Genomic DNA, 72,089 nt, shown 5'->3' on the forward strand with positions numbered 1-72,089 from the left:
TTAAAGAAACTTGAAACTTGAAACTTGAAATGGGTGCATTTGTCACGCTGTCCAAGGAGCTGAACTGCTCTCGTGCAGCCGTGTTCGAATCCCGGTCGGGGCAAAAGCCTGTCATACATTATCAAAGATAAACAGCTATGTTGAATCAATAAACATGAATATCACTAAATAAACATGAATATTGCACAGATTTAGATTATAATAGTAAAGCTATTATAATAGTTCAATGGTTGTGATGGCAAAGTTTGCGTCAGGTTCCTTACTGTATATTTGCATATCGTATGTCACAAATGTAACAGTACTATATACCTGTATGTCATAAATGTCACTATGAATTGAAAATGGGGGACCCTGATGTAAACAAGACAAATGTCTTTCTCTGCTCTGCATCCCCTTAAACATTTTGTGTATTGAGCCGTACTGTATTGTACCCATTCTGCAATCTGTTAAATAAAGTTTTCATTCATTAATTCTGTCCCTGTCTCTCCTTGTTGCACATATTTAGATTATCATTAGATTGTAGTGGCAGAGGTTTTTGTCAACTTAAATCATGTTTCTTAATTTATGCACAGGACTGTGTGTGGATGACCACAGGCCTGTGGTCCCCAACACCTCTGGGGTCAAACACCATCTCCTCAGTCTTCTTAACATTTAAAACCAGACAGTTATTGTCGCACCAGTTTACAAACCACTGGATTTCCAAATAATAGTCAGCTAGGTCACTGTCATTCTTAATTAGAGCTAAAATGGCAGCGTCATCAGGAAATGTTCATATCATATCTGGTGAATTACCTAGCTCATGGAAGTCGGCCATGGTTCTCCCCTTGTTAAAGGGCGGAGACCCCTCTGACCTAAATAATTATCGCCCTATTTCCAGATTGTCTGTAATGGCCAAAGTCTTTGAATCTCTTGTAAACAAACTGAAAGAGTTTCTAGCTGACCATAATATTCTTAACAAGTCTCAGTCAGGCTTCAGATCCATAGTACTTCAGCGACTATGCTAGTCTCAAATGACATAATTGAAGCACTAGACAAGAAAAAACACTGTGCAGCATTGTTTGTTGATCTGTCTAAAGCGTTTGACTCTGTGGATCACACATTACTGCAGAGGCTTGGCTGCATATAGGTCTTGGTAAAACGGCTTTGAGCTGGTTTAAAAACTATCTATCTGAAAGAACTGTGTCTCAGTAATAATAATAATAATAATAACTTTATTTGTATAGCACCTTTCATACAGGGGATTGCAGTTCAAAGTGCTTTACATCAGTAAGAAATAAAACATAAAATCAGTGTAAAACAAGCAGCAAGAGCAAAGCATAAAGTGGGATAAAATAATGCAGATATATTAATCAATTCATATCAGAACCTCACGTTCCAATATGCTTCTGTAATCTGTTACAAAACATGATAAGGTTATAGTATGCACCCAGCAGATAGTGGGGCGTAAAGATAAAAGTAGAAATAAGTCAAATGAGCAGACATATAAAATCACAGTTTTTCACATTAGGATCTAACATCCTTTAGGGCCACCTTGTTTATGGTTTGATTCAGTTTTAGTAGAATGTAAAATACATGAATGATGAAATGAGCACATAAAGTGCAGACATACTATAAAATCCTCTGATATATAAAATAAAGGAGAATAAAGACATGGGGAATAAAACATCCCTCCAGGCCTCCAGCTCCCTCTGAAAAAACTCTGTCTCAACAAAGTCCTGGAATGGCATCCTGGGATTGGTGAGTCCTTCTGCTGCATAGGTCTGGAATACCTTAGTGGAGCAGTAGAAGTACAGTATCTCACCGCTCTAGTCTGATAAAAAAAAAAGTGGATGGTGGAGCCATCTCTGAGGAACCGGGACTTTGGCTGACCACAGGCGAGGCAGTTGTGTGTCCTCTTGGGGAGCCGCTGTTGTTGTTGCTGCTGCTGCTTTTATAGTATTAGGAGTTTTATTTGCACCAACTGTTGGTGCATTATATGTGTATGACCGTCAGTCAATCATTGACATTGGATTAAGAAAAACTTACCGTTTGGATTGCTCTCTGGATCGGATCGCTGAACAGCAGAAATGGCCCGCCGAGATCCTTTGTTATGCCGGCCATGGCCAAGACGCCAAGAAGCCGCCGCGAAGACGAGGAAAGAGAGCCGGGGTCCGGAACAGACTGAGGTCCAAACGACACAGAACCACATTGCCCAGCATATTGTTGGCCAATGTGCAATCGATAGGAAACAAATTGGACGACATCAGAGCAAGGATCCAATTCCAGAGGGACATTCGGGATTGTAACGTCCTCTGTTTCACAGAAACTTGGCTGAGTCCAGATGTCCCGAACCACGCAATAGAACCGGCAGACCATTTCTTCGTTCTCCGCAAAGACCGGACGGCAGAAGAGTCATTAAAGAAGAAAGGAGGCGGCATTGCCTTCATGATAAACAAGGAGTGGTGCGATGTAGGCAACACAAAGGAAATGTCTAACCACTGCTCCCCAGACCTGGAGTTTATCACGATAAAATGTCGACCCTTCTTCCTCCCAAGAGAGTTAACGTCCATCATCCTCATCGGAGTGTACATTCCACCACACGCGAACACTGAGGTCGCACTTTCAAAACTTCACAACGAGGTAAACAAACTCCAGGCAGCTAACGTTGACGCGGCCATTTTGGTCTTGGGGGATTTCAACAGCGCGCGTCTTAAAAAGGTGCTGCCGAATTTCTATCAGCATGTGACCTGTCCCACCAGAGGCGAGAACATATTAGACCATGTATACTCGCAATTTAAGAATGGGTACAAGTCACAGGCTCTTAGTCCATTCGGTAAAAGCGATCACGCCGCAATTTTTCTTTTGCCTAAGTACAAACAGAGTCTCAAGCGAACGCCGGTGGTCTCGCGAGAGGTTAAGCGTTGGGCCGTGACGTCAGTGGAGTCACTCCAAGCAGTGCTGGGAAGCACAGAATGGAGTGTATTCCGTGATAACACAGCCAATATTAACGAATACACCGAAACGGTGATTGACTATGTCTGTACTCAGGTAGAAGTAATAATCCCCACCACCAAAATTAATATCTACCCAAATCAAAAGCCCTGGGTAGAAAAATCCGTCCGTGAGGCTCTGAAAGTGCGCACATCAGCATACAACACCGGGCTGGTGACAGGCAACATGGAAGAACACAAGATGGCAAGATACAACGTCAGGAGAGCAGTAATAGAGGCAAAACGGCGTTACAGGGATAAAGTTGAACTTCAGTTTGAACAGGCTGACTCTAGAGGCATGTGGCAGGGCCTCAGAACAATGACAGACTACAAAGGAACCCCCCTCAAACTGAACAGTGACATCTCCTTAGCAAATGATCTCAACTCCTTCTATGCGAGGTTTGAGGCTGTGAATAACAACACCAGCCTACAAACCACGGCAATGGGGGGGGGGGGGGTCTGCTGATGGAGACTCAGTGTTCAGGGTAACAGAGCATGAGGTGAGACGGATCTTTAAAAAAGTGGATATCAGGAAGGCAGCAGGACCGGACGGCATCCCCGGCCGCGTCCTAAAAGTCTGTGCCGACCAACTGGCCCCGGTATTCACTGACATCTTCAACCTGTCCTTGGAACAGGCCGTCATCCCCACCTGTCTGAAGAAGTCCACCATCATCCCTGTACCCAAAAAATCTACGCCCGCTTGCCTCAATGACTACCGCCCTGTAGCCCTCACCTCCATAGCCATGAAGTGCTTTGAGAAGCTAGTGAAGGGCTACATCTGTTCCTCCCTCCCCATCAACCTGGACCCTCTGCAATTTGCATATCGCCCCAACAGGTCCACGGAGGACGCCATAGCCCATGTGCTGCACACAGCAGCATCACATCTGGACAAGAGGAAGGGGAACTATGTGAGAATGCTGTTCATCGACTACAGCTCAGCATTCAATACCATAGTCCCCTCCAAACTCATAGCCAAGCTCAGGGACCTGGGCTTGAACTATGACCTGTGCCAGTGGGTCCTGGACTTCCTGACGGGCAGACCCCAGGTGGTAAGAGCCGGCAACTGCACCTCCTCATCCATCACGCTCAACATAGGGGCCCCCCAGGGCTGTGTTCTGAGCCCCCTCCTCTACTCCCTGTACACACATGACTGCGTAGCACAGCGGAACAACAACACCATCATCAAATTTGCTGATGACACAGTAGTGGTGGGCCTGATCTCTGCCAACGACGAAAGGGCCTACCTGGAAGAGGTAGAGAACCTGTCACAGTGGTGTCAGGAGAACTGCCTCTCCCTGAACGTCAGCAAAACAAAAGAGATGATTGTGGACTTCAGGAGGTCGGGGGTCAAGGACTACAGCCCCCTCAGCATCGACGGGGCACCAGTTGAGAGAGTGAACAGTTTCAAGTACCTCGGAGCCCACATATCCGAGGACTTGACATGGACCACACACATTGACAGTGTTGTGAAGAAGGCACGACAACGCCTCTACTTCCTCAGGCGCCTAAGGAAGTTCCAAGTCAGTCAGAAGATCCTTAGGAACTTCTACTCATGTACAATAGAGAGTATCCTGACCGGCAACATCACCTCCTGGTTTGGGAATAGCACTGCACAAGACCGTAGCAGACTACAAAGAGTGACACGTTCAGCCGAACGCACAATTAGAGGGGGGCTTCCCACCCTCCAGAACATTTACAACAAGCGGTGCAAGGGGAAGGCTAAGAGAATTATTAAGGACTCGAGCCACCCGAACAACTGCCTCTTTGAACTGCTGCCGTCAGGCAAGCGATACCGGAGTCTTATGGCGAGCACAGAAAGACTCAGAAGGAGCTTCTATCCCCAGGCCATCAGGCTGCTAAACGAACAATAATCGCTAAACGAACAATAATCACTATGCAACAACCATCAAATGCACACAGCACACACACCCACACGCACACACTCACTCAAACAAACAACACACTGCAGCACCCACTCTCCACACTTTAGATCACACAAACACACTTACACTTTATATTTATTGATAAAGGATTTGCACTACAACTCGTACACCTACTGTGAATTGTACCTAAACTGCACCTCGTCCATTTATGCCTTGCACTATATAGTATTGTATATTAGTACACTGCACAGTATTGTATATTGTATGGTAACTACGTCTACGAACATTGTACATATGTCTAAACTGAACACTGTGACCTCTTTTTTTACTTCTAATTTTTACTATGTTTTTATTTCATACTTATCTTGTCATGCACAGTCTCTGGAGCGCAACAGTAAGAAGCATTTTGTACAAAAGTATTCTGTACTTCTGTATGACAACTATTAAAGAAACTTGAAACTTGAAACTTGCTGCTTCTCCAGCATCTCACTGAATGAATGAATGAAAACTTTATTTAACAGATTGCAGAATGGGTACAATACAGTACGGCTCAATACACACAATTGTTAAGGGGATGCAGACCAGAGAAAGACGTTTGTCTTGTTTACATCAGGGTCCCCTATTTTCAATTCATAGTGACATTTATGACACACACAACATACATGACATCATGACATTTATGACATAGGGACATACATGACATACAGGTATATAGTACTGTTACATTTGTGACATATACGATATGCAAATATACAGTACTGTTACCCATAGATCCTAACATGGATATTTAGGTCAGAGGGGTCTCCGCCCTTTAACAAGGGGAGAACCATGGCCGACTTCCATGAGCTAGGTAATTCACCAGATATGATATGAACATTTCCTGATGACGCTGCCATTTTAGCTCTAATTAAGAATGACAGTGACCTAGCTGACTATTATTTGGAAATCCAGTGGTTTGTAAACTGGTGCGACAATAACTGTCTGGTTTTAAATGTTAAGAAGACTGAGGAGATGGTGTTTGACCCCAGAGGTGTTGGGGACCACAGGCCTGTGGTCATCCACACACAGTCCTGTGCATAAATTAAGAAACATGATTTAAGTTGACAAAAACCTCTGCCACTACAATCTAATGATAATCTAAATATGTGCAACAAGGAGAGACAGGGACAGAATTAATGAATGAAAACTTTATTTAACAGATTGCAGAATGGGTACAATACAGTACGGCTCAATACACAAAATGTTTAAGGGGATGCAGAGCAGAGAAAGACATTTGTCTTGTTTACATCAGGGTCCCCCATTTTCAATTCATAGTGACATTTATGACATACAGGTATATAGTACTGTTACATTTGTGACATACGATATGCAAATATACAGTAAGGAACCTGACGCAAACTTTGCCATCACAACCATTGAACTATTATAATAGCTTTACTATTATAATCTAAATCTGTGCAATATTCATGTTTATTTAGTGATATTCATGTTTATTGATTTAACATAGCTGTTTATCTTTGATAATGTATGACAGGCTTTTGCCCCGACCGGGATTCGAACACGGCTGCACGAGAGCAGTTCAGCTCCTTGGACAGCGTGACAAATGCACCCATTTCATTGGCTGTCAGTCTGTTACACCTATACACGGCTGGCCCCCGCGAGGAATTCCCCTCTAACTAACCATGTCTATCCTGTCTCTGAGGATCAGGGGAGTGAGTTTTACTTCTATATACCGCTACCGAGCCAGCCACGTCTCTGGTCACACTATCGCGGTACATATCCGTTACACATGCACATTGCTACACTGGCTACCTTGCATAAGCATAACAATTCATGGCATTCACATTCACAGGTTTGGTGTGAACGGTGCTCTGCCTGAGTCAGACCATCGTTCACACCAAACCTGAGGAATGCGCTGCACTCGACTGATGCGCCAACTCGTGCACGCCCGGGAGCGCGCGTGCACGTGGCGTCATTAAAACACTGTGCAGCCAGTCAGCCAATCAGCAACGCATGCCTGGGTGTAATAATAGTGTCAAAGAACATTAGCTAATGTTAGCTAGCTGATGCTATTCACTAGTTAGCTATCAAGCTAATGTCAGTTTAAAAATATGTTGTGGCCTCAAAATAGTATTTTGTTACCTCAAAATGTATTTAGTTACCTCAAAATGTATTTAGTTACCTCAAATTTATCAATTTTGGGCCTCAAAATAATATTTTGTGGCTTCAAAATAGAAAAATATTTTGTGTCCTCAAAATAGTTACCTCAAGTATTTTGTTCCCTCAAAATAATCAATTTGAGGCCTCAAAATAATATTTTGTGGCCTCAAAATAGTATCTTGTTCCCTCATGATTTGAACAAACCTTCACTCACTGGAAATGTATTTTTCCCATAGATGGATACAGGGGCGGACTGGGACACAAATTCAGCCCGGGACATTCAGACGCACCAGCCCACACACCGGCCCACCAGGGGCGTTGTTAGGGTTAGAAAACATTGGGGGCTTTTTTTTTTTTTTTAACACAGAAATACGCAATTTACACTCGAATCAAAAGTATTACACAATTATCAAAACCTTACACTCAAGGATCAAAACATAGGCCCAGATTTGCACCCCTATAAGCACAATGTCAGCCTCACACTTTTTGCAAAACAATACACACAGTGATTTGCAAAACACTAAACACACTTGCATTACATTAGACACAGAATGTCAAATTACCACACATATGAGCCAATTGGTTAAACACAGCCATCAGATGCACAAACACACCATTGCTTAATTGTAGATACACCAATCAGGTTTAAGCACTATAAAAATGCAGCAGGTGAGTTCACCTGTCTTCAACCAAAATGGAAGGAGAGTGAAGTACTGTACACAGAGAACGTGAAAATATACAATACATTCACCAAACCCTACACAAGACAACCAATGATGCAGACTGATGAAAATATACATTTTCTCCCATTTTCCCAAATCAGTCAACATGTCAACATGGAGAATCACAACAAAAAATGCTCTTGCCAGATCCAGCTATAGGCAAAGAGATAATGTCTAGTATTTTCTGTAATCTATTTAAAAAGTTTCAAAATAGTTTTTGTTTTACTGTAATTTTAACCTGTACTGGATACAGTATTTTATGTTTGTCTGATATTTGCTGAGCTTACAGTGTTATGCACATAGTAGCATGAAAACTGGGACATGTTTTGTTGTGATTCTCCATGTTGAAATGTTGACTGATTTGGTTATATGGAGAGAAAATGTATATTTTCATCAGTCTGCATCATTGATTTGGGTATATGGAGAGAAAATGTTTTTTTTTCATCAGTCTGCATAATTGATTTGGGTATATGTAGATAAATAAATTATATTTTATATCAGTCTACAGCATTGGTCTTGTGTAGTGTTTGGTGAATTTATTGTATATTTGCACATTCTCTGCATACTTCACTTACACTTACAGTACTCTAATCACTGAGAAGTACAATTGCTAAATGTGTTTTAGGTTAAGCACAGCAGTGTGTGTAACTGGTTCAAACAGAATTAAGTCATATGAAACGTGTTTCATATGGTAACAAAATGTAGTTTTTATAAATTAGTGTATGGTTTTGACAAGTGTTTAATTTAGCAAAGGATCTGAGGTGTTCTGATAATCGTGTGTGTGGTTGTGCTAATTGTGTGTTTTGAAACACCGGTCCCCGTTTTAAAAATCATGCTTAAGCAATCGAAAAAACTGTATTGTGTGTTTCATTATATACATATGTTTCAGTCTTCTCATAAAAAAAAGATTAGATTTGTGGGTCTTTTCCTGCCTTTGGTCCGCTTTGCATTCACATCTCAAATGAACCGCAGCAGGGTTCACTTGCAAGAGTGAATGAGCTTTCACACCACCCCAAACCAACCGGACTATCCGAGGAAATGAACCAGGGTTCGATTAAAGCTTATTATAGTTTATCACAGTATCATGAGCATGTCTTTGTCAGTGGACACTGGACATGGGTATGGATGGTTCCAGGTGCTGCTGCGTTAAAGTGCACATCTTCAATCTAAAAGCACAGTGCAGGACACACTCAAAGGTTATCGCACCTCAGAGATGGCAGTGGACATGTATGACAGGACAAAGGCCATATGTAATGGCCTTTGGATTGAGGAGCATACTACCAGCCAAAGGAGGAAGCAGAAAAGGATGGACGAGTATGTAGTTGAGTCATCTTGTGGCACAAGCTCAGACCTCAGCTCAGGAGATCAGCTGAGACAGAGACTGTTCTATCCAGTCGTCGACAGAATGCTGCAAGAGCTTGAGAGCAGGTTCTCATGAGTTGGATAACAATTTATGAGAGGCATACAGGCATGTTATCCAGCCTCAGACCAGTTTCTCTCAGTGGAATTGCTGCAACCCCTCGCCACACATTACAATATCCAACCAGACCCGGCGCCATGGGCGGGCATTAGGGGGCCGGGCCCGCCCACAGAGTCAGCTGTGCCCACCCTGGTACATTTTTATTTATTTTTTATTTAATTTATTTTTTGGTCAATCAAAGTCAACTATCCAAATCCTTAGTCGGGGACAGCCCTAGTGGGCACTGATGTCAACAACAACACTACTGAAGCTAGCACGGCACTCTGTGGGAATTAGTTTTCTACCCTCAAGAACGTCTTTACAGAACATTGCCTTAGTATGCTTCATCGACGCAAGGCCAATTTAATTCAGTTGGCATTTGAGAAGGACTTAACAAAAAAGTTCAGGAATGAGTGGAGGGGCAGTGTTTTAAGAAGATTTCACTCTGTCCCCAAACGCCGCTTGCCGCTCTACTAATGATGGTGAGTAGCCTGTGGAGGAATTTTGTTTGCTTTTTTATGCACCTTATTTTTGTCAGTTCAGTTCAGTTTTCAGTGAATTCAGAAGTGTTGAATAAATGGAGACTTTTCAAAGATATAGAATAGAATAGAATAGAATAGAAATGTATTATCCTGAGGGAAATTTGACACTGCAAATCACTCAACATTAAACATTTAGACAGAACAAGTCACGAATAAGAATAACAAAACAAATGGCCTAAGAATAGAATAAAATACAGTAAATAAATGAAGTAAAAATATACTGAAGTCTACAGTAGGTGTAATATTGCACAGTCCTGTTTAAAAAGTCCAGGAAGATGGTAACTGTCACTCTGTGCTCAGTGATGCAGTGAGGCACAGTGATGCATTGTATAGTCTGATGGCTGTCGGAATGAATGACTTCCTGTGCCGTTCAGTGCTGCATTTAGGTAGTGTGAGCCTATAACATGCTCCTCCTGTCAGCCAAGTCTGTGTATAGTGGGTGGGAGGGGTTTTCCCTGATGGCCTCAAGGCTCCTCCTCTCCGCCACCCTCGCTAGAGTCCAGCTCCACCCCAACCACGCTACTGGCCTTCCTGACCATCTTATCCAGCCTGTTTGTGTCCCCTGCTCTCAGTCCGCTGCCCCAGCAGGTCTGTTATATATATCCGTTCAGTCTGTTTTTGTATAAGTGAATGTTCTTAAGATAGAGAGAAATTAGATTTTTCAATTGCCTATCTGCTGTTTAGTTCAGCACCGTGGGCAGCGCCAAGCAAGCCACAGCGCCGCTGTCCTAGCTGAAACGTATAAAAGGGAACCTGTGTTGAAAAACCATTGTGCCCCCCCGAGAACATTTTATGCCCCCCCACTAATTTGTTTCTGCAGCCTGGTCTGAGTTGGAGTTTTTATTGATCTGAAAAAAGCTTTCGATACTATTGACCATGATATTTTACTCAGAAAACTTGAAAAGTATGGAATTAGAGGGATAGGGCTCAGTTGGATAAAAAGTTACATAGAAAATAGGAAACAATGTGTGCAGATGGGGGAGACCAGATCATCCAGTCGCCCTCCCGTGAAGCCACCAATAGGGGGGGTGCCCTCCATTAGGGTGGGTCGGGGGGGCTCGGCCCTCCCTGATCTGATGGCTGTGGGGGGCCTCAGCGGGGTGTATTTGTCGAGCTTCTAGCTCCCGCTCAGCTCCTATTATGCATGAGACGCAGAGCGGGGGCTAGAGTGATACAGAACGTTAGGTTATGAATATAACCAAGTTCTGTTAACACTAGTGGACGCTCTGCGTCTAGACGCCGCTGCGGCCCTTGATTTTTCATTGTGGTGAAATTTGTTGGGAAGGAGATGAGTGTGTGGCACCATCCCTGCTTATATAGGTAAGCGGATGGGGGTGTGGCCAGATGAATGCTGGCATTTAAAGGTACATGTGTGAAATTATTCAGTGTATATATGCTGAAGCGAGATATATGCATGAGACGCAGAGCGTCCACTAGTGTTAACAGAACTTGGTTATATTCATAACCTAACGATAATGTTCATCTTGAAAGAGTAAATTAATATACTTTTTTGGGGGTGGTGATAGACCAAAACCTCAGCTGGAAAACTCATATTATGTAAAGAAAAAAACAGCGCGTAGCTTAGGTATCTTAAGAAAAACCAGACACATATTAAATCTGAGATCATTATACACAATTTATTGTACTCTTTTATTACCATATCTAACTTACTGTATAGAAACTTGGGGAAACACATACAAAACTAATCTGAATCATATTATCATCTTACAGAAAAAGGCAATAAGGGTTGTGAACAATGTCAGTTATCTCCATCCTACAAACACACTGTTTTTTGAACTAAGGGCATTACAGTTCCTCGACTTAGTTGACCTTAAAACAGCAGAGATAGTTTTTAAAGCTAGAAGTTATCAACTGCCATGTAACTTACAAATTTTGTTTAAAGAACGAGAGGTGATGTATAATTTAAGAAGAACACTCAATTTGAAACAACCTAGAGCTCGAACCACACTTAATATGTCTGTGTCAGTTAAAGGAGTGAAACTCTGGAACAATATATACCGGATGAAATAAAAAACAGCAGGAGTATTTTTAAGTTTAAAAAGATGTTTAAAAACAGGGTTCTAGAATCTTATAGTAAAATTTTACCTACAATCTGTTTTTTAGTTTTAGTTTTTTTTCTACCATGAAACTCTGATATTGCAGATTAATTTTAGATTTTCCTATGTTGGTTTATGTTCTTTTCAGGAACGTTTTTTGTTGATTGTTGATTTTTTTGTTTTTGTTTGTTTGATTGTTTTATCTTGCAAACTTTAACTTTTTTGGTTCTTTTCTGGATCGGTTTTTGTTGATTTTTGATTGTTGATTTATTTATTTTTTGTTTGTTATATTTTGAAAACTAACTTTTTTTTATTTGTTTTTTGAATTAGGGGTAGGTTGCTCTATAAGCCTTCGGCTTCAAACCTATCCTTTTCGTTTGTTTATTTGTGAAAATGTTCAAAAAATTATTTGTTTGTTTATTTATTTGTAAACATTCGAAATAAAAGAATTCATTCATTCATCATTCCATAGCTTTTCATAATACAGAACACACGATGGGTCCGCAAACATCGCTAAAATGGTCAATAACACTGGCGCCATTGAGTAAGGATGGGGAAAGACTCAAGAGCGTGGCGCTCAATGAGTTAATGTGAATGAATGAATGAATGAAAACGTTAGGTTATGGCTATAACCAAGTTCTGTGAGTAATGGTGATGCTTGGCGTCACGACTGCACTGTACCTCGCTCGTGCACGCATACTGAATAAAAAATTCCACAATGTACCTTTACATCCCAACATCCGTTTGACCACACCCCTATCAGCTTACCTTCATAAGCAGGTGTGTGGCCACCTACTCGCCTCCTTCCCAAGCTTTCACCACAAGGTGAGATCAAGGGCTGCAGCGGCGTCTGACGCCGAGCGTCACCATTACTCACAGAACTTGGTTATAGCCATAACCTAACGCTCTGTGTCGTATGGCTCCGCTTGGCGTCACTACTGCACAAGGGAGGCCGAGCGAGAGCCATGGCCCGACAAATGTACCCCGCTGAGGCCCCCCACAACCATCAGATCGGGGAGGACCGAGCCCCCCCGACCCCCCCTAATGGAGGGCACCCCCCCTATTGGAGGTTCCCGGGAGGGCGACGGACCCGACCGTGCAAAGAGGCACTCAAGCAACTCAACGCACAGGGTGAGCAGACCGTGGCTTGACCCCACGACCACACACACGCACAACCCGCATGCCACCCGGGAACGAACGGAAGGAACAACCTCGTTACTGCCCCCAGAAATCACGGGGTCAAGAGCAAACCCAACCCCGTGGCAAGGCCGTAGCAGCGGAGCGCGAAGGAAGACCCAGACCCACTGAAGGGACTGGATCCCCCAATGACGCCAGGCATCAAGACCCCACCAGGCGGTCACTTAGTGACACCGCCCCCCACATCGCCAGTGTATTCGGATAAGGCCCCTCCAAGAGCGGGCCCTTTCCCCCCAATAGCACACCGCCTGGCACACTGACCCTGCAGAACAGGCAGTCAGCATGGCCGTAAGCACACAAAAAAGGTTAACCAACGGAAGCAGGCAGCGCACCGGGGAAACCAGGCAACAGGCTGTAACCTGAGCCTGGAGCACTGCGGACGAGACAGGTGCCAAAGGAGTTAGCTGAGAACAGCCCCCCCGGCGGAAGGGGCGTATGCTGGCGTTGTTGCATGACCAAGCCTCCATTAAAAAAAAAACACCCAGAGGGGTTGAGGCAGAGAAGGCTGACATGATTGGCAGACGTCATGAACGTGCAGGGGCACACTCAACCGGGTAACCCGGGAGTTGACACTGCTCCAACACACCAGGGAATCAACCACCCTGTCGTTACCCTATGCGGTGGTTGTTCCTATAACCCCTCAAAAAAAACCTCCAAAACACACCTGCAGGCATAACTGGCTATACCGCAGTACAAGTGTTTCAGTTTTAAAAAAAGGGTTATTCCAGGCCTACGGGTCGACGAAACATTACTTCTGACCGGGCCCGGCGGCACGGGAAGCACAGGGTTACCAGAGGAGGTCCAAGACCACCCCAACAGCCCCCTCTTTGCCACGCGTGAGAGAGGAGTGAAAAGAATGGAGAACCAGCCCCAAGCACACCGCACTTGGTATTCCCAGGCGGTCTCCCAACCAAGTACTAACCAGGACCAAACCTGCGTAGCGGCCGAGATCGGACGAGATCGGGCGTGTACAGGTTGGCATGGCCGTAAGCCATCCCGACAGTGCAGAGTACAATATGTACCCAACAAGGGTCTTGTCGTATATTCCTAATGAATATCTACTGTTAATTACAGCACAATGAGGTTGCTAACTGGATGAAGGGAACGATCACAGAGTGATAGAATGGTCTCCTCATCTGACTCCCAAAAATAGCCAGTAGAGAATAAACTTGTGCAGCCAGACAAAAGAGGAACTATGGTCCAAACTTATTTATTTTGCAGCGCGGCCAAGAGTTAATAATGCATTAGTTACATACAGGAACTGTATTTCAGCATAATACATGATTGTACAAAAGGATTGATGAGGTAAATCACAATAGCCCTTACACGTTGGCTCTCTACATCAAGACAGTATTGCACATAAAGAGTAGTCATGTTATGTCAATGAAACGAGAATGTACTAAGCCATACACATGGGCACAACCTGGTCTTAAGGTAGGAATCTGTACATGTTACTCTAACCAACAATAATGAGTCCATGATTCTACTCACATGTATAACAGCACATTCTCTGGTGGATCGATGGAGGCTCAGCCGGACCCCCCTGGGGACGGGTTGGTGGGCTGGCCTCCCAACTAACTGCACTGCTCCAATACTTATAGGCCCAAAATGACCTTCCTATCTTTCAACTGGTTCAACCAATCACAAGTGTCTTCTTGTTGGGGCTGCTCTGCCCCCACATGTCCTTGTGGAGGCCGGTGTCGGTGGCCCCATCCTTTTTGGGCCGTGGCTTCTTATTGACAGAGGCCTGTCTCCTCTGAATGCATCAACCACTTCAACATTCCTCCCTGCACCATTTTGACTTTCCCACATATATGGTTCATGCAATGACCTATAGATCTCTAATATCACCTCAGTACAGTCATTGCTTCTAGGCTGATATCAAACATCATAGGAGCAGCACCAACCTTTATTTACCAGACTGAATCTTTATAATATAACTGTGATTTAAAGGAAATGGCTTTATTACTTCCAGTTTTGACATTCCTAAAATGGTATTCTTCTTTGTAAGTTACTTTCTAATTTGTTACTATAATCTTGTTATTATTCCAATATTGTTTTTCATTCTAAACTAATATAATGCAATTATATTTCCTGTGACCTCTAATCTTGGTTAGCGCAGCTGTCCTTCTGCCAGTAGAATGAGTCACCTTTTCCTGCGAGGTGTGACTCTATTTACTTAGTCTTGGTTCTCCCCTTAGGGCTTTTTATGACCTGCAACTGTTATTCTCTAATCCAGTTTCACCCTGAGAGGCACTTTTGGCTAAGCCTGCTTTTACATTATGGGTTCTCTAATAATTCACACATATTAGTTATGAAATTCAATGTCAATATCACCACATTCCTCACTCTGACAATTCATTGTCATATACAGTACATTGACTTGATTTTCTATACATACTAACCATGCAATATTTAACATAATCACAAAAATCATATATTTTTTTGAATATTTTCAATTTTCCCTCACAATTGCCCCTGACTATGATCCCCTCCCGGGAGTGCTAATAACCCATTTATCAGTTCTCCCTCTTAACTTATCCTGCCTTTGAAATAGTGTTTCCCACTTACTTTCATCAGGCTTTGTTCATCTGGGCTCACAGCCAGAGGTCATTTGTTGAAAACAATTAAAACAATTTAATCTAAACATTACACATTAAAGTATAATCAATCAAATTTTTTTTAAAACCCAATTTCCTTAAGTTACAGAATTCTTTTATATGATCTGGGGGAGACAACATAATTAGTATCACAATATTTTCATTTTACATTCATTTTCTGAAATAATATCTTCTTTCTGCAAATTTTTTCTTAAGATAGTACCATCACATTTGCATAATCAATCAATTGCTTCCCACCTATCCTCCCCCCTTTATGACACATATAAGGGTCATAATCTTACCACTTCGGTTCCCACAGCCCAGTCCGGCAGAGGAAAGCAGATTTTCAACGAAAAATTTCTTTCACTTCCTATCCTCACTCTGGCCATAACCTCACTATGTGAATGCGTCTTTACCTGTCCCTGCGTTGTATAATTTATCCGCCCTTTGTTTGCGCGTCTTACCAAATCAATGTGCACAAAACAAAGCCCATCAGTATCTATTCAGTCATGTCCCTGTCCCCTACAGTCCAATCACAACTTCATAACTCCCCAGAGAACCTTGTCCACACATTTTCAGCTCAGCCCTCAGACCGGCTTCGCCCCCCCAGGCCAGGTCACATGCCCCAGGTCTAGTCACCTATCATCTCATGACAACCCGTCGTCAGACGACTCTTTTAGCGTGGAAACCTCTCCACCACATCTGTTCAGTTATTACAACCTGGCCCCCCCTGTATGGGGTCTGTATAGACGGGGGTCTCCGTGTACAAGAATTCTCTCACCACAATTTGTAATTGACCACCATTGGACTGCAGAGAAGCAGGGAAGCTGAAATTCTACGTTACCGTGTTAATGTAATGTATTCATGTGTCTCCCACCGCTGATCTGCAATCCCCCTTTTTGACTGAGCTGTTGAAGAAACAAGCACAAAGCAAATCCCATTACACCATATGTCAACATACTTTATAAGGGAAGCCATTCATTCCATATGCAAACCCGTGGTGGCACTACTTAACTGTCATCGATCTGTTCCAATGCATCCCAGCCTCCAACAGTCCTCTCCCACCAGACCATAACAAAACATTTGGGAAGAAAAAGAGAAAAAAATCAAACAAAGCCACACACTTCAATAAACAAACACCTCCAGTCTGTTGTGGCCCCAGTCTGTGTAATAACCATGCACACCCAAAAACATGAAAAAAAATCCACGAATTTTTTAAACATGAAAGAAAATAAAAACCCCGTTTCCAAAACCATCCATTTACCTCTATCATTCCTGCTGCAATTCTCACACACACTCTCAATCGGAACAGCATCCTGTCCCTGCGATTTGACACCTCTAAAGCTTTGACCTATTCAACCTCCTTTCAGTCCACACAATTACAGATCAAAAAATTTGAAAATAAATCTAAAAATGTACATTCAACCACTCACCCATACATTCAAAAAAAATTTACTTAAATGAAAGCAGTGTATCTGTATCAAAACCACCACTGTTTCTAAAATAAAACTTTAAACCTTGACACTCAACCAAATAATATGACATAAAGTAAACGCTTTCATCCCATATCTCATAGTTTCACAACACATTCAATCCTGAACATTAGAGTCCTCAGAAAAGAAAGAAAAACAAAAACCAATCAAACATCACAATTCAACATCATCCATACATTCCGAGCATACCACAGTGGCTGTTAACTTTAAACAAAACAAACAGCATCTCACTCATCCACCGTTCTACTTCATCGAAATCCTCACAAAAAAAAACATTCATGCTCTGCTTCATTCCTGCATCAAAACCCCTTCATACAACATAATCTCTCAAACACACAAAATAACCAACACTCTCTATCATTCTCAGCCACTCTGATCATTTCAACCTTGTCCTCTCCAACATACATCACTCATATTATAAACAAATACTTTCAACCTGCTCCCACACTTGTTAATCAACCAACATCCTTAACAAACAATGTTAGTTTGTTCCTCCCTCTTCTGCTCTCAACTTTCCTGCTCTCAACTTCAGGCTAATCCAGTGCACACTTTCCTACCATACAGTTCTCACTGTATTTTCTACTCCTCACATCCAGAGGAAGTCTGGGAACCCCCTCAGCGATAGAACCTCAAAACATACCCAGTGTCCTGAGAGCCTAACGCTAATCCTTCTAATCAAATAGTTAGCCCTCCAATGTAATTAACCTCATCTGAACTGGCCATCCTAATTCAATTACTGTGCTCACTCCTCCCTTAGCTGTGTTCTGTATTATCGCTCCTGTCCGCACCTCCTGTCACTTCCTGGTCCACGGCCCCTTACAACCACTTCCTGTCCTCTGTTGTAAAAATAGCCGGTCATCTGTTAACACACTCCTCCAACTGTTCTCTCCTATCCTCACATCTGTGACCTCTCTCCTGTTGCATCTAATCTTACCAGGCCTGCTTCGTCATCCTGCCATAAAAAACAACAGCCATTGTAACAGCTGCCCACGTCGACCCCCCTTGGGCCTTGTGACCTTTTTCTAAATTGCTTTACCACCCCTCGACCCTTCCGAAATTCAACAAAGGGTTAACCATTACACACAAATCATTTATAATAACTGTAAAAACACAATCTTACATCAAAGCAGCATCCAAACAAGTCCCCCGTCACTAAATTATCCCATTGTGACCCAAGGATTTGCAATCAATCTTAATATAAAACATTAGCCTATGTAAACCAATGGCATTAAAGATATAACAATCTAACAGTATTTCAACATAGCAATGCAACAAAATACATATGCCAACAAGCCTAACCATTAAATTATCACCCCCCTTTGATCTAAAGACTTGCAGCAACATTAATTCAACAGTGTATTAAAATCTGACATCTTAACATCAATGCATTCTATACAAGCCCCTTAACTCAAGCTAAATAATAAACTCCAGTAAAACACAACATCATTATTCCAAGCTTACAATTGTACATGTTACACAGATTAAAAAAACTACCATTCAACACAACATCATTCAAGTAATAAAATTACAAACCTAAGCATCACTTATTTCCAACAAAACAACATTCCCAGAAGTGGTCTCAAACGTGTTTAAACAACCATAAACAGAACCACTTCCAGATCACCGTTACAACATAAAGCAAAAATACAACACTCACCACTGTCCCCTGAGCGAAATGAACGAAACAGCGATCCGCACATGCGCAGTAGCCCAAAACGGCACAGAGCAACCGATGCGACTATCACCATAAAACACTTCGTTTCAACATTGCCACGACAACCAAAAAATGCCACGACAACCTACAATGCCACGACAACCTAAAAGTGCCACGACAACCAAAAAATGCCACGACAACCAAAAAAGCCACGACAACCACCGCGTCCTCTAATACTCCCTAATCATTATTTCCCATACTCTAACCATCCCACATGTCGCCCGTAATTCCACAAAACAGCCGCATGCAAGCTAATATCCTAGCCAGCCTTGATGCTACCCCATTCCTAGGTCTCACAATATGATGTCAGAAACTACCAACTTTTGCAAATAACTCCCAATCAACGTTATTATCACACAATCGCTTCACACATAAACACCGCTCACTTAACGCCACCATGCCGCTTCCAACCATAATATTGCACAAGCTCTCTCCACGGCGCTATCTCCCAAACTCTCATACCAGCTAAACAGCTAGCCAACCTAATGCGACGTTCAATGCCCTTCCGGGAGTTGCGCTGTTCGAGATCCGTACATCCATTCAATTCGCTCAGTACCAATCCAACTCTAAACAACTTACACATGTCCAAACAACAACTACTTTAAAAGAACAACTATCGTAAAAGAACTTAAAAACATTCTCATATATCAACGTCGTTACACAGATCAACACGAATCATCATAAACCATTTCTCCTACCCTTTCTCCGCCTGGCTCCACGGGACATTCACACTCTCCACTCAACACTATGACGTCATCATCATGCAACTTCTTTTCTTCACCATACTATCGTATACAATTGTTACCGCATTATATATAACCACTAAAACGGCCACAATCACCTCAACGAACGCCTCGACTCGCTTCTTAACAACAATTGCTCTCACAGTGTTTCGTAAATTCTCTCACATTACCCTAACATCCCTAGATTACCGCGGCTCTTCCACAGAGCTAAGCTAGTTAGCCCCAACTTCCAATATGATCCACAGATTCGTATCGATCTGATCCACGTTAAACAACACAACAACCCGGCCGAGTTTGCTATGATCATACATTGTTACACAAACACATAAATACATAAATACATAAATACAAACAAACCGACCCCCCGTACGAGACATCGATTACATGGCGCAACGCTATTAACCTTAGATTCTTGTGTAAGCCGACTTTTCATCTAAATATTGTTCACTGAACATCCGCTAGTGTCCATTTCCTAAAAAAACCCATATTAAAAACCCCGCGTCAAACACAGTCCTCTGAGCGGCGAGCCCAGTCATATATTTAATAATAAAATGTCGTCCCACTAATAGGGTAAAGAATTCCCACGTTTACACTCTCATGTCTCCTTCAAATAATTTACCTATCCCTAACCTACATGCTTCAAGATGTCTGCACCTAAGCCATTTTTCTATCCCTAACCTACATGCTTCAAGATGTCTGCACCTAAGCCATTTTTCTATCCCTAACCTACATGCTTCAAGATGTCTGCACCTAAGCCATTTTTCTATCCCTAACCTACATGCTTCAAGATGTCTGCACCTAAGCCATTTTCCTATCCCTAACCTATCCCTAAATTATGACTAATAACCACTCGTCGGGCCGCTGCCCTTATATAATCAACAAAAAATAAAAAAGTCCCATCCTCCTGCTCCCAATGGCATGCACAAATATGCTGCTCGTATTTCCTGCAATAAAACCCCAAGCAAGCAGGTTGACAGTCTAAATCTAACATCACTCCACCCGTCCTGTACGCAAATAATACATCCACCCTGGGCCCTACTGTGGCTTATACATGACCAATATTCCTATTTACCCCACGTTCCCTCATCCAGACAGCCACCACTGTGTACTGCAAATTCCCAACTCCCGGCTCCTTTACTGCTTGTTCATTATGTGAACAAATCAGAATGGGTCTTTAAAACGGCACCAATTGTTGTATATTCCTAATGAATATCTACTGTTAATTACAGCACAATGAGGCTGCTAACTGGATGAAGGGAAAGATCACAGAGTCCTCATCTGACTCCCAAAAATAGCCAGTAGAGAATAAACTTGTGCAGCCAGACAAAAGAGGAACTATGGTCCAAACTTATTTATTTTGCAGCGCGGCCAAGAGTTAATAATGCATTAGTTACATACAGGAACTGTATTTCAGCATAATACATGATTGTACAAAAGGATTGATGAGGTAAATCACAATAGCCCTTACACGTTGGCTCTCTACATCAAGACAGTATTGCACATAAAGAGTAGTCATGTTATGTCAATGAAACGAGAATGTACTAAGCCATACACATGGGCACAACCTGGTCTTAAGGTAGGAATCTGTACATGTTACTCTAACCAACAATAATGAGTCCATGATTCTACTCACAGGTATAACAGCACATTCTCTGGTGGATCGATGGAGGCTCAGCCGGACCCCCCTGGGGACGGGTCGGTGGGCTGGCCTCCCAACTAACTGCACTGCTCCAATACTTATAGGCCCAAAATGACCTTCCTATCTTTCAACTGGTTCAACCAATCACAAGTATCTTCTTGTTGGGGCTGCTCTGACCCCACATGTCCTTGTGGAGGCCGGTGTCGGTGGCCCCATCCTTTTTGGGCCGTGGCTTCTTATTGACAGAGGCCTGTCTCCTCTGAATACATCAACCACTTCAACATTCCTCCCTGCACCATTTTGACTTTCCCACACATATGGTTCATGCAATGACCTATAGATCTCTAATATCACCTCAGTACAGTCATTGCTTCTAGGCTGATATCAAACATCATAGGAGCAGCACCAACCTTTATTTACCAGACTGAATCTTTATAATATAACTGTGATTTAAAGGAAATGGCTTTATTACTTCCAGTTTTGACATTCCTAAAATGGTATTCTTCTTTGTAAGTTACTTTCTAATTTGTTACTATAATCTTGTTATTATTCCAATATTGTTTTTCATTCTAAACTAATATAATGCAATTATATTTCCTGTGATCTCTAATCTTGGTTAGCGCAGCTGTCCTTCTGCCAGTAGAATGAGTCACCTTTTCCTGTGAGGTGTGACTCTATTTACTTAGTCTTGGTTCTCCCCTGAGGGCTTTTTATGACCTGCAACTGTTATTCTCTAATCCAGTTTCACCCTGAGAGGCACTTTTGGCTAAGCCTGCTTTTACATTATGGGTTCTCTAATTATTCACACATATTAGTTATGAAATTCAATGTCAATATCACCACAGTCTCCATAGCGCCTAACCCTGTGACACCCGGACCGACCTGGCATTTTCCCCCCCGAAAAAAGCACAAGTCCCTCAGGGAACAGAACAGCAGATCTGCATCCCCAGCGGACAACGGGTTAACTGACCTGGACCAGCGTGACCAGACCAGTCCCGTGTCCTAACCACGCCGACATGCCCACTCCAGGAGAGGGGGTAGGTATGCGTGTCGATCTAAAACATGAAAAGAGGGCGCCACCCAGACGGTCCTCATTTAGACCGTGCTCAGTGGCCCACCCCAAGGGCGTGAGACCCCTCTACCTATGTTCAGATCTATTCCGTTAACATCCCCCAGATATGAACGAGAATTCATCGAGACAACCTAGTAAACTGGCACTCGGAAGAGACAAAACTCCATCCCAGTTGCCCTATAAAAACGCTGTTTTAACAAGCAACCAAGGCGCACTTAGCCCCTGTGTGATCCTGTAACAGAAACACACCGATGCGTCGAGACCCAAACACATCAATGGATAGTCTAGCAAGACACCAAACATTGTTCCTCCAAGTCGCCTGGGAGAACGACACGGAGCCGTCGTGCTTCATGTACCTTCCTCTTTTTATTAAAAAAAGAAAGAACACAGACTGACATGAATCCCTCGTGACGCAGGCTGAGGGTAAATTCTTTTTTACATTTTTACATCCCACCACCCTCCCATAGGGAGGAGGCGGAAATCCCCAGAGAGACTTCCCACGCGAGCTGTATAGATTGAAAAGAATATATTGCAACATTGAGCTACGTAATATTTGGATTATTACTAGGAGTAGGCACTGAACCAATACACTCAATAATCGAATTGAATCAAATACACACACAATAGAGCAGAACTCCTTTTTGAAGTTCTACTCATCTTGACAATCTGAGGAGGAGGCTCTGAACTCTGAGGAGGCTCCCTAACAGGGAAGGAGAGTCCTAACTCACAGACGGCCCGAGTAGGAGCTTCGTGAGGAGGAGCCCTGACCACTCCCTGAAACAGATCCATCATATGGACCTGAACAGCACACGGAAGTCTTACCAACAGAGACGCGCACAGTGACGTACTCTATGGCGGGGGGATTTCTGCGGTGCACACGCCCAATATTCCAGGGCGTGGGACCAGGAAACTCCCCCCCCCCCCCCCCTCTTACCCTGTAATGTGCCGAACAGCAACGTGACAGGAACCTTGAAGGACAGGAGGTTTTAACCCCTGACCAATCATAAAAGGGGAGGAAAGGATTACCAGTTCACCCCTTTACGACCCCACACCCATGATACGATGTAATGACAAAAAAGAGTATGACACAGTCATAGTCAGCTACATGAAGCATCTAACAGCTTCACACAGCTCATGTGCTAACCTGCTATCTGATTTTTACTAAGGAAAAAACACAGAATAGAGAGGGCCCCCTTAAGAGCCCCGGTACCAGACTTACACATGTGCTTCTGTGGCCAACCCAACCCCGTTGTAGATCACAAGATACACACAACCCTTTATCACCACAAAAAATGGCAAATACACTCTACAGAGGAACGCCGTTTTTCATAATGAGAGAATACACAATTCTCGATTAGTATCGGCCACAGGCCTTGCTAAGCACACATGAAAAGTGACCAAACAATCTTTTCTTTAGGAAAATACAGTTCCTCAAGCGGTTTTAGCACAACCCCAGCAATCAAGCTAAGGGTTACATCGTATCCCACCACACAGTGACACAATATATTGTAAACAACATGTCTGAGAGGAGGGTGAGGAAGTCCCCAGGGAACCGGGGGGAACACCCCTCCTACCTTACCCTTAATACGGCCAGTTGAACAGGTAAACCTGTTAATATGTGAACACACTGTTCATTGTCATTACAGGCTGAGAAAATAATTGATTCTTCACTCATATGTCACTAAGCATAGCTTTATAGGATAGTTTAAACCCCTTAGTTGTGAGTACACGGTACATGAACACACATGAAGTTTCTCAACACAACAAACCAGATCATTTTTACATCTGTAACAAACAACCCGAACGGCTGATAGCCACAAGCTAACGTATACCAGCCTGGTAAACACAGCGAGCTAACGCCGCAGCTAACAGCTGCGTGGCTAACAGGTAGGCCACAACTAGCACGCAAGCTAAGCAGCTATCACCTGAACTCGTACACAGACGATATAACAAGCCACACTTCCGACAGGTCGCCGTCTGAAACCCTCCTCCCCTTTAAGAGAGAAGAGAAAAAGAGATGTCAACACAGTTTACAACGGTGATTTTACCAGACATCCGGCGGAGCCAGCACAAGTCCCATCTGGGTTGCAGCCAACTTGAACATGGATCTCCTGATAACGAACATCCATGCCCACATTTCCTCGTTAGGGTATACTCTCATTTGTATATGAAAGATGGGGCCTACACGGTGACAGAGAAGCATCCACTCGTCCAGAGAATCCTGGGATCACCAGTTCCTGGTCGTGGCCCACTAGTGACTATAATGGGCTTCAAACCAAGATCCTCCGCCATCGCCTAATAGGCTGAACAGAGGACCCTAATCTGGGGCCGGTTTTCGTAAACATTGTCAGCTAGCCCCCATAGCACTAACAGACAAGTGGTGCTCGCAAGCAAACATTACTCACCCAACCTGGAACCCACCGCTTCTCACAACAGTTGGTGCGTCTTACAGTCCAGCTGTGTTGCTGGAGGCTCTTACCCCAGCGAGGTACAGTGCAGTAGTGACGGCGAGCGGAGCCATACGACACAGAACTTTATTTAACAGATTGCAGAATGGGTACAATACAGTACGGCTCAATACATACAATTGTTAAGGGGATGCAGACCTGAAAAAGACGTTTGTTTTGTTTCCATCAGGGTCCCCCATTTTCAATTCATATAGACATTTATGACATACACAACATACATGACATTTATGGCATAGGGACATATAGGTATTTAGTACTGATACATTTGTGACATAAACGGTATTCAAATATACAGTACTGTTACCCCTAGATCCTGACAGAGTAAATACATATGATGGGGAGGGGACTGTACATTAGGAGGGGGTGGGTGGGTGGGAGAGAAATATCCATACGGCGGGGAGGGAATATATAGATGCGGTGGGGAGGAGACTGTCTATTAGGAGGTGGTGGGGGTTTTGGGCATTTACGGTGGCCAGTTTCGAATTGCAGCCTCCCGTAGGTGCTCTTTAAGAGCAGTTTTGAATGTGGGTAGGGATTCACATTCCTTTACAGCTTTGGGTAGGGCTTTCCACATTGATGTGGCATAATTGCGAAACGTGTTTAGTCCCTTGTTTGAGCCGAATCTGGGTTTAACATGATTTGTTGAGCTTCCTCTGGTGTAGTGGTTGTGGTATTCACTGACCTTTGGGAAGTATTTTGACATGTACATGGGTACCTTAGTCGTATAGTGTATCTTGTAGACCAGGCCCATTGCAAGTTGCTGTACTCTGTCGTCTACTCTAAGCCATCCTAGGTTGTCAAAGTGGGCAGGGGTGAGGTGGGTTCTGGGGGTAAGGTCAAGTAGTAGTCTGACCTGTTTGTTTTGTGATGTTTGTAATTTTGTTTTAAGCGCTGTAACTGAGGGGTACAATTCCCTGACTGTATTAATAAGTATGGTATCATTAAACCACTACTGTCTTATGTACATTACTACTGGCCATACAGTACACAGGTATATGATATGAACACCTCCACAATGACACGGTTCCAGTAATATTTATTATTATAGCAACGGTAGGTGACAGAATGATAACTATGAATTGCGCTTGTAAGGCGAAGAATGTGCGTGAGTAAGTCAAGAGCGTAAGTCCATTAGAATAGTACGCAGGAGATAATAAATACCACCTGTATCAATAGGAATTATATCTATGGTACACTAGTAGGGCAGCGGGAGATACTAGTAGGGTCCCTCCGGTTGTAGGCCAGCAGGGGGAGGAAATGTTCGAATGCAAACTCTGGATCAACGGGGAATCAATAAGCTCCAGCTACGGGAGTCGGTACATTACTCCCTTGATCGGCAGACGAAAGCAGCAGCTGTAATCCAAGTATGCGTGCAGCATAGGTGAAAGCCGGCCAGCCTCTCCTAGAGACGGGCTCGAGTGATGTTCCTCACGGGTAAATCCCACACAGTAGTGGGTGTAGACGATTCTCCTCCGCTCCAACAGCCACAGGACCAAAGCAATATAATAATAATCCAGCCGGAAAAGGGCTCTGCATTCACCGGTGTAGATTCTCCGGTGCGCGGTACTTCACATTAACTAGGTCGAACTTGACGTTATTCCACTAAGCTCTGACACTTTTACTGTCCTATTCGCACGCGGTTATAAGTGCTCTATTTAGATGCAAGGTTGCTCACTTCACTTGGTCGTTGACTCGTGATGAAGGCTTTAACGTTTGAGGGAAACACGTTTCTAGGTTAACTCGTTTCGGGTAACTAACTGCTGTATCCACCTGCAACGTATTTATACGTACGGTGAATAATCTAGTACCAGCCTTATTCCTGTCTCGTATTCTTGCGCAGAACCGGGCATGTCCAGGCAAGCCTTGGCGGTGACTTTGAACTAGACATTGGGGGTATGGCTGTGGCGCCTAGTGGATCGCTTCCAATAGGAGAACGAAATATTATGGTCTGTACTAGGTAAAAGGGATATTCCGTGTATATGTACAAAGAATACACAAGGGATATCAGACGATATACAAATACTATACAATATATATCAAGTAATAAATATATATATTCAGTTTAATCTGATCCTTCGTAACAAGCGCCTTTGAGGTGCTTTGGTACCATGAGGTGCACGCATAGTCGTAGTACCCTTGAATGAGTGCTCCTGCCAGAGTCTTCAGGGTATTCTTGTTTACCAGAGAGGAGATCCGGTACAAGAATCGAGTTCGTTGGTTGACTTTTTTTTATTACATTGGATGCCATTTTGTCACAGGAAAGATTTGCCTCAAGGATGGAACCCAGGTAGGTAATTTCGTCTTTCCTTGTGACAATATTGTCACCCACTGCAACTGAGAAGCCGTCGGTCTTGCTGAGTTTGTTATTTGAACCAAAGAGAATGGACTCTGTTTTGCCCATGTGTAATGATAGTTTGTTATCAGCGAGCCATATGCAGATTTTGCCTAGTTCCGAGCTGAGGGTTTTTTCAACCTGCACCTTGTTCTTGTCAGAGACCAGCAGGGCTGAATCGTCCGCAAAAAGGAACAAGTTGCAGTCACAGGCTGACGACATGTCATTTGCATAAATTAGGAAGAGTAGTGGTCCTAGTATGCTTCCTTGTGGAACACCACAGCTCACTGTGAGGGGGGGGGATAGAGTACCGTTTACCTCTACCATCTGTTCTCTCCCCTCCAGGTAACACGGAACACGGATATGCAACAAAAAGATGCACCGTCTTCAAATCCTACAATAGGTTTTGTGATCTGCACGGCCTCAGCCAGCTAATCACCCAACCCACACGTGTATGTGAGTCAACTCAGACTACCATTGACCTCATCCTGACCTCTGACAAGTCCAAGATCGCCAATAAAGGGGTTATAGCATGCGGGTTAAGTGATCATTATATGATATTCTGTACCCGCAAAAAGCTAAAACTAAAGGCTGGCTGTCACAAAACAGTCACATCTAGAGACCTCAAAACCTACTCTAGCGAGGCCTTTAACCTTGAACTGGAGGGTCTGGACTGGTCAGATGAGCTCAATGGTACACTGGTTGAAGAAACATGGCTTGGCTTCAAAACCAAATTTTCAACGATACTAAACAACATGGCCCCCCTAAGAACCACCAGGGTAAAAAATCGCGCGGAGCCGTGGATGCACGCTGAAATACTGACCGCTATGAAAACCAGAGACAAAAAATGCTCTGAGTTTCGTAAAAGTCAGTCAAAGCTTACCATAAGCACGAGCAGTGAACTCCAAGCCCATGTGACTGAACTCAAACTGGAAAGAAACAGACTAAGAAATGATGTAAACTCCATGATCAAAACAGCAAAAAGAAATTTCATCAATGACAAAACCGAGGAAAACAAAAACAAACCATGTGAACATTGGAAATTACTCAATAACCAACTAGGCTGCAGTAAAAAACGTAAAACCAGATTCTCAAACATAAACATAAAGACGGACAACACGCTCATCACAGAAAAGCTGGATGTAGCCAATTACTTAAATAGTTTCTTCACAAACATAGCCACAACACTGGTAAACAAACTACCCTCCCACTCAGGGCATTATGGGGTAGAACACATAGTAGCATACTACAAGAACCTAGGGGTCCACAAAGACGACTTCAAACTGGAAATGGTAACAACAGATGAGGTACTCAAAGAACTGAGCGCCCTCCAACCTAACAAGGCCACTGGCCATGACAACGTCCCCTCCAAATTCCTCAGAGACTCAGCAGCCGCCATCACCCCAGTCATCACACACATAATAAACGTCTCCATAAAACAGGGACACGTCCCCAAGGACTTCAAAATTGCGAGAGTGACCCCTCTGCACAAAAAAGGCAGTAAATTAGACCCAGGCAACTACCGCCCTGTTTCTATCCTTACCTCCATCTCGAAAGTCATGGAAAAAATTGTATACGAACAGGTCGAAAAATATCTTGCGGGAAAAAATCTAATCTACGAATTCCAATCTGGCTTCAGAACATCCCACTCCACTGACACATGCCTTCTCTATTTAAACGACCACATCAAACAAGAGGTGGACGCGGGCAAATACTGCGGCATGGTCATGCTGGACCTACAAAAGGCCTTCGACACTGTCAATCACACCATTCTGATTGACAAGCTAAAAGCAATTGGTTTTGATAGTCTATCAGTGAGCTGGATGCAATCCTACCTGGAGGGGAGAGAGCAGATGGTGGAGGTAAACGGTACCCTATCCCCCCCCCTCACAGTAAGCTGTGGTGTTCCACAAGGAAGCATACTAGGTCCGCTACTGTTCCTAATTTATGCAAATGACATGTCGTCAGCTTGTGACTGCAACTTGTTCCTGTTTGCGGACGACTCAGCCCTGCTGGTCTCTGACAAGAACAAGTTACAGGTTGAAAAAACCCTCAGCTCAGAACTAGGCAAAATCTGGATATGGCTCGCTGATAACAAACTATCATTACACATGGGCAAAACAGAGTCCATTCTCTTCGGTTCAAATAACAAACTCAGCAAGACCGACGGCTTCTCAGTTACAGTGGGTGACAATATTGTCACAAGGAAAGAAGATATTACCTACCTGGGTTCCATCCTAGAGGCAAATCTTTCCTGTGACAAAATGGCATCCAATGTAATAAAAAAAGTCAACCAACAAACTCGATTCTTGTACCGGATCTCCTCACTGGTAAACAAGAATACCCTGAAGACTCTGGCAGGAGCACTCATTCAAGGGTACTACGACTATACTTGCACCTCATGGTACCAAAGCACCTCAAAGGTGCTAAAAACAAAATTACAAACATCTCAAAACAAACTGGTCAGACTACTGCTTGACCTTACTCCTAGAACCCACCTCACCCCTGCCCACTTTGACAACCTAGGATGGCTTAGAGTAGACGACAGAGTACAGCAACTTGCAATGGGCCTGGTCTACAAGATACACTACACGACCAAGGTACCCATGTACATTTCAAAATACTTCCCAAAGGTCAGTGAATACCACGATCACAACACCAGAGGGAGCTCCACAAATCATGTTAAACCCAGATTCGGCTCAAACAAGGGACTAAACACGTTTCGCAATTATGCCACATCAATGTGGAACGCCCTACCCAAAGCTGTAAAGGAAAGTGAATCACTACCCACTTTCAAAAACACTCTCAAAAAACACCTACGGGAGACTGCAATTCGAAACTGGCCCCTGTAAATGTCCTAACACAACCCCCTCCAATGTACAGTAAATTACCAAGTATGGTCTTGTCAATATTCCAATGTACAATTTTGTTTGTACAGTTGTACAGTGTGTGTCCCCCACCCCTCCTACCCAACCTCCCCCCCCCACTCCTACCCAACCCCCCCCCCACCCACCCAACCACCTCCAATGTACAGTCCCCCCCACCCCCCCCCCCCACCTACCCAATCCAATGTACAGTTTCTACGTCAAATGTATATACTCTTTTTTCTGGAATCTTTTTGTATCACAAACAGTACTGTATTTGCAAATCTGGTATGTCATAAATGTATAGATGTAGCAGTACTGTCTATCTGTATGTCATGTATGTCATATATGTTACGATGAATTGAAAATGGGGGACCCTGATGTAAACAAGACGAAAGTCTTTCTCTGGTCTGCATCCCCTTAACAATTGTATGTATTGAGCTGTACTGTACTGTACCCATTCTGCAATCTGTTAATAAAGTTTTCAATCAATCAATCAATCAGGTAGGATTGCATCCAGCTCACTGATAAGCTATCAAAACCAATGTCAATGCTCTCATCCACATTAATTCACCCCCCCCTCTCCTCCATGAGCTCAATGTAACGCGCAGTAAAAAAAATTATGCGGTGCCTATTGCGTCCCCAGTACAAAATGTTTTGTAATTTGTCTAGATTTGGACAAAAACTAATTCCATTTGGTTTTTCATGTATAGTCAATTGTTATTTATCATGAATAATGATATGGGCTTAAGTTGCTGTTTTATAAATTGTAAAAGCTTTGATTAAAAGAGGTATTATTGTGAGGTTCGCCTCTTCCCTGGACCTTTAATTCCTGTTCCCTGGACCTTAATCCCCTGTCTCCTCACCTCACCAGCCCCCACCCTCGCGTTCGTTTACTCTCGTCTGCTCTTCAGCAGCCCACACCCTTGGACTACCTGTCATTATGTGTTTGATTGGTCCGTGCCGAACACACACTTCTAGTCAAGTATCAATTACCATCACGCACCTGATGTGTGTTCTAATTAGCGCTCCAGTGGGCTTTAAATACCTCGATCTCCCCCCCAGTCCTCGTCGGGTCGTTCTGCAAACTCCTACGGGAGATTCTCTATCTGTAAGCTCCTACGGGAGATTCCCTATCTGTCTGTATGCTGTTCCATCTCCGGCGTGAGACGAGGTGCAAGCCTTCGCCACCTGTCGCCGTTTGCCTGGAGTGGGACACAGTACTGCGCTCTCTAATTCTCTACGGGAGGTATTCCAGTGTTCCACTCCAGACCCCGCGCCAGATGCGCTCTCCGAACCGGCGCGTTCTCCAAGCAGACGCGCACCACTCCAGACCCCGCGCCAGATGCGCTCTCCGAACCGGCGCGTTCTCCAAGCAGACGCGCACCACTCCAGACCCCGCGCCAGATGCGCTCTCCGAACCGGCGCGTTCTCCAAGCAGACGCGCACCACTCCAGACCCCGCGCCAGATGCGCTCTCCGAACCGGCGCGTTCTCCAAGCAGACGCGCACCACTCCAGACCCCGCGCCAGATGCGCTCTCCGAACCGCCGCGTTCTCCAAGCAGACGCGCACCACTCCAGTCCCCGCGCCAGATGCGCTCTCCGAACCGGCGCGTTCTCCAAGCAGACGCGCACCACTCCAGACCCCGCGCCAGATGCGCTCTCCGAACCGGCGCGTTCTCCAAGCAGACGCGCACCACTCCAGACCCCGCGCCAGATGCGCTCTCCGAACCGGCGCGTTCTCCAAGCAGACGCGCACCACTCCAGACCCCGCGCCAGATGCGCTCTCCGAACCGGCGCGTTCTCCAAGCAGACGCGCACCACTCCAGACCCCGCGCCAGATGCGCTCTCCGAACCGGCGCGTTCTCCAAGCAGACGCGCACCACTCCAGACCCCGCGCCAGATGCGCTCTCCGAACCGGCGCGTTCTCCAAGCAGACGCGCACCACTCCAGACCCCGCGCCAGATGCGCTCTCCAAACCGGCGCGTTCTCCAAGCAGACGCGCACCACTCCAGACCCCGCGCCAGATGCGCTCTCCGAACCGGCGCGTTCTCCAAGCAGACGCGCACCACTCCAGACCCCGTGCCAGATGCGCTCTCCGAACCGGCGCGTTCTCCAAGCAGACGTGCACCACTCCAGACCCCGCGCCAGATGCGCTCTCCGAACCGGCACGTTCTCCAAGCAGACGCGCACCACTCCAGACCCCGCGCCAGATGCGCTCTCCGAACCGGCACGTTCTCCAAGCAGACGCGCACCACTCCAGACCCCGCGCCAGATGCGCTCTCCGAACCGGCGCGTTCTCCAAGCAGACGCGCACCACTCCAGACCCCGCGCCAGATGCGCTCTCCGAACCGGCGCGTTCTCCAAGCAGACGGCACCACTCCAGACCCCGCGCCAGATGCGCTCTCCGAACCGGCGCATTCTCCAAGCAGACGCGCACCACTCCAGACCCCGCGCCAGATGCGCTCTCCGAACCGGCGCGTTCTCCAAGCAGACGCGCACCACTCCAGACCCCGCGCCAGATGCGCTCTCCGAACCGGCGCGTTCTCCAAGCAGACGCGCACCACTCCAGACCCCGCGCCAGATGCGCTCTCCGAACCGGCGCGTTCTCCAAGCAGACGCGCACCACTCCAGACCCCGCGCCAGATGCGCTCTCCAAACCGGCGCGTTCTCCAAGCAGACGCGCACCACTCCAGACCCCGCGCCAGATGCGCTCTCCGAACCGGCGCGTTCTCCAAGCAGACGCGCACCACTCCAGACCCCGTGCCAGATGCGCTCTCCGAACCGGCGCGTTCTCCAAGCAGATGCGCACCACTCCAGACCCCGCGCCAGATGCGCTCTCCGAACCGGCGCGTTCTCCAAGCCGACGCGCCCCACTCCAGACGTCTAGCCTGCGCCCTCCTACTCCATCCCTGTAAGCAGCTCTGGCCCTAGTCTCCCCTGTTGGCTTCTTTGTTAGCTCCCCTGTTAGCTTCCCTGTTAGCTCCCCTGTTTAGCCTGTTAGTCTCCCCTGTTAGCTCCCCTGTTAGCCTTTGTTGTTTCCCCTGTTGACTCCCCTGTTTAGCTTCCCTGTTAGCTCCCCTGTTAGCCTGTTAGTCTCCCCTGTTAGCTCCCCTGTTAGCTCCCCTGTTAGCCTGTTGACTCCCCTGTTAGCTTCCCTGTTAGCCTCGTTAGCTCCCCTGCAGCTTGCTAGGCCTCTACTACCAGCATGGCCCCAGTCTTCTAGCTTAGCCCCGGCTGCTAGCACAGCCTCTATGTTAATGCAGCCCTTGCAGCTAGCATAGGCCCTGTAGCTAGCCATGCCCAGGCAGCTAACCCGGTCCCTCTGCATGGCCTCCACTTTTTGTGTAGTTTTCCCCACTGCTAGGACTGCCCCTTCAGCTAGCAAGGTCAGTTTTCTCCCACTGCTAGGACTGCCCCTTCAGCTAGCAAGGTCAGTTTTCTCCCACTGCTAGGACTGCCCCTTCAGCTAGCAAGGTCAGTTTTCTCCCACTGCTAGGACTGCCCCTTCAGCTAGCAAGGTCAGTTTCCCCACTGCTAGGACTGCCCCTTCAGCTAGCAAGGTCAGTTTTCTCCCACTGCTAGGACTGCCCCTTCAGCTAGCAAGGTCAGTTTTCTCCCACTGCTAGGACTGCCCCGTCAGCTAGCAAGGTCAGTTTTCTCCCACTGCTAGGACTGCCCCTTCAGCTAGCAAGGTCAGTTTTCTCCCACTGCTAGGACTGCCCCTTCAGCTAGCAAGGTCAGTTTTCCCCACTGCTAGGACTGCCCCTTCAGCTAGCAAGGTCAGTTTCCCCACTGCTAGGACTGCCCCTTCAGCTAGCAAGGTCAGTTTTCTCCCACTGCTAGGACTGCCCCTTCAGCTAGCAAGGTCAGTTTTCCCCACTGCTAGGACTGCCCCTTCAGCTAGCAAGGTCAGTTCCCCACAGCTAGGACTGTCCTTCCAGCTAGCTTGTTCTCTCATGCTGGTCCAGCCCTGTCTGCCAGCCTAGCTCCGGCAGCTAGCGCAGCCTCTATGTTAATGTAGCAGTACAGCTAGCATAGGCCCTGTAGCTATCAGTGCCCTGGCAGCTACCCTTTCCCTCTGCTAGCCCCTTCCCTGTTCCCCTCTCCAGTGCCCCTGTTCCAGCCCTGTCTGCTAGCCTAGCTCCGGCAGCTAGCGCAGCCTCTATGTTAATGTAGCAGTACAGCTAGCATAGGCCCTGTAGCTATCAGTGCCCTGGCAGCTACCCTTTCCCTCTGCTAGCCCCTTACCGGTTCCCCTCTCCAGTGCCCCTGTCCCTCGCCCTGTCCAAGGCCTTAACCCTGTTTTCTCTGTCCCTGTCTCCAGCCCGCCCCCGCGGGCCTCTGTTCCTGTTCCCCTCTCCAGTGCCCCTGTTCCTGCCCTGTCCCTTGCCCTGGCCCTGTCCTTTAGCCTTAGCCCCTTAGCTTGCTCGCCTCTTAAAGGCACATTGCCCTTTTTCCCTGTTCCAGTATATTTTGTGTTTTCCCTTAAAGGGACAGTGCCGCTTTTTTGTTTGTATTCAATAAATGCCCAGTTCTTGGCTTACTCTCATACCTGTCTTGTGTTGTGCGATTGGGGTCGGTTACAAATAGGGATGTCCGATATTATCGGCCGACCGATATTATCGGCCGATATCGGCAGTAAAATGTGATATCGGAAAATATCGGTATCGGTTTAAAAAAAGAAAAAAACAATAACAATATTTGTTATATATATATCCAGTGAAATGATTAGTTACCTGAAATTATTCTGTTTTTTGGGGTGGGAAACCCTGCATATATCGGTATCGGTTGATATCGGTTGATATCGGTATCGGAAATTAAGAGTTTGACAATATCGGAATATCGGTATCGGTAAAAAAGCCAATATCGAGCATCCCTAGTTACAAACCATAACAGTACGACCCGACCAGTCGACGACCCCAGCCAGCACAGACAGTGTATGTTGAGTTTGTCCTTTGTTAGCTCTAGCTTCCCCGCTAGCATGGCCCAATTTTTTGTTTGTTGCCTTGTCATGTCCCCTGCCCCTCTGTCTGTATTTTTGGGTCGCCCGGTGGCTCCCGTGGAGGGGGGAGTACTGTGAGGTTCGCCTCTTCCCTGGACCTTTAATTCCTGTTCCCTGGACCTTAATCCCCTGTCTCCTCACCTCACCAGCCCCCACCCTCGCGTTCGTTTACTCTCGTCTGCTCTTCAGCAGCCCACACCCTTGGACTACCTGTCATTATGTGTTTGATTGGTCCGTGCCGAACACACACTTCTAGTCAAGTATCAATTACCATCACGCACCTGATGTGTGTTCTAATTAGCGCTCCAGTGGGCTTTAAATACCTCGATCTCCCCCCCAGTCCTCGTCGGGTCGTTCTGCAAACTCCTACGGGAGATTCTCTATCTGTAAGCTCCTACGGGAGATTCCCTATCTGTCTGTATGCTGTTCCATCTCCGGCGTGAGACGAGGTGCAAGCCTTCGCCACCTGTCGCCGTTTGCCTGGAGTGGGACACAGTACTGCGCTCTCTAATTCTCTACGGGAGGTATTCCAGTGTTCCACTCCAGACCCCGCGCCAGATGCGCTCTCCGAACCGGCGCGTTCTCCAAGCAGACGCGCACCACTCCAGACCCCGCGCCAGATGCGCTCTCCGAACCGGCGCGTTCTCCAAGCAGACGCGCACCACTCCAGACCCCGCGCCAGATGCGCTCTCCGAACCGGCGCGTTCTCCAAGCAGACGCGCACCACTCCAGACCCCGCGCCAGATGCGCTCTCCGAACCGGCGCGTTCTCCAAGCAGACGCGCACCACTCCAGACCCCGCGCCAGATGCGCTCTCCGAACCGGCGCGTTCTCCAAGCAGACGCGCACCACTCCAGACCCCGCGCCAGATGCGCTCTCCGAACCGGCGCGTTATCCAAGCCGACGCGCCCCACTCCAGACGTCTAGCCTGCGCCCTCCTACTCCATCCCTGTAAGCAGCTCTGGCCCTAGTCTCCCCTGTTGGCTTCTTTGTTAGCTCCCCTGTTAGCTTCCCTGTTAGCTCCCCTGTTTAGCCTGTTAGTCTCCCCTGTTAGCTCCCCTGTTAGCCTTTGTTGTTTCCCCTGTTGACTCCCCTGTTTAGCTTCCCTGTTAGCTCCCCTGTTAGCCTGTTAGTCTCCCCTGTTAGCTCCCCTGTTAGCTCCCCTGTTAGCCTGTTGACTCCCCTGTTAGCTTCCCTGTTAGCCTCGTTAGCTCCCCTGCAGCTTGCTAGGCCTCTACTACCAGCATGGCCCCAGTCTTCTAGCTTAGCCCCGGCTGCTAGCACAGCCTCTATGTTAATGCAGCCCTTGCAGCTAGCATAGGCCCTGTAGCTAGCCATGCCCAGGCAGCTAACCCGGTCCCTCTGCATGGCCTCCACTTTTTGTGTAGTTTTCCCCACTGCTAGGACTGCCCCTTCAGCTAGCAAGGTCAGTTTTCTCCCACTGCTAGGACTGCCCCTTCAGCTAGCAAGGTCAGTTTTCTCCCACTGCTAGGACTGCCCCTTCAGCTAGCAAGGTCAGTTCCCCACAGCTAGGACTGTCCTTCCAGCTAGCTTGTTCTCTCATGCTGGTCCAGCCCTGTCTGCCAGCCTAGCTCCGGCAGCTAGCGCAGCCTCTATGTTAATGTAGCAGTACAGCTAGCATAGGCCCTGTAGCTATCAGTGCCCTGGCAGCTACCCTTTCCCTCTGCTAGCCCCTTCCCTGTTCCCCTCTCCAGTGCCCCTGTTCCAGCCCTGTCTGCTAGCCTAGCTCCGGCAGCTAGCGCAGCCTCTATGTTAATGTAGCAGTACAGCTAGCATAGGCCCTGTAGCTATCAGTGCCCTGGCAGCTACCCTTTCCCTCTGCTAGCCCCTTACCGGTTCCCCTCTCCAGTGCCCCTGTCCCTCGCCCTGTCCAAGGCCTTAACCCTGTTTTCTCTGTCCCTGTCTCCAGCCCGCCCCCGCGGGCCTCTGTTCCTGTTCCCCTCTCCAGTGCCCCTGTTCCTGCCCTGTCCCTTGCCCTGGCCCTGTCCTTTAGCCTTAGCCCCTTAGCTTGCTTGCCTCTTAAAGGCACATTGCCCTTTTTCCCTGTTCCAGTATATTTTGTGTTTTCCCTTAAAGGGACAGTGCCGCTTTTTTGTTTGTATTCAATAAATGCCCAGTTCTTGGCTTACTCTCATACCTGTCTTGTGTTGTGCGATTGGGGTCGGTTACAAACCATAACAATTATGGCAAATTGTGGTATTATGCCATGTCCCCAGTGCTGTTCATTCAACTTCAATCTAAAGAATAACTAATAAAAACATATACATTTCTAAATATATCATGATTATAAAATTGTCTTGGTCAAACTCCATTTTATCAAATGCTGTTTTTATAAAAAGAAATAAAAAATAAAAAAAATTATAAAAAGAAAATTGATTTATGTCCGTCCCCGGCGTCACTGTCCACTCTGTGGAGCTGTGTTTACTGTCCCTTTAAGAAGAAAACACATTTCTCAATGACATCAGTCTCATGAGGTGACATCACAACAGTGGAGGGAAAATCAAATGTGGTAAGATGTCTGCTTTTCTACCTCTCTTACTATCCTATTTTGATGTTTCTATTAAGTGAGTTTGATATGTTTGAAAATAACTGTCCATCCTGTTATGCTTAAGTATTGAGGAGATCAATCAAATGTAATAATTGAAAAAAGTGTTTGTGAGGAATTATAGATTCCTCATCAAGAATTGAAAGTCATGCTAGCCATTATGCTAACACAGGCAGACTAAAGGCTAACTTTAGCTCAAAATGTCCACCCTGTTATTGTCCACCCTGTTAGCCTTATTCAACTAACAGGGTGGACACCAACCTAACAGGGTGGACATATATCTAGTAATGTTGACTTATAACAAGTTTTGTTGCCATGTATGCAGTGTTTTCCCTATATGCAACAGCAGCATTCTTTTATATTTATTATTTATAACTAGTTTATAACTAATATTTATTTGCCCCTGGTTGCCTTACACTGATAAGTTAACATATAGGTGCAAAGCATTGGATCCAGGTGCTGCTGCAAAATAACATACTGGGGGAAACACTGATATGTATATTATATTGTATATTATTATGTATACTGTATGATATAGGTATATTATCTAAAGGAAATGCATGCATTTGTTTAGGAATGGCATCCCCATTAAGTGCAGCTGAATCACAGCGGCGTTACAGAGCACGCCGTGATGCTGACCCAGAGAGAAGACAGCAATACCTTCAGAAAGAGAGAGAAAAATGGAGAAGGGACAGAGAGAAAGGCATAAAGACTGGTATCAATGAAGTTGGTGAGAGAGAGAAAAGGGCAAGGAGGAAGAAATGGAGGGAGGTAAAGAAAGCAGCCAGGGCCAGAGAATCACAGAACACTCTCCCTGCAACTCCAGAGATTCAGCCTTCAAGGTTTGAGCAAGTTTGTAATATATAAGGACATGTACTGTACATTGAGAATAAAATACATTGTTGTTTTTAAGACTTTTGTGAGCTTTTAAAAAATGCAGAGTTAATATAAGTCAGGATGTATTATCATTTGTTTATTCTGTTTTAGGCAAAGCCTTCAAGGTGAAAAGAGGGCAAAAAATGGAAGGAGAAGGCTCCAACAGGAGATAGCTCTCTTAAAGGCCCAACTGGATAGAGAGATGAGAATGAAGGAAAAGTATAAAAAAAAGATACTCAAGGTGTAAGGCCAGCTCCTCATCCCCACGTGCATTGGTGAATCGGATGCTTCAAAACCATTCAGGCATGGTTTCAAAGACCTGTCGTGGAATTTCTTTGAGGCCAGCCATGGCAAAGGAGCTCTAGATGGAATCGGAGGGACACTGAAGCGGTCAGCTGACCGGATTGTGCGCTTGGGGGAAGATGTTCCAGATGCCCTCACTCTATTTCAAGAACTGAGGGGACTGGAATCCACAGTGGAGCTCTTCTTTGTCAGTGAAGATGAAATTGAAGCAAAGACAGAGGTAAAGATGCCCCCAACCCCTGCAAAAACATTCACAAGTAATAAAGTACCTCTGTCTGTCTGTCTCTTGCTCTAATGAATATTATAATAATAATATTAATAATAATAATAATAATAATAATAATAATAATAATAATAATAATTGTAACTGAGGGGTACAATTCCCTGACTGTATTGAATAAGTATGGTATCATTAAACCACTACTGTCTTATGTACATTACTACTGGCCATACAGTACACAGGTATATGAGATGAACACCTCCACAATGACACGGTTCCACAACAAATCTTGGTTAGAATAATATTTATTAGCAGCACGAAGATTATCTTACATTACTTGAGAATTAGAGTCGCGCTTGTAAGGCGAAGAATGTGCATGAATAGGTCAAGAGCGTAAGTCCATTAGAATATTACGCAGGAGATAATGAATACCACCTGTATCATAGGAATTATATCTATGGTACACTAGTAGGGCAGCGGGAGATACTAGTAGGGTCCCTCCGGTTGTAGGCCAGCAGGGGAGAGGATTTGTCGGTAACGAAAGTCTGGGTCAACGAAGAATAAGGAGACTCCAGGTACAGGAGACAGTGCAATAATCTCTTGATCCGCAGACGAACAACAGCTATTCTCCGGTATGCAGTGCAGCATGGAGGAAAGCTAGCCAGCCTCAGGCGTCCTAGAGGCGGGCTCGACGATGCTCCTCACAGGGTAAATCCCACACAGTTGTGGGTGTAGACGATTCTCCGCTCCATCAGATACAGGACCAAAGCAAATATAATCCAGCCGAAAAGGGCTCTGTAGTCGTCGGGTAGGTTATCCAGTGTACATAGCCACACGGTCCTCGTCTAGGGCTCCTCGGATGACGGCACCAGGTTAAGCCGCCCAGCCTGGATAAGCACACTAGCTAGGTACGAGGAAGCGTTGGTAATGCTGGTCACTGTAGAACGGTAGCCGCACGATACACTATACATAAATAGACTATTACTGAATAATAGAATAGGTCGAACTCGACGGTACAGCGTTAAACTCTGATACTTCAGCTATCAATTCGCACGCGGTCTCAAGGCTCTATTTCGGGGCAAAACGGGCCCACTTCACAGCACGTTGTATCGTGGTGTGAGGCTTCAACTTATTGGGTAACATACTTCTGTATTCACCTGCGCCGTATTTATACGTTAGGTGAACAATCTAGTACCAGCCTTATTTCTGTCTCGTATTCTTGCGCAGAGCCGGTCATGTCCAGGCATGTCTTTGGCGGTGACTTTGAACTAGACCTTGGGGGTATGGCCGTGGCGCCTAGGGGATCGCTGTCCAATAGGAGAACGAAATATTATGGTCTGTACTAGGTAAAAGGGATATTCCGTGTATATGTACAAAGAATACACAAGGGATATCAGACGATATGCAAATACTATGCAATATATATCAAGTAATAAATATATATATATTCGGTTTAATCTGATCCTTCGTAACAATAATAATAATAATAATAATAATAATAATAATAATAATAATAATAATAATAATAATAATAATAATAATAATAATAATAATAATAATAATAATAATATCTCTATTTTGAATATTATATCTCATACTTGTACTGTATATCATCTCTTCTCGCCTCAGATCCCTGCTCTGACTCCTGTTAAGGGCACAATGAGGATGCACCAGGTAATCAGCCTCTTACCTGGGCAAATCAAGTACAGGGACATCAGCTGTTTCTGTCAGAGGCAGGATGGTCGACAGGATTGTGCCTGCTTTGAACTAAAAGTTTCTACTCTAAGTGGAGTTCCAGTGACGCCCCCAACGCAGAACAGAGAGACCCCATGGCGACCAGAGGCAGTCGACAGCACTTACATTGGAAAGTGGTGTGTTGTCAAGTATGACGATGACGTGTACCCCGGCATCATCATGGCCGTGGAGGAGAATAGCATTCACGTGAAGTGCATGCATCGCAATGGGGTAAACAAATACTTCTGGCCAACACCACGTGAAGATATCAGCTGGTATGCAGATGACCAACTTCTGTGTCTTATACCCGAGCCACAGGCACTCAACAAACGCTCGGTTCAACTGGATAAGTCCACGTGGAAATATCTAGAAGATCACTTGGGGAACTACAACTAGACATGCGCTAAGGGCAGGGTCTGGAGCTGGGGCTGGACTTTGAGCTGCTACTTTTACACCGGTTACCCCCACGTCAGAGCTACAGAGGAGTCTATCACATACTGTACATGCACACACACAAGCACAAACACACACACTCATTCACACAAACACACACACACACATACAGTATAAATTCTCTGTCATACACATAAACACAAACATATGCACGTACAGTTTTATTTCCTTTTTGTGTTCTTCCAGTTCTTCCTTGGTCCAAGTTTAAGATTCCCAAGGAGTTAGTCTAATTTCACATTCCCAGGGAGTTAGTTTGATTTCATGCACACATGATTTGTATGCACGCAACTCTCATACATATAAACACACATACATACACATTCAGTACAAACTGAGTCATACACACAAACATAAACAAGTGCGTGGACAAGTTATTTAAGTAATTTTCCTTTTTGTGTTCCAGTTCTTCCTTAGTCCATCATAAACCAAGTTAATTCACGTTATAATTAATAAAATTCATTAAATAACATTAAGGTTTTGTCATTTGTTGGTGTTTTGTCCACCCTGTTATTCTACTGTGTCCACCCTGTTAGACCTCTGTCCACCCTGTTATGTTGGTATTTTTCTATCATAGTTTAATGAGATTACCAAATATCAAGTGGATATTTGTAGTTACATAAAGATATGGAAGGGATTGATTATACATGCTAGAAACTTTGAGTAATTATTATCATAATTCACTTTTCTTAAGAAATAAAGTGGAAGAATATGTCCCGTTCTCATAATGTGCAGTTGTTTTTCTCAATATATGCTGTTTAAAATAATTGTATTGTAAAATAAATATCTGACTAAATTGAGGGACATACAATTCCTATACACTAATAATTTCAATAGCAATCATGCACTGAAATCACAATTAAACAGTTATGTCTATGTCCTTAACAGGGTTTTGATTGATTGATTGAAAACTTTATTAACAGATTGCAGAATGGGTACAATACAGTACAGCTCAATACACACAATTGTTAAGGGGATGCAGACCAGAGAAAGACTTTCGTCTTGTTTACATCAGGGTCCCCCATTTTCAATTCATCAGGACATATATGACATACATGACATACAGATAGTCAGTACTGCTACATCTATACATTTATGACATACCAGATTTGCAAATACAGTACTGTTTGTGATACAGAAGGAGTCAGGAAAAGGGAGTATATACATTTGACGTAGAAACTGTACATTGGAGGAGGTTGGGTGGGGGGGGGGGGTTGGGTACACTGGGATATTGACAACCATACTGGGTAATCTACATTGGAGGTGGTTGGGGGGGGGGGGCACACTGTATAAACAAGCAAAACTGTACATTGAGGGGGGGGGGGGGAGACACTGTACAAACAAACAAAATTGTACATTGGACTATTGACAAAACCATACTAGGTAAATGACTGTACATTGGCAAAACTGTACATTGAGGGGGGGGGGGAGACACTGTACAAACAAACAAAATTGTACATTGGACTATTGACAAAACCATACTAGGTAAATGACTGTACATTGGAGGGGGTTGGGTTAGGATATTTACAGGGGCCAGTGTTGAATTGCAGTCTCCCGTAGGTGTCCCTTGAGAGAGGTTTTGAAAGTGGGTAGTGATCCACATTCCTTTACAGCTTTGGGTAGGGCGTTCCACGTTGATGTGGCATAATTGCGAAACGTGTTTAGTCCCTTATTTGAGCCGAATCTGGGTTTAACATGATTTGTGGAGCTCCCTCTGGTGTTGTGATCGCGGTATTCACTGACCTTTGGGAAGTATTTTGACATGTACATGGGTACCTTGGTCGTGTAGTGTATCTTGTAGACCAGGCCCATTGCAAGTTGCTGTACTCTGTCGTCTACTCTAAGCCATCCTAGGTTGTCAAAGTGGGCAGGGGTGAGGTGGGTTCTAGGAGTAAGGTCAAGCAGTAGTCTGACCAGTTTGTTTTGAGATGTTTGTAATTTTGTTTTTAGCGCCTTTGAGGTGCTTTGGTACCATGAGGTGCAAGCATAGTCGTAGTACCCCTGAATGAGTGCTCCTGCCAGAGTCTTCAGGGTATTCTTGTTTACCAGAGAGGAGATCCGGTACAAGAATCGAGTTCGTTGGTTGACTTTTTTTATTACATTGGATGCCATTTTGTCACAGGAGAGATTAGCCTCTAGGATGGAACCCAGGTAGGTAATTTCATCTTTCCTTGTGACAATATTGTCACCCACTGTAACTGAGAAGCCGTCGGTCTTGCTGAGTTTGTTATTTGAACCGAAGAGAATGGACTCTGTTTTGCCCATGTGTAATGATAGTTTGTTATCAGCGAGCCATATGCAGATTCTGCCTAGTTCCGAGCTGAGGGTTTTTTCAACCTGTAACTTGTTCTTGTCAGAGACCAGCAGGGCTGAGTCGTCCGCAAACAGGAACAAGTTGCAGTCACAAGCTGACGACATGTCATTTGCATAAATTAGGAACAGTAGCAGTCCTAGTATGCTTCCTTGTGGAACACCACAGCTCACTGTGAGGGGGGGGGATAGGGTACCGTTTACCTCCACCATCTGTTCCCTCCCCTCAAGGTAGGATTGCATCCAGCTCACTGATAGACTATCAAAACCAATTGCTTTTAGCTTGTCAATCAGAATGGAGTGATTGACCGTGTCAAAGGCCTTTTGTAGGTCCAGCATGACCATGCCGCAGTATTTGCCTGCGTCCACCTCTTGTTTGATGTGGTCATTCAAATAGAGAAGGCATGTGTCAGTGGAGTGGGATGTTCTGAAGCCAGATTGGAATTCGTAGATTAGATTTTTTTTCGCTAGGTACTTTTCGACCTGTTCGTAGACTATTTTTTCCATGACTTTCGAGATGGAGGTGAGAATAGAAACAGGGCGGTAGTTGCCTGGGTCTAATTTGCTGCCCTTTTTGTGCAGAGGGGTCACCCTCGCAATTTTGAAGTCCTTGGGGACGTGTCCCTGTTTTATGGAGAGGTTTATTATGTGTGTGATGATTGGGGTGATGGCGGCTGCTGAGTCTCTGAGGAATTTGGAGGGGATGTTGTCATGGCCAGTGGCCTTGTTAGGTTGGAGGGCGCTCAGTTTATTGAGTACCTCATCTGTTGTTACCATTTCCAGCTTGAAGTCGTCCTTGCGGACCCCTAGGTTTTTGTAGTAAGCTACTATGTGTTCTACCCCATAAAGCCCTGAGTGGGAGGGTAGTTTGTTTACCAGTGTTGTGGCTATGTTTGTGAAGAAAATGTTTAAGTAATTGGCTACATCCAGCTTGTCTGTGATGAGCGTGTTGTCCGTTTTTATGTTTATGTTTGAGAATCTGGTTTTAAGTTTTTTACTGCATCCTAGTTGATTATTGAGTAATTTCCAAAGTTCACGTGGTTTGTTTTTGTTTTCCTCAGTTTTGTCATTGATGAAATTCTTTTTTGCAGTTTTGATCATGGAGTTTACGTCGTTTCTTAGTCTGTTTCTTTCTAGTTTGAGTTCAGTCACGTGGGCTTGGAGTTCACTGTTTGTGCTTTTAGTAAGCTTTGACTGACTTTTACGAAACTCAGAGCATTTTTTGTCTCTGGTTTTCATAGCGGCCTTTCGGAGTATTTCGGAGTGCATCCACGGCTCATCAGTGGACATATCCCTTGTGACACATGTTGTTAATATATCTAAATATAATATAATTTAGGTGCCTGAGCTCGACCAATGTGTTTTTCAGCTAATTAGATATGTGCTTTATATAATAGAACATTAAAATATAGGTAAATAAACTTTTTTTTATCCCAAGTTATGAAGTCCAAATGGCACCCTATAAAAGAGTGTGTCGTGTGTGTGTGTGTGTGCGTAAATTAGTTCTGACAGGCTCACTTTATCAGAGTGCAGAGGGTCATGACAGCAACAGCATAATTGGGTTTATATATAGCGCTTCCGCCTGTTCCCCATTTACCGTTTTCCCCCCCGGCTTGCTGCAGGGGTCGGGTCTTTTGGAGAAGATGTATTTTGAGGTTTGTCATGATGACTACATATCCCAGAAGTCTCCATTGTATGGACATGTGAGCACGCATGTTGCATAAGACTGTGAGGGCGCATGTCAGTTCCCCTTGTGCTTGAAGGCGAGACCGCAGCTATCTGGTACTACACTAAAGTAAGTTACACAGGCTATTACATTAGCCAGCTGATGCACTGTATTGGCAAACATTATCTCTCATGCAAACAAAATTCTCTCATTTGTTTCATAAGCCAAGCCGGCAAAAAAAAGTATAATTAGCCAATGTTTACAGGAGAGTTGCAGCAGGTTGCAGTCCGCTAGCTACCATTAGCTAACGTTAGCTTAGCTATAGCGGATGCATGGTGTTTGATTCGTACTCGAGCTGTAGCAGAAGAATGAATGGAATTATTGACCTACTAGACAAACGTTATGTACGGTTGGTTACACTTCATGAATAATGAAATTAACGTTAGTTGAGCAGAATAACAGTTTGTGAATGACATGCCATTGGGCGCAAGTATTTCTTTGGCAACTATACCCTTCTCTTCCAATTCATAATAATGATGTTACACTTCAAACTGACTATCTCTTAGAGATATCTATTTTCAGCCTGAAAATGTCCATCTCGGCTGCCCACGTTGAGGCTGTTCCAGCAGAGGAAAAGAAACCTCTTCTTAAAGCGTGCTGTGCATGCCCTGAAACAAAGCAAGTCAGAGATGCTTGGTAAGGACACTGCTTTGAGATCCAACTGCTGTAGGTTTGGCATGTTGTTATGATTCGACTGTACTCTAAACTTCAACTTTTAAATGAAACTTTTTTTTTTTTTTTTTTTACAGCATCATTGAAAAGGGAGAGGAAAGTTGCACAGACTTGATCGAGGCACACAAGGAATGTATGAGGTATGAGCTCAGCACGGAACTAGGCAAAATCTGCATATGGCTCGCTGATAACAAACTATCATTACACATGGGCAAAACAGAGTCCATTCTCTTCGGTTCAAATAACAAACTCAGCAAGACCGACTGCTTCTCAGTTACAGTGGGTGACAATATTGTCACAAGGAAAGACGAAATTACCTACCTGGGTTCCATCCTAGAGGCAAATCTTTCCTGTGACAAAATGGCATCCAATGTAATAAAAAAAGTCAACCAACGAACTAGATTCTTGTACCGGATCTCCTCTCTGGTAAACAAGAATACCCTGAAGACTCTGGCAGGAGCACTCATTCAAGGGTACTACGACTATGCGTGCACCTCATGGTACCAAAGCACCTCAAAGGCGCTTAAAACAAAATTACAAACATCACAAAACAAACTGGTCAGACTACTACTTGACCTGAACCCCAGAACCCACCTCACCCCTGCTCACTTTGACAACCTAGGATGGCTTAGAGTAGACGACAGAGTACAGCAACTTGCAATGGGCCTGGTCTACAAGATACACTATACAACCGGGGTACCCATGTACATGTCAAAATACTTCCCAAAGGTCAGTGAATACCACAACCACTACACCAGAGGAAGCTCAACAAATCATGTAAAACCCAGATTCGGCTCAAACAAGGGACTAAACACGTTTCGCAATTATGCCACAACAATGTGGAACGCCCTACCCAAAGCTGTAAAGGAATATGAATCACTACCCACATTCAAAACCGCTCTTAAAGAGCACCTACGGGAGGCTGCAATTCGAAACTGGCCACCGTAAATGCCCAAAACCCCCACCACCTCCTAATAGACAGTCTCCTCCCCACCGCATGTATATATTCCCTCCCCGCCATCATATATACTCTGTCAGGATCTAGGGGTAACAGTACTGTATATTTGAATACCGTTTATGTCACAAATGTATCAGTACTAAATACCTATATGTCCCTATGCCATAAATGTCATGTATGTTGTGTATGTCATAAATGTCTATGAATTGAAAATGGGGGACCCTGATGGAAACAAGACAAACGTCTTTCTCAGGTCTGCATTCCCTTAACAATTGTATGTATTGAGCCGTACTGTATTGTACCCATTCTGCAATCTGTTAAATAAAGTTTTCATTCATTCATTCAGGTCACTCGGATTCAAGATCTAACTACTGAAATAAAACTTGACTGGTGGTAAGTATGAGGGGCGATAATGATGCACATCATCAGCATCACACACAGTCGCTTGTTTGTGTTGAAATTGTGGATTTGTAGCTTACACTAAAAAAATTCTCAGTACCAAGTAATTTGCATCTCATTATTCAGCCAGCAGCCGTCTCTTATCTTGCATGCTGTGGAAAAGCTATACATTTATCTATTCTAGTGTCATCCTCATGACTGCACACTGACTGATAAGGACACCGTGTTCAGGGAGACAATGGGGAAGGGAGGGGCTTTGAATGGAAGCATGGAAGCGTGCGCCTCCTGTGCTAACCAGGCTCCCCGGGAAATGTGTCTGCCTCCATTTGCCTCTGGAGCTTTTTACTTGTATGCGGCAGCTCAGCCACTAGCATGATGCTGTATTGACCGCATGCCTCCTGAGTGCTGCTCTATTCTTTATGGGAATTAGTTTAAGCATATTTAGTGAGGGGACTGTGCTTGAGGAGGCGAGTATAAAACATGCACTGTTAACACATTCGGGGCCATTGGGATGAGTAATTAATCTCAAGAGGACCGGGGAATGTAAACAAACGTGGGGCTGTTTGTAGAGCTAAATCTATACTTTATAGCATTGTTATCTATCTGTCCATTCTCATTGTCAATTGAGTCCATAAACCGTCCCTTCAAAATGGCTTAAAGAAAAAATATTTTCATCAATAGGTTCTCATTTTATAGCGCAGTGAATATAAGCGTTATACCGGATTTGGTCTAGTATATTTCCTGGAAGCCGAGATACAGGGCTAATAGCTAATAACGTTAAATCCAATGCCATTTTGGTTATAGATACGCTCCAGTTAAAACTCAAACTGCATATGATCGGTACGATCCTCACTCATGTATGCATGAAAGGGGCCGGGGGACGTCGTTTCTGATTATTCAGGGTGTCCGCGGATCCTTAAAAAGTCTTAAAAGGTCTTAAATTTGTTTATCAATTATTAAGGCCTTAGTTTGTCTTAAAATGTCTTAAATCCATTTTCAGAGGTCTTAAAAATGCCATAGAAAGGAAAGATAAAATCCCATGTCATCTTATGTTTTATTATGAAATCTGGGGGAAAACTATAGCGGGAGATAAAGTTTGACTTTTCATTGTAGAATCACGCAGACCGGAATGGGGCGGAACCAACACAACTCCTTGTGTAATGTGTTGGCCGGGGAACCATTTCAGCAACGGAGTCTAGCTAACGTTAGCAAGGCGAAGCGATAACGCTAACGTTACGTTTAGTTTAGCATTTGCACTCGTTAATATGGGAAACTAAGTGCCAATTTAACGAGAACTGGCTCGACAATCCACTGTTTGTGCGATGGTTGGTCCCAGTCAAAGACTATTAAAAGCCCCGCTGCAAAAAAAAAAAAGAGCAGTCGCGTCGCACATGCTGAGCGTTCTGCAAAAACCGCCTGCAAACTACTATTTCGCATTTATTTTCGGCCCCTGCCTCCACACCAGCTGCGCCATCTCAGGTAGGACTATAACATCTGCACCAACAGAAGTCCGGATAACATTTGGCTCCACGCCAAAGCTTGAAGCTGAGGTCTTAAACTTGAAAATAATCTATTCACGGATGTAAACAAGGACACGTTTGTGTTTATGTTCGATGAGATCTTCACCCACTATGTATTTTTTCCTCCCACCCACCCCCTCATAATGACGTACAGTATCCTCCCATGTATGTTAGGATCTATGGGTAACGGTACTCTATATTTGCATATCGTATATGTAACAGTACAGTACTATATACCTGTATGTCCCTATGCCATAAATGTCATGTATGTTGAGTGTCATAAATGTCACTATGAATTGAAAATGGGGGACCCTGATGTAAACAAGACAAACGTCTTTCTCTGGTCTGCATCCCCTTAACAATTGTGTGTATTGAGCCGTACTGTATTGTACCCATTCTGCAATCTGTTAAACAAAGTATTCATTCAACCAAAACCACAAAAACAAAACGACTGGATGAATGAATGAGAACTTTATTTAACAGATTGCAGAATGGGTACAATACAGTACGGCTCAATACACACAATTGTTAAGGGGATGCAGACCAGAGAAAGACGTGTGTCTTGTTTACATCAGGGTCCCCCATTTTCAATTATAGTGACATGACATTTATGACATACTCAACATACATGACATCATGACATTTATGGCATAGGGACATACATGACATACAGGCAATGTTCCCTCTAAGGTGCGCCTGTGTGCGCGCACGCGCACATGGCAAAACGCTCCTGCGCACATCTGAATCAGTCGCAATTTTTTTTATTTTTTTTTCCAACAAACATGACCATGTTCACGTCTTAAACTCATACTGAGGTTTTGGTTTTAAATTGCATATCATTCATTTATTTATTGTCACACAGAGCAGAAGAATTTTGCCAAAACAAACCAATAGTATCCAGCATCAGAACAGCAGACCAGCCACACTCTCAGACCCAAACGCATTTCCTTTGATTTAATTATACATCAAATGATTTATGTCGAGGATTGCAATGCCTCGCTTGAATGAAGTTAACTTTTCACCTGGATAACATCAACATTCAGGGTGAATGTAATGTGAGAAATTGGGATAAAAAAATATATATATATATATATATATTTTTTTTTGATCGGATCGGGAAAGATCGGTATCGGTAGATACTCAAAATCACATGATCGGGATCGGATCGGGAGCAAAAAAATTTGATCGGGACATCCCTAACCATCCCTAACCCTGTTGCGTGTGACGTTTTCCAAGAAAAGCCCCGCTTTCAGTGCTTTGTGGGCAGCGCTACTGCACGCTCACACAGACACACACAACAGATGAGGAAGTGGACAGATCCGACCAGCATTGCTGGCTCCTCATAATGCAAACGCGAAAATGTACATTACAGATGAACTGCAGAGAAAACTTCCAATTTATCATCCCGGTCGAGAATAATAATTATTGTGTGTTTATGTGTCTAATAAAGGTGCTGGCGATCTCAAAGCTCACATGGACACAGCAAAACATTACAAACAAAGCAGTGCAAGGCGAGAGTTTGATGGCAAAGTTGACCGAATTGATTAAAGAATGCAGCTATACAGAGAGAGAAAGAAAATAATTTAAAACTATTTTGATGCCCCAAAATTATGTTTTGGTTTGATAAGATGCTTATGATACAATCATTCTAAGGATTATGTGTGTAATACATTTGTTTAGTACACTAATTGCAACATCTGAAACTGCATAGTGCACTTTTAAATTAGTATCTTTGTGAGGTTACTGTTTTATAATTTACATTACATTGAAAAGATAAAGATATATTTTTTAAAGCTGGATTCTCTAATACAGAAGAGGTATTATTTAGAACATTACATCATATTTGTCTTATTTATTTTGTCCAGTAAGACTTGAAAATATATATTATTTTGTCATAGGTTGATTTAGTTATTTTCTTGCTATTTGTCAGATTACTTTAGGCATAATACAGCATGTTGAGTAACTTTGGTTATAGAGAGATATTATTTTGTTATATAAAATAATATAAACAATAATTTTATATCCATACAGAGGAGGTATACTTTAAATATATTATAATGATAAGGCATCTTTGAGTAAACGTTGATTAAGTATCTTGAGGCTGAAGGCAGTGTCCTCTTTAAAAAAAATCACAATATGGTCACCCTTGAAGTCGCATTATAATTCACTTAATAAAATAATGACGAGTCAGCCTCCTAAAAAGACAAAAGTTAGTGACACGACTCGCACCGCCGCCGCCAACCCAGCCAAAGTAAGGACTATGCTCTCTGTATCGTCTATCAATGGTCAAATAAATATTTGATTAAGGAATATAATATGCCTTTTTGTATTATTTCTCTGTGTATCAGCAACATGTATATATTTTTATGTTAGACATTAAGGGAAATTAAGATTCTCAGATTTTCTACATACCGCCGCATATCAACTAACCGGTTAATCGGCAGGTGACGTATGTTGCTCAGTAGTTGCTGATGTCTGCTCAGGAGGTTTGAGTGTTTGCTCAGACCAAAGAATAATTAGAGGGAACATTGCATACAGGTATACTATATAGTACTGTAGTGTTACAATTGTGACATATACGATATGCAAATATACAGTACTGTTACCCAGAGATCCTAACAGAAAATATATACCGGTACATATGATGGGGAGGAGACTGTACATTAGGAGGGGGGGTGGGGGGGGTTTGGACATTTACGGTGTCCAGTTTCTAATTGCAGCCTCCCGTAAGTGCTCTTTAAGAGCGGTTTTGAATGTGGGCAGGGGTAAAGTGGGTTTTAGGAGTGAGGTTAAGCAGTAGTCTGACCAGTTTGTTTTGTGATGTTTGTAATCTTGTTTTTAGGGCCTTTGAGGTGCTTTGGTACCATGAGGTGCAAGCATAGTCGTAGTACCCTTGAATGAGTGCTCCTGTTAGAGTCTTCAGGGTATTACTTAGGGCTGGGCGATATGGCCTCTAAATGATATCACGATATTTTTTGGCTATGTCACGATACACGATGTGCATCACGATATTTTGACATTTCCTCTAAAGCCCTTAAAAATGACCCTTTGAAGCCTACAGTCACGCCAACATGACGATTAAAATAGTCCCTGCAACATATGTCTGCATTAAACCCATGAAGATGCTTTCAAAAATAATTTTATTAAACATTTCAAAAAATCTAAAAGAGTAGTCTACTGACACACTAATACAGAAAAATGTTTATTAACTTCTAAGACAATTTATATAAATACTCTTGGGTGCCTAAGACTTTTGCACAGTACTGTTTTCTATCCACTTTAGCCAAAAATACACACACACTACTGTGAGAAAATAATAATCTTGTAACCAAGGAATGGTCCGCCTATACTTTTTTCTTTTTTTTATTGATCTTTTCCCCCCTCCATTTTCCTCCGATTTCCTCCCATCCCAATGTTAGTCGTTATGCCAATTCCCAATCCCCTTCCTGGTCGCTGCGCACTTACCCCCCACAGTCAGATCATCTGGGAGAGTGGAGGCTATCACGTGCTTCCTCCGACACACGTCCAGCCAATCAACCGCTTCTTTTCACCTGGCAGCGCGGATATTCTCCGAGAGGGCGTAGCGTGTGGAAGGATCACACTATCCCACTCAGGTCCCATCCGCGCTTAGCAGGCGCCCCGACCGAACTGTAGGAGTCGCTGTTTACAACGACCCGGACCCACCCCGCCAGCTTCTCCCACCCTCTAATACTGCCAATTGTATTAGTGTGAACGGCCAGCCAAGCTGGTGACAACCCCGGAGCTGTGAGCTGGATTCGAACAGGCGAATCCAGCTCACAGCTCCGGGGTTGGTGACGAACGCAATCTCCGCTACGCCACCTAACCGCCCCGGTCCGCCTATACTTTTAATATATAGTAATATAAAATCACGGGAGACTTGATAGCTTAGACTTATGATTTTTATTATCAGCAATGTTATAATATCCTACTGGTAAACAAAACACTGTAAATGTGTGTGTGCATCATCATCATATATATATATATTTACTTTTTAATTGCATGAAACATTATGAAGTATTCTCTTATGCTGCATGGTGCCCTACTACCTACTCGACTCGGTAGAACCCCCCATAGATTAGATAGACCCCCCCCCGTCAGTGTAGCTGGGGCGCCGTGACGTCGATGCGACACACGGATTTCGACGCTAGCTAACAAGCTACTGTATGAATTCAGTGCCTTATTAGCTCATTTGCGCTAGCCGCAATGCTAACGGTTAGAACGCGAGGCTACTACCAGTTCATCCACCTGAATAAAACATGTATGGCTAACGTTTAAACTCGCGAAACTCTGTCCACTTCTCTCACGCTGTCGTATCCCCGTTCCCTGTTTCCTCAAAACAAACCTGTGGCGCCGCCTCTCTGGGGGTGTGTGTGTGTGTATGGGCGTGTACATGACGTAGGTTGGGGCGAGTCTGTGTATAATTTTTCTTTGAGGGGGTGAGACGAGAGAGTAGAGCGCTGCGCCAAAGTAAGTCATCTCAACCGCGGCGGCTTATAAACTGATGTGAGGGATTGTGAGGAACATCACGATGTCCACGATACGTTTAATAAGTGTATCGTTTATGAACTGTACCCGATATTTATATAATATCGTCATATCGCCCAGCCCTAGTATTACTATTCTTGTTTACCAGAGAGGAGATCCGGCACAAGAATCTTGTTTGTTGGTTGACTTTTTTGATACCCTGGGGAGGGTGGTAATAGTTATGTGTTCTGACAGTGGCTGTTGCACTTGCTGCTTGGCCCCTGGTATATTTTGTTATATTTGCTATTTATGTTTGGTCACCCCTTTGTTGAAATTCATCCAATCCAGTTACTCCTTTAAGTTCAAGATTTTTAAGTTTCCAAGTTATGTTTTAATAAACATCTTTGGACCAATGTGTCCCTAAACTTAAACTAATTGGTGTCATTGCATGATTTGTTATTGTGAAATTGGTATTAAATTTAATTCTGAGTGGCATTAAAAAGTCTTAAAAAAGCATTAAATATGACTGGGCTAAACCTGCAGATACCCTGTTATTGATCACCAATAACCGCGTTAGCCTCATTGGCCGAACGCCTGGATGGCTATCAAAACAAGGCCCGATCGGGATGTACTTTACGTGAAAAAGATCTTACCGTTGTCCGGTGGGATGTCCCCGAGCATTTCCCCGTTATCGATCGCCATCTGGTAGATCGATATGACCATTGGCTGATGATAAATCCCCTTATTGCATGGTGAAATCTGCGTAATCCAAGCTACATGCTACACATCCAGAATCCTGCTACTGAAAACAAAAAAAAAGTCAAAAAAATGAGTCCACCGTTCGCCCACAGGGAACACTGCATTATCGCGATAGCGCCCCTAAGATGATCTGGCCGGTATTGCACCTTCTCGAATTCATAGAGTAGTGTAGATCTGCAGTGCCGCTCAGCGACCTTGAATAGGTTATTAACACTTTGAGTGCCACGCCGGGTTTTCCTTTTTACCCCCTGAATGCCACCATCGGCGCCAATGTTAACGTTAATATCGCCTAATCTATGTTTTAAATTATGGCTATGTGTCTAATCTGCCCATCGCATTATCAAAGACTATTTTCCAGTCAGTGCTGTCAAGGCAGATTGTTTTTTTATAACGTCATTTCCGTTTCAGAGCATTTAGAAAAGCACCCGTTTTCAGATAAAAAACAGCCCATTCTGGAGCATTCTATGAAAATCGTCTTTTACTGGAATATTCCACAACGTTGATATTCGTCGGCCTTTTTATGAATCGTTTTCAAATAAACGCTAGATGATCAATATTATACGTGCACGCAAGCACATTCGGGCCGCGCACGGATAATCGCCGCGTTGATTTCCTCTGACTTTTACAGTGAAACCGAAAGAGTCCATTTCACAAAACGGCCTATAACTTCATCAAAATTAGTCTGATTATCCTAACACTGATAACATAGAGTCCTTACCTGACATCAGATGGTATCCAACTGGTATATTCCAATTCCTGATCACCATTCGAAAAAATCGATAAGTGTATAGATCCAACGCGATACAGTAGAACTCCATGATCAGTGGGGTTCAGAGGATCCAGAATGAACTCTGGTAACCCCGGCTGGATCAGTGGACTGGAAAATGTGGAGTACCGGATTTTTTTCCCCATCCATTTTCATTGAGTCCATTCCAAAATCCTTTGTCATCTGGGAGACGACAGGGGGCGCTTTTTTCCACAATGATCGCCGGCGCCGCTCGGGTATATTCGGGTAGGCTCGGGTGATGCAATATGATTTCAGATCGCTAAAAAAAAAAAAAATCCGGGAAATCTCGTGAGTGGCTTTCAACCACCTATAAATAAACCCGAGATATCTCGTGCGCGGCATGCAAAGTGTTAAAATGGAATAAAAGCAATAACAACTTGCCACGGATTTATCCGTGTCTCTGTCCACAACCGTTGGAATCGAAACACAGATAAATACGTCCTTGGGCACCATTGTGTTAATGTAGTAGGATGGGTCTCTGGCCGTGACCATTAATTTGATAGCATTTCACAACGAGATTAGATGAACCTCGTGGTTGCTTTCCCTGCATTAGGGATACAGTGATGAGCTTACAATGTCTTTGTTTGATTCTTAACAATCCTGCACAATTTATAACTTTAGGTCACTTCACTTTCAATTCAGGCAATTTAAATAATTATGAAAAGTGCAACTCTGTAATTGAAATTGTCCATTCATAATTTGTCAACACTACATAATTGTAAAAAAAAGGTAGTGAAGACTCAAACTGTATCATGTGATATTATAATTGTACATAAAGGTTCATGTCCCTTCCTCATCTCTTGCAGTGTATCGTTGCTGGCTGACTGAATAGCGGGGGACCCAGGATATTCCTTGTGTTTTTGTTTTTTTTTTAATTTATACCTCATCCTGAACGGAAGATGTGCACTTTCCGTCTTGCTGAAATGTTGGTAGTTAATGTTGTTCTGAGTGGGAAGTGTTGTCTTTAGACTTTAAGAAATGCTAATAATGTGTGACTTGTCTCCTGTGCAGATTGTAATTTAAATAAAGAGCCTATGCAATATGAACAACTGTTTCTCTGTGATCAGAATGTACAGAGTTATTGATTAGGGCTGTAATTGTACACAAAAAAACACAACTGTGTGTACCTCGGTTTTGAAGTCACTGTTGGAGAAAGTTTGCAGAACGTGGCTTTCAATGTTCCACTCAGGGGTGACTTAGTGAGCAGTTACTGTTAAGTAGGGCTGTCAACGAATATTCTATATTCAAATTAATAATCCACTTGTTAGGTAGGTCTTCTAGCTCTGGCTTGTTGTTTGCATTCGCCACACTGATGCTATGCTAAATTACAGGTAATCTCCGTTGTGCATGGGCTGAAGGAGCATCTGTCCTTCAATTTATATTTTGGGAAAGGGGCTCTTTTGTACACGCTGCGGTACACTGCGCATACTGAAACTGTTCGGTATGACTACGTGTACCGTTGCACCCCTATTATTGATACATTTCTAGACCAATGTATTTGGTCACACGAGTCATGATAAATGTACTGCATTATTTATATAACTATTTTATCCAAAGTGCTTTACAACTTATGCCTCACATTCACCCAAATGACAGCCGAAGCAACCATGCAAGGGGTTAAGTGTCTTGCTCACTTCGACACGCTGCCGGGAGGAGCTGTAATCGAACCAGTAATCTTTTGATTACCAGACGACCGCTCTACCTCCTGAGCCACTATCGCCCAGAGTCATTAAATAATGTATTTTGGTCACAAGAGTCATTGAATAATTTCTAGACAAATTCATTTGGTCACACACTGGATAACTTAATAGGCAAGATGCAAAGCTGGGACACTTTCACCTTAGAAACCGTTTAATCATAACTGGATACCTAGCACCTAAACTAAAATGCATAGAATACAATTTAATTGATTTTTGAAGATGTGGCCATGTTTGATTTCGCAGCTTGGCCATGAAGTGAGGACCCACATGGATTGTGTATTGACCTTTCATCTGGTACAGTCTTCCTATATTAAAGGTCCTTTCTCATACTCTGAAGAGGCTCGCTTGCTACAGCTGCTCTCCCCTAGCATGCACTTGAGCTAAAAATAAACTGCCCCTGCTACGGTCAACACTTGACATATCTGCATTCTCTCTAGCGTGTAACAATTTGAAGAGGCATGGGCCTTGCAGTTAGTAGCTGTTGGTGATCATCAGCTTCACAAACACTTTGCAACATTAAGTTGGAACAAACTGACACCACAATCGTAATAACTGCACAAAACGTTTCAAAGTAATAATTTAGTCTCATACAATGATACCACCAAACAGATTCTATATGGAAGGCATTAGTTCAAATGGGGAGAAATGGTTAATAACTTCTCCCCATTGCTTTAGAATGTCATTGTTATAACATCAAGATTGAATGTTTGTGGACACCCTGCTATAGTGCCTTGTATGGTTCGGCTGTCACACCAGGTCAGAGGTCACTTCTGTTGGACCTTTCCCACCCTTTTTCAAGCACCAGGGCCACCCTGTGCCAAGGCATCACTTGTCTTACAAACAGGACATGAGAGTGGGTGAGAGACCAAGGTGAAGGGCTGCATCTTTGTAATCACAAGCACCTCAATGGCTTTGAGATGCATATGAACTTCCATTAGCCTCTTAAGAGAAACAAGTCAAACAAGGTTATACCTCATATAACATCTATAATAATAATATTATATTATATAACATCTGCAAGTGAAACACAAGGTTATAATACCTCATAACATCTGCAAGTGAAGCACAAGGCCTGTTATAATACCTCAACACCTGCAAGTCAAACACAAGGTTATAATACCTCATATAACACCTGTAAGTCAAACACAAGGCCTGTTATAATACCTCTTATAACATCTGCAAGTCAAACACAAGGGCTGTTATAATACATCTTATAACATCTGCAAGTTAAACAAGGCCTGTTATAATACCTCATCTGCAAGTTAAACAAGGCCTGTTATAATACCTCTTATAACATCTGCAAGTCAAACAAGGCCTGTTATAATACCTCTTATAACATCTGCAAGTCAAACAAGGCCTGTTATAATACCTCTTATAACATCTGCAAGTTAAACACAAGGCCTATTATAATATCTCTTAAGTCTTATAACATTTGCAAGTCAAACACAAGGCCTGTTATAATACCTCTAATAACATCTGAAAAGTTAAACACAAGGCCTGTTATAATACCTCTTATAATACCTGTAAGTCAAACACAAGGCCTGTTATAATACCTCTTACAACATCTGCAAGTTAAACACAAGGCCTGTTGTAATACATCTTATAACATCTGCAAGTTAAACACAAGGCCTGTTGTAATACCTCTTAAACAGGTAGCTCAAATCAAGCAATCTGATTGGTTCATAGCTGTGGTATAATGAGCATATACCCACTGCTATGATTCCAATTCCTTTTCACAAGTCAGTATCACTCCGCGTCTGAGGAAAGAAAATGTTACTGTGGTGGGTACGGCTGGTTTAAGCAGCCACACCTGCCCCGAGTCAAGCTGATCAGACCTGGGATCAGCTACACCTGCCCTGAGTCAAGCTGATCAGACCTGGGATCAGCCACACCTGCCCTGAGTCAAGCTGATCAGACCTGGGATCAGCTACACCTGCCCTGAGTCAAGCTGATCAGACCTGGGATCAGCCACACCTGCCCTGAGTCAAGCTGATCAGACCTGGGATCAGCTACACCTGCCCTGAGTCAAGCTGATCAGACCTGGGATCAGCTACACCTGCCCTGGCTCAGGCTGATCAGACCTGGGATCAGCTACACCTGCCCTGGGTCAAGCTGATCAGACCTGGGATCAGCCACACCTGCCCCGGGTCAAGCTGATCAGACCTGGGATCAGCCACACCTGCCCTGGGTCAGGCTGATCAGACCTGGGATCAGCCACACCTGCCCTGGGTCAAGCTGATCAGACCTGGGATCAGCCACACCTGCCCTGGGTCAAGCTGATCAGACCTGGGATCAGCCACACCTGCCCTGAGTCAAGCTGATTATACCTGGTAGTAGGTGTGGCTGCGCACCTGTTGCACCTGGAGGTAATCAACATGCAGCCATCCTCACACACTGAGAGCTTCTGTCATGACAAGTTTTCATCTGCTCTGACTTGTACCATCTTTCCACCTCTTTCCACCTATAAGTTAAACACAAGGCCTGTTATAATACCTCTTATTACATGGCGTTTAACATTCGCCAAAATGCTTGATTGTGATTGGTCAATATCGCTCGGTTGCCCCTGACAGTGGTCAGTTATTTCTCGATAACGGACCGCTGCTATGGGCAACGCGCAATAATGACCGCTGATACGGGTAACACAGCGCTATTGACCAATCACAATCAAGCATTTTGGTCGCGGACAGTCACGAAAGCTAAGCTCAGCATATGCACAGCTGCACTCATCAGGTAATCAGACCACACACCTGCCGGCTGCCGGCGATGACAGAGGGGCCGTGGCTACGGGGATGGCCACCGGTTGCTAGGGGAAAGACGTTATAACTGTGAGTACTTCTGGTTTGACTCAGACTAAGAAACTAAGCGTAGACACATATACAGAGAGACCTCAGAAGCTAGAGGGTGGGGCAAGGGAAGCTGACGCGTAGCCCCCACCCTCCGGTTGCCACGAGCTAGCTTCGGCTAACAGGGAAGGCTTTTGGATAACACTAGGCCGCGACAACCACCGGGCTGATAGAGAGAGAGAGATCATTAGAATAATGAATTCAATAGCAGTCAAAGACTTTTCAGGACGGTTTCCATCTTGTACAGAGTATGTTTATGGAAATAAACGTCAACATCCAGGAGAGGTATCCTGTTTCCAGTGTGTCGTTAATTCTTTTGAGACGAATGTATCAACGGGGAAGATATTGTGTATCAGCTAGTACGATGAGAAAGAGATAAACACAACGCAGAAACTTCACAGGTGACGAGGTGATTACTGGCTGAGGACCCGATTATCTTACAGCCCGATCCATAGATGTGCGAATTGGCCATAATAAGGTCATTAGGCCTGATATTCTATATTCTATAATCATCAAGAATCTTTTTTAAAAATTGATATTCTCCATTGGTTCATTACAATTTACTCAAGCCTAGTAACAGACACAATATTTATGACACTGGGAATCAATTCCCTGAGATCCTGAGGTCCCTGTCATAATCACAGCACGGGCATACTTCACTCCCCCTCCTTTTCCCCTCACGTTCTCCACACGCTCCTCTTCATCCCCCTCTCCATCCACTACACACTCCTCCTCATCCTCTCCTTCTCCATCCACCCCTCCATTTACCCTTATACGACCAGCATCACTTAACTTCACGCCACCTAGCCCAGCTGCACTCCATCCCCCTAATTCACACGCGGTCAGGCACCTCACTCTTCACAGCTGCACCCTATCCTCCCCTGATGAGGTGCCTACTTCTACTCCTCGACGCTGACCAGAAGTCGTTGTGGTATTAATTACCACTACCCAGGACCGCCGTCCCTGCCTGGACGTTTCCTGTCCCTGAAGAGGAACACTTGCTCACCCGCTGCAGCCCAGCAGCTCCCAAGACAAGAACAAGGACCACTTGCTCGCTCGCTGCCGCCACGGCAGCCACAAGACAGAACATAACCCCCTTCTATTCCCCCCAATTCCTGTGTTGCTCATTCATTAAAACCCTTGAAACCGCTCCTATCTCCTCTCCTGTGTATTCAGCAATTGGGCTGTGTTCCAGACCACAATCTCACAGTCCCTAGATACCAAGAACATGCAAATAGCCTTGTAGAAGTGGAGCAATCTTCCATTTACTTACAGTAGGTTTGTATTTTTAGGTGGATTTTCAGAAAATACGGCTAGGGATTAAGAGGTTAAAGGGAACATATTTAACATATTAAGCTCCAAGGAAGGCAACACTTCAGTCACACCATTGCTTCATAGAGAGTGGCCTCAGACCAGAGTTCCTTTTCTTAAATACATAAAAACGCTGGCCTTGCTACTAACAACACCAAGACAGTGACACACGGGGCACATTCCACTCCTTAAAGTTAATCCTACCTGATATATATAGTTTGTTGTGCCTGTATGTTGTTGGAACCTTCCCTGTGTGCTGTATGCAAGGTGTCCTGTAGTCACTGGACCATGTGTACCTGTCCTCTATACTGGACCATGTGTACCTGTCCTCTATACTGGACCATGTGTACCTGTCCTCTATACTGGACCATGTGTACCTGTCCTCTATACTGGACCATGTGTACCTGTCCTCTATACTGGACCATGTGTACCTGTCCTCCTCTATACTGGACCATGTGTACCTGTCCTCCTCTATACTGGACCATGTGTACCTGTCCTCTATACTGGACCATGTGTACCTGTTCTCCTCTATACTGGACAATGTGTACCTGTCCTCCTCTATACTGGACCATGTGTACCTGTTCTCTATACTGGACCATGTGTACCTGTCCTCTATACTGGACCATGTGTACATGTTCTCTATACTGGACCATGTGTACCTGTCCCCTATACTGGACCATGTGTACCTGTCCTCTATACTGGACCATGTGTACCTGTCCTCTATACTGGACCACGTGTACCTGTCCTCTATACTGGACCATGTGTACCTGTCCTCTATACTGGACAATGTGTACCTGTCCTCCTCTATACTGGACCATGTGTACCTGTCCTCTATACTGGACCACGTGTACCTGTCCTCTATACTGGACAATGTGTACCTGTCCTCCTCTATACTGGACCATGTGTACCTGTCCTCTATACTGGACCATGTGTACCTGGCCTCTATACTGGACCATGTGTACCTGTTCTCCTCTATACTGGATCATGTGTACCTGTCCTCTATACTGGACCATGTGTACCTGTCCTCTATACTGGACCATGTGTACCTGTCCTCCTCTATACTGGAACATGTGTACATGTTCTCTATACTGGACCATGTGTACCTGTCCTCTATACTGGACCATGTGTACCTGTCCTCTATACTGGACCATGTGTACCTGTTCTCTATACTGGACCATGTGTACCTGTTCTCCTCTATACTGGACAATGTGTACCTGTCCTCCTCTATACTGGACCATGTGTACCTGTTCTCTATACTGGACCATGTGTACCTGTCCTCTATACTGGACCATGTGTACATGTTCTCTATACTGGACCATGTGTACCTGTCCTCTATACTGGACCATGTGTACCTGTCCTCTATACTGGACCATGTGTACCTGTCCTCCTCTATACTGGACCATGTGTACCTGTCCTCCTCTATACTGGACCATGTGTACCTGTCCTCCTCTATACTAAACCATGTGTACCTGTCCTCTATACTGGACCATGTGTACCTGTCCTTTATACTGGACCATGTGTACCTGTCCTCTATACTGGACCATGTGTACCTGTCCTCCTCTATACTGGACCATGTGTACCCGTCCTCCTCTATACTGGACCATGTGTACCTGTCCTCCTCTATACTGGACCATGTGTACCTGTCCTCTATACTGGACCATGTGTACCTGTACTTTATACTGGACCATGTGTACCTGTCCTCTATACTGGACCATGTGTACCTGTCCTCCTCTATACTGGACCATGTGTACCCGTCCTCCTCTATACTGGACCACGTGTACCTGTCCTCTATACTGGACCACGTGTACCTGTCCTCTATACTGGACAATGTGTACCTGTCCTCCTCTATACTGGACCATGTGTACCTGTCCTCTATACTGGACCACGTGTACCTGTCCTCTATACTGGACAATGTGTACCTGTCCTCCTCTATACTGGACCATGTGTACCTGTCCTCTATACTGGACCACGTGTACCTGTCCTCTATACTGGACCATGTGTACCTGTCCTCCTCTATACTGGACCATGTGTACCTGTCCTCTATACTGGACCATGTGTACCTGTTCTCTATACTGGACCATGTGTACCTGTCTACCTCTATACTGGACCATGTGTACCTGTCCTCTATACTGGACCATGTGTACATGTCCTCTATACTGGACCATGTGTACCTGTCCTCCTCTATACTGGACCATGTGTACCTGTCTTCCTCTATACTGTACCATGTGTACCTGTCCTCTATACTGGACCATGTGTACCTGTTCTCCTCTATACTGGACCATGTGTACCTGTTCTCTATACTGGACCATGTGTACCTGTCCTCTATACTGGACCATGTGTACCTGTACTTGATACTGGACCATGTGTACCTGTTCTCTAAACTGGACCATGTGTACCTGTCCTTTATACTGGACCATGTGTACATGTCCTCTATACTGGACCATGTGTACCCGTCCTCCTCTATACTGGACCATGTGTACCTGTCCTCCTCTATACTGGACCATGTGTACCTGTCCTCTATACTGGACCATGTGTACCTGTCTTCGTCTATACTGGACCATGTGTACCTGGCCTCTATACTGGACCATGTGTACGTGTCCTCTATACTGGACCATGTGTACCTGTCCTCCTCTATACTGGACCATGTGTACCTGTCCTCTATACTGGACCATGTGTACCTGTCCTCCTCTATACTGGACCATGTGTACATGTCCTCTATACTGGACCATGTGTACCTGTCCTCTATACTGGACCATGTGTACCTGTCATCTATACTGGACCATGTGTACCTGTTCTCCTCTATACTGGACCATGTGTACCTGTCCTCTATACTGGACCATGTGTACCTGTTCTCCTCTATACTGGATCATGTGTACATGTCCTCTATACTGGACCATGTGTACCTGTCCTCTATACTGGACCATGTGTACCTGTCCTCTATACTGGAACATGTGTACATGTTCTCTATACTGGACCATGTGTACCTGTCCTCTATACTGGACCATGTGTACCTGTCCTCTATACTGGACCATGTGTACCTGTTCTCTATACTGGACCATGTGTACCTGTTCTCCTCTATACTGGACAATGTGTACCTGTCCTCCACTATACTGGACCATGTGTACCTGTTCTCTATACTGGACCATGTGTACCTGTCTATACTGGACCATGTGTACCTGTTCTCCTCTATACTGGACCATGTGTACCTGTCCTCTATACTGGACCATGTGTACATGTTCTCTATACTGGACCATGTGTACCTGTCCTCTATACTGGACCATGTGTACCTGTCCTCTATACTGGACCATGTGTACCTGTCCTCTATACTGGACCATGTGTACCTGTCCTCCTCTATACTGGACCATGTGTACCTGTCCTCCTCTATACTGGACCATGTGTACCTGTCATCTATACTGGACCATGTGTACCTGTCCTCCTCTATACTAAACCATGTGTACCTGTCCTCTATACTGGACCATGTGTACCTGTCCTTTATACTGGACCATGTGTACCTGTCCTCTATACTGGACCATGTGTACCTGTCCTCCTCTATACTGGACCATGTGTACCCGTCCTCCTCTATACTGGACCATGTGTACCTGTCCTCCTCTATACTGGACCATGTGTACATGTCCTCTATACTGGACCATGTGTACCTGTCCTCTATACTGGACCATGTGTACCTGTCATCTATACTGGACCATGTGTACCTGTTCTCCTCTATACTGGACCATGTGTACCTGTCCTCTATACTGGACCATGTGTACCTGTCCTCTATACTGGACCATGTGTACCTGTTCTCTATACTGGACCATGTGTACCTGTTCTCCTCTATACTGGACAATGTGTACCTGTCCTCCTCTATACTGGACCATGTGTACCTGTTCTCTATACTGGACCATGTGTACCTCCTCTATACTGGACCATGTGTACCTGTTCTCCTCTATACTGGACCATGTGTACCTGTCCTCTATACTGGACCATGTGTACATGTTCTCTATACTGGACCATGTGTACCTGTCCTCTATACTGGACCATGTGTACCTGTCCTCTATACTGGACCATGTGTACCTGTCCTCTATACTGGACCATGTGTACCTGTCCTCCTCTATACTGGACCATGTGTACCTGTCCTCCTCTATACTGGACCATGTGTACCTGTCCTCTATACTGGACCATGTGTACCTGTCCTCCTCTATACTAAACCATGTGTACCTGTCCTCTATACTGGACCATGTGTACCTGTCCTTTATACTGGACCATGTGTACCTGTCCTCTATACTGGACCATGTGTACCTGTCCTCCTCTATACTGGACCATGTGTACCCGTCCTCCTCTATACTGGACCATGTGTACCTGTCCTCCTCTATACTGGACCATGTGTACATGTCCTCTATACTGGACCATGTGTACCTGTCCTCTATACTGGACCATGTGTACCTGTCATCTATACTGGACCATGTGTACCTGTTCTCCTCTATACTGGACCATGTGTACCTGTCCTCTATACTGGACCATGTGTACCTGTCCTCTATACTGGAACATGTGTACATGTTCTCTATACTGGACCATGTGTACCTGTCCTCTATACTGGACCATGTGTACCTGTCCTCTATACTGGACCATGTGTACCTGTTCTCTATACTGGACCATGTGTACCTGTTCTCCTCTATACTGGACAATGTGTACCTGTCCTCCTCTATACTGGACCATGTGTACCTGTCCTCCTCTATACTGGACCATGTGTACCTGTCCTCTATACTGGACCATGTGTACCTGTCCTCTTCTATACTAAACCATGTGTACCTGTCCTCTATACTGGACCATGTGTACCTGTCCTTTATACTGGACCATGTGTACCTGTCCTCTATACTGGACCATGTGTACCTGTCCTCCTCTATACTGGACCATGTGTACCCGTCCTCCTCTATACTGGACCATGTGTACCTGTCCTCCTCTATACTGGACCATGTGTACTTGTCCTCTATACTGGACCATGTGTACCTGTCCTCTATACTGGACCATGTGTACCTGTCATCTATACTGGACCATGTGTACCTGTTCTCCTCTATACTGGACCATGTGTACCTGTCCTCTATACTGGACCATGTGTACCTGTCCTCTATACTGGAACATGTGTACATGTTCTCTATACTGGACCATGTGTACCTGTCCTCTATACTGGACCATGTGTACCTGTCCTCTATACTGGACCATGTGTACCTGTTCTCTATACTGGACCATGTGTACCTGTTCTCCTCTATACTGGACAATGTGTACCTGTCCTCCTCTATACTGGACCATGTGTACCTGTTCTCTATACTGGACCATGTGTACCTGTTCTCTATACTGGACCATGTGTACCTGTTCTCCTCTATACTGGACCATGTGTACCTGTCCTCTATACTGGACCATGTGTACATGTTCTCTATACTGGACCATGTGTACCTGTCCTCTATACTGGACCATGTGTACCTGTCCTCTATACTGGACCATGTGTACCTGTCCTCTATACTGGACCATGTGTACCTGTCCTCCTCTATACTGGACCATGTGTACCTGTCCTCCTCTATACTGGACCATGTGTACCTGTCCTCTATACTGGACCATGTGTACCTGTCCTCCTCTATACTAAACCATGTGTACCTGTCCTCTATACTGGACCATGTGTACCTGTCCTTTATACTGGACCATGTGTACCTGTCCTCTATACTGGACCATGTGTACCTGTCCTTCTCTATACTGGACCATGTGTACCCGTCCTCCTCTATACTGGACCATGTGTACCTGTCCTCTATACTGGACCATGTGTACCTGTCCTCTATACTGGACCATGTGTACCTGTCCTCCTCTATACTGGAACATGTGTACATGTTCTCTATACTGGACCATGTGTACCTGTCCTCTATACTGGACCATGTGTACCTGTCCTCTATACTGGACCATGTGTACATGTTCTCTATACTGGACCATGTGTACCTGTTCTCCTCTATACTGGACCATGTGTACCTGTCCTCCTCTATACTGGACCATGTGTACCTGTTCTCTATACTGGACCATGTGTACCTGTCCTCTATACTGGACCATGTGTACCTGTTCTCCTCTATACTGGACCATGTGTACCTGTCCTCTATCCTGGACCATGTGTACATGTTCTCTATACTGGACCATATGTACCTGTCCTCTATACTGGACCATGTGTACCTGCCCTCTATACTGGACCATGTGTACCCTTCCTCTATACTGGACCATGTGTACCTGCCCTCTATACTGGACCATGTGTACCTGTCCTCCTCTATACTGGACCATGTGTACCTGTCCTCTATACTGGACCATGTGTACCTGTCCTCTATACTGGACCATGTGTACCCGTCCTCCTCTATACTGGACCATGTGTACCTGTCCTCCTCTATACTGGACCATGTGTACCTGTCCTCTATACTGGACCATGTGTACCTGTCCTCTATACTGGACCATGTGTACCTGTCCTCTATACTGGACCATGTGTACCTGTCCTCCTCTATACTGGAACATGTGTACATGTTCTCTATACTGGACCATGTGTACCTGTCCTCTATACTGGACCATGTGTACCTGTCCTCTATACTGGACCATGTGTACATGTTCTCTATACTGGACCATGTGTACCTGTTATCCTCTATACTGGACCATGTGTACCTGTCCTCCTCTATACTGGACCATGTGTACCTGTTCTCTATACTGGACCATGTGTACCTGTCCTCTATACTGGACCATGTGTACCTGTTCTCCTCTATACTGGACCATGTGTACCTGTCCTCTATCCTGGACCATGTGTACATGTTCTCTATACTGGACCATATGTACCTGTCCTCTATACTGGACCATGTGTACCTGCCCTCCATACTGGACCATGTGTACCCTTCCTCTATACTGGACCATGTGTACCTGCCCTCTATACTGGACCATGTGTACCTGTCCTCTATACTGGACCATGTGTACCTGTCCTCTATACTGGACCATGTGTACCTGTCCTCTATACTGGACCATGTGTACCTGTTCTCTATACTGGACCATGTGTACCTGTCCTCCTCTATACTGGACCATGTGTACCTGTCCTCCTCTATACTGGACCATGTGTACCTGTCCTCCTCTATACTGGACCGTGTGTACCTGTTCTCTATACTGGACCATGTGTACCTGTCCTCCTCTATACTGGACCATGTGTACCTGTTCTCTATACTGGACCATGTGTACATGTCTTCCTCTATACTGGACCATGTGTACCTGTCCTCCTCTACACTGGACCATGTGTACCTGTCCTCTATACTGGACCATGTGTACCTGTCCTCTATACTGGACCATGTGTACCTGTCCTTTATACTGGACCATATGTACCTGTCTTCTATACTGGACCATGTGTACCTGTCCTCTATACTGGACCATGTGTACATGTTCTCTATACTGGACCATGTGTACCTGTCCTCTATACTGGACCATGTGTACCTGCCCTCTATACTGGACCATGTGTACCTGTCCTCTATACTGGACCATGTGTACCTGTCCTCTATACTGGACCATGTGTACCTGTCCTCCTCTATACTGGACCATGTGTACATGTCCTCCTCTATACTGGACCATGTGTACCTGTCCTCTATACTGGACCATGTGTACCTGTCCTCCTCTATACTGGACCATGTGTACCTGCCCTCTATACTGGACCATGTGTACCTGTCCTATATACTGGACCATGTGTACCTGGCCTCTATACTGGACCATGTGTACCTGTTCTCTATACTGGACCATGTGTACCTGTCCTCCTCTATACTGGACCATGTGTACCTGTCCTCCTCTATACTGGACCATGTGTACCTGTCCTCCTCTATACTGGACCATGTGTACCTGTCCTCCTCTATACTGGACCGTGTGTACCTGTTCTCTATACTGGACCATGTGTACCTGTCCTCCTCTATACTGGACCATGTGTACCTTTTCTCTATACTGGACCATGGGTACATGTCTTCCTCTATACTGGACCATGTGTACCTGTCCTCCTCTATACTGGACCATGTGTACCTGTCCTCTATACTGGACCATGTGTACCTGGCCTCTATACTGGACCACGTGTACCTGTCCTCTATACTGGACCATGTGTACCTGTCCCCCTCTATACTGGACCATGTGTACCTGGCCTCTATACTGGACCATGTGTACCTGTTCTCTATACTGGACCATGTGTACCTGTACTCTATACTGGACCATGTGTACCTGTCCTTTATACTGGACCATATGTACCTGTCCTCTATACTGGACCATGTGTACCTGTCCTCTATACTGGACCATGTGTACATGTCCTCTATACTGGACCATGTGTACCTGTCCTCTATACTGGACCATGTGTACCTGTCCTCTATACTGGACCATGTGTACCTGTCCTTTATACTGGACCATGTGTACCTGTCCTCCTCTATACTGGACCATGTGCACCTGTTCTCCTCTATACTGGACAATGTGTACCTGTTCTCTATACTGGACCATGTGTACTTGTCCTCCTCTATACTGGACCATGTGTACCTGTCCTCTATACTGGACCACGTGTACCTGTCCTCTATACTGGACCATGTGTACCTGTCCTTCTCTATACTGGATCATGTGTACCTGTTCTCCTCTATACTGGACCATGTGTACATGTTCTCTATACTGGACCATGTGTACCTGTCTTCCTCTATACTGGACCATGTGTACCTGTCCCCCTCTATACTGGACCATGTGTACCTGTTCTCTATACTGGACCATGTGTACCTGTCCTCCTCTATACTGGACCATGTGTACCTGTTCTCTATACTGGACCGTGTGTACCTGTCCTCCTCTATACTGGACCATGTGTACCTGTCCTCTATACTGGACCATGTGTACCTGGCCTCTATACTGGACCACGTGTACCTGCCCTCTATACTGGACCATGTGTACCTGTCCTCCTCTATACTGGACCATGTGTACCTGTCCTCTATACTGGACCATGTGTACCTGTTCTCTATACTGGACCATGTGTACCTGTCCTCTATATTAGACCATGTGTACCTGTCCTTTATACTGGACCATGTGTACCTGTCCTCTATACTGGACCATGTGCACCTGTTCTCCTCTAAACTGGACAATGTGTACCTGTTCTCTATACTGGACCATGTGTACCTGTCCTCCTCTATACTGGACCATGTGTACCTGTCCTCTATACTGGACCACATGTACCTGTCCTCTATACTGGACCATGTGTACCTGTCCTTCTCTATACTGGACCATGTGTACCTGTTCTCCTCTATACTGGACCATGTGTACATGTTCTCTATACTGGACCATGTGTACCTGTCTTCCTCTATACTGGACCATGTGTACCTGTCCTCCTCTATACTGGACCATGTGTACCTGTCCTCTATACTGGACCATGTGTACCTGTCCTCTATACTGGACCATGTGTACCTGTTCTCCTCTATACTGGATCATGTGTACATGTCCTCTATACTGGACCATGTGTACCTGTCCTCTATACTGGACCATGTGTACCTGTCCTCTATACTGGAACATGTGTACATGTTCTCTATACTGGACCATGTGTACCTGTCCTCTATACTGGACCATGTGTACCTGTCCTCTATACTGGACCATGTGTACCTGTTCTCTATACTGGACCATGTGTACCTGTTCTCCTCTATACTGGACAATGTGTACCTGTCCTCCACTATACTGGACCATGTGTACCTGTTCTCTATACTGGACCATGTGTACCTGTCCTCTATACTGGACCATGTGTACCTGTTCTCCTCTATACTGGACCATGTGTACCTGTCCTCTATACTGGACCATGTGTACATGTTCTCTATACTGGACCATGTGTACCTGTCCTCTATACTGGACCATGTGTACCTGTCCTCTATACTGGACCATGTGTACCTGTCCTCTATACTGGACCATGTGTACCTGTCCTCCTCTATACTGGACCATGTGTACCTGTCCTCCTCTATACTGGACCATGTGTACCTGTCATCTATACTGGACCATGTGTACCTGTCCTCCTCTATACTAAACCATGTGTATCTGTCCTCTATACTGGACCATGTGTACCTGTCCTTTATACTGGACCATGTGTACCTGTCCTCTATACTGGACCATGTGTACCTGTCCTCCTCTATACTGGACCATGTGTACCCGTCCTCCTCTATACTGGACCATGTGTACCTGTCCTCCTCTATACTGGACCATGTGTACATGTCCTCTATACTGGACCATGTGTACCTGTCCTCTATACTGGACCATGTGTACCTGTCATCTATACTGGACCATGTGTACCTGTTCTCCTCTATACTGGACCATGTGTACCTGTCCTCCCTACTGGACCATGTGTACCTGTCCTCTATACTGGACCATGTGTACCTGTTCTCTATACTGGACCATGTGTACCTGTTCTCCTCTATACTGGACAATGTGTACCTGTCCTCCTCTATACTGGACCATGTGTACCTGTTCTCTATACTGGACCATGTGTACCTGTCCTCTATACTGGACCATGTGTACCTGTTCTCCTCTATACTGGACCATGTGTACCTGTCCTCTATACTGGACCATGTGTACATGTTCTCTATACTGGACCATGTGTACCTGTCCTCTATACTGGACCATGTGTACCTGTCCTCTATACTGGACCATGTGTACCTGTCCTCTATACTGGACCATGTGTACCTGTCCTCCTCTATACTGGACCATGTGTACCTGTCCTCCTCTATACTGGACCATGTGTACCTGTCCTCTATACTGGACCATGTGTACCTGTCCTCCTCTATACTAAACCATGTGTACCTGTCCTCTATACTGGACCATGTGTACCTGTCCTTTATACTGGACCATGTGTACCTGTCCTCTATACTGGACCATGTGTACCTGTCCTCCTCTATACTGGACCATGTGTACCCGTCCTCCTCTATACTGGACCATGTGTACCTGTCCTCCTCTATACTGGACCATGTGTACATGTCCTCTATACTGGACCATGTGTACCTGTCCTCTATACTGGACCATGTGTACCTGTCATCTATACTGGACCATGTGTACCTGTTCTCCTCTATACTGGACCATGTGTACCTGTCCTCTATACTGGACCATGTGTACCTGTCATCTATACTGGACCATGTGTACCTGTTCTCCTCTATACTGGACCATGTGTACCTGTCCTCTATACTGGACCATGTGTACCTGTCCTCTATACTGGACCATGTGTACCTGTTCTCTATACTGGACCATGTGTACCTGTTCTCCTCTATACTGGACAATGTGTACCTGTCCTCCTCTATACTGGACCATGTGTACCTGTTCTCTATACTGGACCATGTGTACCTGTCCTCTATACTGGACCATGTGTACCTGTTCTCCTCTATACTGGACCATGTGTACCTGTCCTCTATACTGGACCATGTGTACATGTTCTCTATACTGGACCATGTGTACCTGTCCTCTATACTGGACCATGTGTACCTGTCCTCTATACTGGACCATGTGTACCTGTCCTCTATACTGGACCATGT

General features: G+C 44.8%; 1 protein-coding gene across 1 annotated transcript; it reads left to right on the top strand.

The window, feature by feature from the left end:
• Positions 1 to 45,110: 45,110 nt before the first annotated feature.
• Positions 45,111 to 55,732, top strand: cox17 (cytochrome c oxidase copper chaperone COX17). Its single transcript, XM_084314626.1, has 5 exons — positions 45,111 to 45,172; positions 45,610 to 45,739; positions 45,853 to 45,915; positions 47,080 to 47,126; positions 55,490 to 55,732. The coding sequence occupies exons 2-4, from the start codon at positions 45,633 to 45,635 to the stop codon at positions 47,099 to 47,101; spliced, it is 192 nt and encodes a 63-aa protein (XP_084170752.1). The 5' UTR covers positions 45,111 to 45,172; positions 45,610 to 45,632; the 3' UTR covers positions 47,102 to 47,126; positions 55,490 to 55,732.
• The last annotated feature ends 16,357 nt before the right edge of the window (positions 55,733 to 72,089 follow it).

The sequence above is a fragment of the Notolepis coatsorum genome (assembly GCF_963971535.1).
Source record: "Notolepis coatsorum genome assembly, chromosome: 5".
Classification (NCBI taxonomy): domain Eukaryota; kingdom Metazoa; phylum Chordata; class Actinopteri; order Aulopiformes; family Paralepididae; genus Notolepis; species Notolepis coatsorum.

Coding starts and splice junctions, on each gene's coding strand:
- cox17 (XM_084314626.1), top strand. CDS start 45,633: ATGTCCATCTCGGCTGCCCACGTTGAGGCTGTTCCAGCAGAGGAAAAG. Junction 45,740..45,852: donor AAGCAAGTCAGAGATGCTTG/GTAAGGACACTG, acceptor TTTTTTTTACAG/CATCATTGAAAAGGGAGAGG. Junction 45,916..47,079: donor GCACACAAGGAATGTATGAG/GTATGAGCTCAG, acceptor TCATTCATTCAG/GTCACTCGGATTCAAGATCT.